The sequence below is a fragment of the Bemisia tabaci genome, chromosome 8 (genome assembly GCF_918797505.1).
Source record: "Bemisia tabaci chromosome 8, PGI_BMITA_v3".
NCBI lineage: Eukaryota > Metazoa > Arthropoda > Insecta > Hemiptera > Aleyrodidae > Bemisia > Bemisia tabaci.
In genome coordinates this window covers 7,882,730-7,943,677 of record NC_092800.1, presented here as the reverse complement: position 1 = coordinate 7,943,677, position 60,948 = coordinate 7,882,730, and the positions used below count along the sequence as shown (strand labels likewise).

The following is a 60,948-nucleotide window of genomic DNA, read 5'->3' as shown; positions in this document are numbered from 1 at the left end:
AATATGTGAAAATTTTCGGGAAAAATATAAATGAATTCCGTAAAAAATGCATATTTTATCAAGGGAAATTTGGCAACTCTCGAAAGTTCATACGGCGTTCTTTTTAGAGAAGCCCGGAGCTTCAAAGCTCCCGCGGCGATGACGAAAGGGTCAGTCCGGTCCGGGCCCGAAATATCGTAAAGTTCGATCGCGGCAATAAACAGTCCCGGAGCCGGGCAGGGGGGAGGGGGGCTGTTGCGTGCTGGTGCGTGGCGGTGGGGATGGGGTCCGGGCGCGGGTGGGGGGACGGGGGGTCCGGGCGCTGGGGGGCACGGGGCGGGTGGCTGTGGCGCCTCCAAGTCGAAAAACCTTCGACCGGCCCGCGAAGACCGCGGCGGCGAGAGTGAGAGCCGGAGTTGGGTACAGTCCGTGGTGCGCGTGTGGTGCAACAGTTCGCTCGCTCAGTGACGCCTATGTGAACGGACCTCGGTCGCCGACCCAAAGGTAAACAATAACATTGCTTTCTTGGGGGTGTTCGGGGGTGCGTGGGGTTATGTGGGGCGGTCCATCTTTTGGTGAACGTCTTTCGGTTAACTCTGAATAAAATGTGATAAATTAATGACCGCTTTTCATAATGGAAGAAAAGGAAGTTATAAGAAAGTGGAAGAATCATGTCGTCGTCGCTTGTTGTTGGGGGTGTTGAAGGGGTGCATGTGGTTATGTGGGGCGGTCCATCTTGGGGTGAACGTACTCTCGTTTTAAATCCAAATAAACTTTAACAAATTTTCAGAAAAGAAAGTCGTCTTTCCCGGAGGATGGAACGTAACACTATTCCGAGGTTGCAAAATGGGTCCGTAAATACAGTATGAATTAAATCAGTATGCAGCATGTTGTTCTCTTTTTAAAGTTTCACGAGAAAAACGAATCACACAACAAGAATTCTGGAAATCAACTCCTAAAAAAAGGTGTTAGTGTTTACAATTAACATTAGTTCAATGGAAAAAATACACATGACGTCATTTGTAGCATCTAAGTTCCATTTGATCTGTGTTAAAAATATATTTGGAACATCTCGTTCAAGACCTGATATCCAAACTTCCTTGTACGTGAATCGTCTTCTACTTAAAATTTGAAACGAAATCATGTGTTTTTCTCTTGTAGATGAAACATTGTCTGGTGCATGGTCCATTGATTCAAATAATTTGATTTTTTACAAGAATAAGCCATGCAATCTTTGCCCAAACTTTTTCTGAATGTCGTATCAGTGGTATCACTGAGATTTACAGTTAAAAGCTCCTATGATTTTCCTGGTAAGAAAACAAGTTTTGAAGGCAAATTTGGCAACATTGAAATGTAGTTACGTTCTTTCGTGAGGGTAACGACGGTGTGTGATCACTGAAAGAAAAATTATGGCGATTTATACCAGGAAAATGGCAAATTGGCTTCTATATAGCTCTATCTAGTCTTTACTATTGTTAATGTTAGGTAGTGAGCACTGATCAATCTCACAATTTGCCCAAAACCCAATGTTGTTCTGAGGAAAAAAATCTAATTGCACTTAAAGAATAGAGGGCTGATAAAGATCCCCGTACTACTTAAGGGGCATGTCACTGAACTTTTTTTCCTGCACTTACTACATACATATTAGCAGACTTCTAGGTTCGGAAGTAGCTTGGTTCCCCTTCTTTGAAAATAGCTTAGTTGTCGCCCACGTTATCACCGTCAGTCAGCAGCAACGCTATTAAAAATAATCTATCACTACTTTCCCTCAAAGCAAATTTGTACTTTAACGAGGTAACATTTTCACCACCGAATGCGATATGTAGGTACGTGTAACACATGGACTAATGAAATGTGTTTTCGCGCGAAGAAAGGTCGCATCGCATGATTTGGCTTTTCGCAAGATAGGTATTAAGAAAGTTGAGGAATCATCTGTTTTGGTCCATTGACATGATGATTAATAATACCAACTTTTTAACAAATCTATTTAACCTGCATAACCTTTTTTTTAGTAGTATCTAGTATCGATCAATGAATCCGAATGCAACCAACCCAACAAAACGGATTGATGTCGTTAAAAACAAGTTATTCTCTTTTTTCCATCGATACAGATCTCATTGGTCTCCCATTTTTATTAATATACATACAAACATTCCAAAAGTTTTAAAAACTGAAACTCATTTGTATAATTCGTGGATTGCTTATAAACGAAATAAATAAGTGTAGCTGCAGCAGAGCACAGCGTCGAGTAAAAGTTCGTCAAACATGTCTATTAGCATTTAATTTTAAAACTCAAGGAATTTTAAGTTTCCCCCTTGACTTTCCCTACGGAATTTAGGTAATTTAAAATCAACACAGGGCATCGCATCATCGGTTTGTGCTTGAGATCTAATATTGGATCGGTTGGGTCATTTTATATTTTTTTCACACCCAACCGAGTCTCGATGTCTGAACAAGTGGCGTGACGTGGCCTGTCGTGCTTTGCAATATATCGATTGATTTGCTATTTAAACCTATGGAAAAGGATCGATAAACATGGTGTTCTCAACGAACACACTAAGATCAGATTTTTTATCATAGCTTCGATGGGAAAATATCGATTATCGACCATTCACGCCTCGCTACTGGTCTGAACGACCACATTTAGTGACATATGGCCCTGTCAATTCTCACTTGCTTTGGTATCCGGCAGCCGACACGTTTAATCGGATTTGGGAGCAAAGATTCTAATCCGTCGGTACATTTCAATGGAATGTTAAATGCCGCTGCGTTTGTGAAATGAACTGAAATGTCGACCCGTGCCCAGAGGTTGGAATACTGTTTGATGGACCGATTCAGCTTCCACGCTACAACTGGTTTCGAAGTTTCACATCAAGTTCCCCGCAGCAGCCAGCGGTAGGCGAAGAAAGTCCTCGAGCACAGCAGCGATTCCTGAAAGTTGGCAACACCGCTATTCCTCCATTTAAATGAATGTAAAACAATCGATTCTCGATGAAGCAGCCCGCAGCTCCTGAAATCGATATTTTTAATGGATTTAAATGAAGGAAATGCAGTGTTGCTAACTTGCAAAATCGCCACTGCTCTACGTTAAATGTTTTGAGGATACCCGACTTCATTTACCTCTAAACAATGATTTAGTGCTTCGTTCAATGCGCAAGATAATTTTTACAAGTTTTTTTCTAATTATTATTTTGAAACCCACTTCAGGAATCTAAGGTGGTAGATTCTGTTGCTCAGCCTACAGGCTAACTTACTACTCGTACGTTCTTACGTGTCACAGAGGATCGAGTAAATATTAGAGAGGTCGGACATGCCATTTTTGACTACAGCTGCAAATTTTGATGTTTATTTCGTCACATATCAAATTACAAGGGGTGTCTCAAGAAGAAAATTTCACGAGGAAACCAATGGAACCACCTTTTAGAACCTCAAAGTTTTGTGTAAATGGAGTTATAAGCGTTTAAAGTTTCTGAATTTTATCCGACCTCTCCTATTGAATCGATCCATTGTGCGTGTGCATGGAAAACGTCGACTGTAATACTGTAACGTTTCTCCTCTGGCGTGAGGGCATATCTCAGTTTCCACGTGAGCCCTGTTTTCCATATATTTCTATGCTTTCCAGGGCTCATGTTAAAATAGACCCCTCACATCGGAGAGGCGACGATAAGAGGCCACTTACCATTTTTATTTTCGGCTACCTCAAAGAGAAAACAACTCCATAGAGAACGTTTTTCCATCACGACGAAGTAAATTTCAATGGACTAGAAACGGCTGTGGTGTGTTTTGGAATATGAAGTCAGGATGAACGTCACATTTATCATAAATACCAGGAAAAATGACGTCATCTTGTGACGCTCTCCTCCTCCGCTTGGCAGTTTCGGCGGGCGACGGAAGGGTCGACGAGAAAGGTCGACACTGGTTTATTCCAGAGCCAGGCTCCATCAGTCCTTATTCGGTGCTTATTTCACGGTCGTGGATTTACAGCTTGCAAGAGGAAGTCGTCAACTCGGGCCGGAAAATCTCTAATTCACACCATTCCGCATTGTATTTACGATAGTTCCGTGACGGAATTGGCAACGCTGCTCTTCCCGTTGCACGTTGCCAGCTGGAATTGAACCTTTGGACCTATGTTCTGTTGAATCATGTATCGAAACTGTTGGTCATTTGTAGGGATTATTCTGTCGAAATCAATCGGAAAAGAGGGGTAAAAATTCAATCGATTGACTTACTTTCTTATTGCAGGAATTAGTGCACCGATGGTGAGGGTAGATTGATAACTGTATCGATACTACGTTGAAAATACCATACCACGTGTCTCAATTTGCGACGTTTAAGACTTCCTATCATACACTATTTTTTACAAAGAAAACCTCTTAGCTGGCTAAAATAGTCGTTGCGACAAAGGAAAGCACTAATTGCACCCGTACTCTCTCGCCAAAGCCGTGGGCAAATGTCACATTTCGCCTGCAAAATGGAGCGTATGCAACCCGGCCCACCGCGGAGTTCAAATAGTTGTATGTTGGGTTCAAACCCAACTTCGTCTATTCCTCCGAGTTCCTTTTTCGGAAAGCATCTCAGTTTGTTAGAATCGCATTAAAAATCTGTTCGACAGAAGCGTTCAAATAGTTGACTAAAATAGTCGTTACGATAGAGGAAAACACTAATTGCACCCGTATACTCTATCGCGAAAGCCGTGGGCAAATCTCACATTTCGCCTGCAAAATGGAGCGTATGCAACCCGGCCCACGCGGAGTTCAAATAGTTGCATGTTGAGTTCAAACCTAACTTCGTATATTCTACCATTGTTCTTCACGTTGTTTTGAGTTGAAAGAGCGATCGGTCATCTATTATGTTAAAGGAAGTCTCAGATTTTATGAAATGCTAAGGATGAAGATTCTTAATTCATTCATGAATTGTGATTGAAGTGCAATTAATATAAAGCAAATGGAAACTTACATTTCAAATGTGGAATTTCAATGAAATTTATGAATCAGATAGTGGATCAAGACTCGCGACCGAAACTTCTAGGGCATATTTTTTCAATAACTGGTAACGATTTTTTGAACATGTCACAAATTCACATTAATTTGTTCGTTTTTGAGAAGATGAATTTGAAGTGAAGAAAGAAGTAATCGAGCAAAAAGAAAAAAGAAAAGAAAAAAAAAACTAGGTACAGGATGCCAAATGCTGGGTGCAGTTCAATCAAGAAAGGTGTGGATTATTTTGAGTTTTTTTTTTTAGTTTTTTTTTTTACCTATTTTTATTATCTGCAAATTCTGTAGTCCATTAGAGGCAATGAGGTACAAAATGATGAACCGACTAAATTCTTGAATTATTACGGTTACAGTGCCAGTGCACGCTCGCTAATTCAAGGCCCTTTAATTCGAAAAGCTCTATAGTTCGAAGGCGAGGCTGATCCACTTGAAAAAACCCTTTACTTCGAAATTTTTTGCCACCGCTCTTTGTAACTCGAAATCTCGCCAATTCGAAAACCCTTTAATTCGGAAAAAAACCTCGGCCCATTGAATTTCGAATTAGCAAGCGTGCGCTGTATTGAAAATCAAAAATAGCTTTCATGAAAAAATTCAAATCATAACATTAAAATTACTCAATTCTTCACGTCTAATCCTCTTGAAATGGTAAAAATACATCCAAGAAAGTCAACGCATAAATCTCGTCGTTAGTTATTCGACGTAGATCCATTCGATCAATCTACGTATTGATTTTTCAGCAGAGTATTTTTAGGCATGCCGCGGCACAGATTGACGCAAGTCTAGCGTGAGAGAACCTTTCACATTTCAAGAGTTTCCCTCGCCGTGTTTGATGACCCCAAGTTAATGGAAGGTGAGCAGTGGCATGGCGTGAATTGCGATATATCGATTGTAATGCCATTTAAACCTATGGAAAATGATCGATAAACAGGGTGTTCGCAGCGACCACCTTAATAATCGATCCTTTTCCATAGGTTTAAATGGAAATCAATCGATATATCGCAAAGCACGCCGCGCCACTGAAGGTGAGCAAAACAGAGCAAGGGTTGGGGGCGTAGCGAGGGGGTGCTTTTACACGGGCGGGGCTCCGAAGAAATTTGTAAATCATTCTTTTCCCAGGGCTTGTCAAATTGCGGGAAATCTAGGTTTACGCTCCTTGGCTTTTCTCTCAAATGAGTTCATTACGTGTTCCTCGCTTGTCGGCCGCGGCCTTTTTACAAGCTTTTTTTATTGTTCGTCCGCTGACAGGTCACTGTCGGGGAGGCTTACTTTGTTGTCTTAGCGCGTTGTCGGGTATGATTGAAATCATCCGGATTTTTCACGCACTATGGACTCTTTTGGTAGTGACGTCATCGTCATGACAGCAATGCCCTCTACGATCAAGTCCCTTTCAGTTCAAGTCAAAGATAACCTATCTCCCTCGATCTCATTCGACCTCTTTACACCCCCGTCGTTTCCCGAACGAAGAAGCGTAACTCCATTCCAAGGTTACAAAATTGGCTCAAACGATTCAAATCGCATCCATTAACATCCCCTCCCCCTTGTAACGCACCCGTAAACGAAGGCTTAGATCCTCTCTCCTCCCTCTCAAAGCGATTACGTATTTCATGAACGATCCCTACTTCTCTGAAGAATCAAGCAAGTGAAATGAAGTTGAAATACGAACTCCTCTTTGTGCACCTCTTAAAAATTCCGAAAAAGTGCGTTCTGTAATTTAGAGACGGTCCCCTTTTGTGCACTGAAAAAAAAACTCCGGGCGTGAAAGCCGTTTTTTACGGGCTATAGAATAGACATACCGTCCGCGTTCCGAGCTCAGAGGCCGTGAGTTCCGGTCGCAGCACCCGGAGCAGTCTAAGCTACGGCTCCAGCACCCGAAACTTCCAGCCTCTGAGCCCGGAACGGACTGTATGTCCATGTAGCCCGTAACTTTTTTTTTTCAGTGTGAAAATTCAGTGTAACAAAACGCTCAAAATTTTCGTGTAATTTATTTCCTTCTTAAGTTTACTTTAGTGCACACAATTGTTTGCTTAAAATGGCGAAAAACAATGAACAAAAAAAAAACATTAAAAACAAGAACAGCAACAACAACCACTCCACCACCACCACCATACCATCCACAACAATAACTTTAAATCAACCACAACAACTTTACAACCACAACAACTTTAAATCCTTCCTGATGGAAGGTGGGTAGAAAGAGCTGATGTTATGCTTCGCTGCGGTTCCGGCTCTCTCTTTCCCTAACTTAATCCTTTCTTTGATATGTCTTATTTTATTGTACTTAGAGTAGTTAGCCTTTATACTCTCTTTCTGTACTATGTTTCAGCAATAAAGGAAAATTGGAATAAAAAAAAAAACCACAACAACAAATTACAACAATTGATGACCCATTTTTAATCATAACTGCATTCCCGCATGGTGCGTACGATGGGTAATACTCAAGACCGACCGATAATCACTCCACATGCATATTTAACCCACACCGTTCCGTGTTCCCACGAGCCTCAACCCGCGAGTACAACACAATGGAATACCCGAAAATTCTCCCGTGCACCAACAAGTGCGCGAAGGGCGGCCGACTCCACACACACCCATCCCTCGTGTGTCTGGAAACAATGCCTCGGAAGGGGGGTGGTGGTGGTAATAAAAACGAGGACAGGAGGCCAAGTTGTAATGCAGCTCCGTTGCCAGATTTTTCCGACGCAGATTTTTTCGTGAAACTGAATGACGTGGAAAGGGATCCCCGGTTGCATTTTTACAACGCGGTCGGTCCGAGGACTACCTTGATGTAAGCGGCTATCGCGACGTCCATCAGGTGGGCGAAGTACGAGAAAAAGGCAGCCGGGGGGAGGGGGGCGAAGAGAGGCACGCCCGCCCGTTCTTTATTTCCGTTTCCTCCGATGCTCACTCCTAATCAGCCCGCGGTGTTGCCAACCCCGCTTGTTTTTTTTTATTTATTAATTTGTGTTTCTTCCTAAAAACAATACACAATCGACCAAATTGGCCTGGTGGCATAGGCGAATCCAGGGGGGGGGGGGGGGGGGGGAGGCGAGCGCACGACGTACGTCCTTCTCATTGAGACGAAAAAAGAAGAAATAAATGGGAAGAAAGAAATCAGGAACACGGAAAAAAAGTATCACAATCCCAACTATACTGCTGTGCAACGCTAAAACGCCATAAAAGCCATTTTCAATTTTTTGGAAACAATGTATCATAGCAGAAAAACTTGTGTAACTTGAAACAATGTTTTTACAGAATTCCTTTGCAAATACTTTCAAGAACTTCACCTAAAAATTTGAGGTGCATGGGTAAAACATTTTTTATTTTATAAAGTGTTAAGTTCCAAAAAACGCGGGAAAATCTTGTTGGATTTTCGGCATGAGAGTATACTCCTTGCACGGGTAACTCCTAGCACGGAGTATACTCTGCGTTGAGCACGAGAGTATACTCCTAGCTGATTTTGGCACTAGATATTGGAGTGGTAGTACAAGCCAGAGATATGGTTCAGTCAGCTGAAAATGTGGTTGGATCAACCATACTTCTGGCTAGTGTAACTATTCTTATGTCTGGCGCCAAAATCAGCCAGGAGTACAGTTGGGAATATGATCCTTTTTTTCAGTGAAGGTACGGAGGATGAAAGAGGATGGAATAAGAACGCTCATACTTGGTATATTCTTCACGACAAAATTGACTCCAACTAAACATTGGATGCTTCAAAATTTCGAAAATTTTCCAAAGGAAGCTTCACGGATTCCCCTTCCGCCCCGATCGTTCGAAGTGTCTGGATCTGCCTAAGTGCCTATACCTAGTGGTCGCGTCGATTCTAGGTCAATAGGTCCCGGGTTTGAAATCCGGTAGTGGCGCCAAATTTTCACGGAACTTACGAGTAGATCTGCTGTGGCAGATTCCACTCGGCTTTAATCCCTAAATATTTGAAAGCTCAGAGCATGGATGTATATCTATGGACACCAAATAGCACCTCTATTCGCAACGCGTGAATGTTTTAGGCTCGGGCTGAAGAATGTCAAAATCGAGAATCACTGTTTGATGGCGTTTCTTAGCCTCCTGAATGCATCCCCAAAAGTTGCCAAAATTTCACACGAGAGAAATTTTACGAAATTTTTCATCTGTAATCCCGTGGCAACAGCGACCCGGGCAACAAAAGAACCGGGTCGGGCGATCGCGTCCGCCCGCGCGCTCGCGTTTGATCGTGGCCGCGCGTCGCGCCGCGCCGTCGACGTGATATGCGCCGCGATGCGCTATGCTCGTGCGCAGAATCATTACACTGTAAACAGACCCCCCTTCCCCCCGCCTTTCATGAAATAGAGTCCCCCTCGAGTCCCTGTCAATCACGGCTATTGTCACGGGCTCCGTCTTGGGGTCCGCCCGGCGCATCGTTATGGATAATCACCTGGATCACCGCCGAATTCGCCCGGAAATTCGGCCGCTCGGCTCGTGAGGTATGTATTTTCACGATGAATCGATCTGCCGTGATAGTAAGTGCATGCCGGGATGAACCTCGAGACACATAAAAGCGTGTGCTAATCATGGCTCATATAGAAATGCACTTACTGCTCTCTTCGCTATCCGGCGGCGATGGCGCGATCGGGGCAGTCACCCCGACCCGACGAGTGCGTGTCGGTGTGTCTGTGCGTACACCGTGAGAATAATCAGAAATTTACCGTGCTTAGGAAGAGCGCCGTATGAAGAATCAAGGTTTGCCAAATTTCCCCAGATAAACTTAAGGAAAGTTACTGTTTTTTTAAGGAAAGTTAGTTATGTGCATCCTTCCTTAAAATTTTCAGATCGATCGGATCGAATTTTGAACAAGACTGTCTAAAAAATTTTGAGAAAAAATTTCACAATTTTTCCATCAAATTCGATTTATATTGAAGGAAATATGACAACGCTTGAAGGATCAGGTTTTTCCTTAGCGCGGCAGAACATGATATTTAAGTTTTCCTCCGTTGCTGAGGTTAATCTCCGTTCGGAGTTCGTGGTTAGTTTGACTCCGGAGTCAGCAATTATTTCAAATGGATGGCGTCAGTTTTCGGTCATATTCTATAATGTGTTCAATAAGCCTACAGGCTTATTGAAGAAGAACTCGTCTGTTCAGCGAATGAGCTTGCACTGTCAAAAATGGGACGTTTACCCCATAGGCAGATCCAAGCGGGGTGTAGGGGATGTGCAACCCCCCTCCACCCTCCCGTTCGCCCAAAAAAAGGAGGGGGAAGAAAGGGAAGAAAATGGAAAGAAGAAAAAAGGAACCTTATATATTTTGGTAAATGTTCATAACGAAATCAATTCAAACTCCAGGCGTTTGAATCCTTGCAATTCCAAATGCGCCCCGACCTAATTTTTATTAGCAGTCTTACGCCATTTTTCACATAGCGCCATTTTTCACGGTGTAGGTCGAAAATCACATAACTCATTTGCGGTATCTGAAAATCTCCGCCTCTATGTTATTTTTTTAAAGGAGAACAAATTGACATCATTCCTTGAAGTTTATGCAAAATTTTCTTCGCGCAGAGAGGAAAAATCACGGCAGTTTTAAAGAATTGCCGTTGAGTAGTTTTGTGTTTAAAAAATAAAGTATGACGAGAAAATCTGCGACGTCGCAAACCGAGTTATGGGATTCACGACTCACACCGTTGATAGGTCTCTTTTCAAAAAATAAAGATGAGACAGATTGTGAGTTGCCTTACGCGATTCAATTGTGGTAATTTAATGTTTGGCGGTGTGTATCTGGAATTGACAAAATAAAAAAGCAAACCTCTCCGAGGTTGCATGGCATAAATTATAATGACCAAAAATTAATGGTTCTGCGTACCAATCATAATGAACGTGAGAAAAACAGCTGCAATGCTAAGAGCGATGGCCTCAGTTATTGCCAGGAGACACTACTACATTCAAGTTTTGAATTTCTCGTTCAAATAATTTTACTCAATCATATTTGATTGATAGGTACTCGTAGTTCGACGAAATAAGCCGAATTGGTAGGCTTGCTTGTTTCCGGTTACATGTGTAAGGGTGTAAGGATATCCGAGAAAAATTGACTTGGAGTCGAGATTCCTTGAAATGTGGGAATTTGGCGACACGAGCTACTGCATCTAGCACACGGTCACACACCAAACATTACCGAAACTGGAGCCTCGATGCAAGATTAGTTCGGCGCTGTCATGTTTTACGTCAAAACTTCCCTATTTGAACGAATGACACTAATCCAGCAATGACTACAGCGCATCTTACTGAAAGAATTACTAAAAAAAACAAGCAGTGAACTCCAACACAATGTGTTGATAAGGCGCGTCATTAACTCGCACATATCAACCCCTTTAGTTTTCATTTACAGAGATTTCAAAATAGGCAAACAGCATAAAAAGAGAATTCACGATCCAACACTGCGAGGTCAAAGACGCACCTTGACGAGACCGTGTATTGTGAAAGTAGAAAGCTATTCGATCGAATTTAAGTTTTTTGATCTGCCTCAAGCAAAATCTTATCAGATTCTTGAAGAAAAGTGCTACGGAATAATTTAAGCGAAGAAAGGAAAAATTCTGTCGAACTCCTAGAAGATAAAGTCGATTTAAAGGTATTTTGGGGCTAAAATACCCAAATCACCGGTAGTAAAAATCCCGTTATATTATTGAAAAGAAATTGACTCGATATAAATGCAATTGCATTAAATACGTCTTGATTTTGTTATTTTAAACGTCTTTCCATGCAAAGAAGTTCAACCATGTCGTTGCTTTATTCATTCATGAATTGAAAGTAAGCAATCTACATCCCGAAAATCTACTGATTTGCCGTAAAAAATTGCAGAAACTTGATATACCAGGTCGATGCACCCACTCGTTGAATTTACCAACCAATTTTGTGAGTGCAAATGTGTAAGAATCAATATGCTATAGTCATTTTGGGTGCATTTATTTTTCATGAAACAATAATAATTTCAATCCCGAAAAACCATCAATTTTCCGTATAAAATCGAAAAAATCAAAATATGTCAACTCCCCGACGTGAAAATTAGATTCTACGTATGTAAAATGTAAATACTTATGTATCGATATGCTGAACAGAACTATGTGTGGACAGTCAGAAGCCCGCGGCAACATTAATTCAACAGAAAAACTGTAAAAATTAGATAGGATTTTAGCCGCTTTGCCCGCCTCTCCTCCGCTACTACAACAAACCGTGTCTTATACCATCTCAAAATTTTCGCAGAGCTTTGGGTAATTATCAGCTTCCATTTAAAGCTCCGGTTCGATGGCCGAATCGCTAGCAAAAAAAGCAAGCCACTGTGAGGTTCTATGAGAAATTCGTGATATTATATCGGTTGAGCGGGACCCAACCCACCCGCCGTCTCAGGAAATCCACCCCATGGCTTAAATTGTGGTATAAATGTTTTAATTGCTTAAAAAGATCGTATTCAAGAAACTAAGGAATTAAACTATGGAGTCAATTTCTTTTTAATACTATAACGAGTTACTACCGGTGATTTAGCTATTATAGCCCCAAATACTTTAAAGCGCTTGCGTTCCAGAATCCTCGACGAATTTTTTTTTTTTTTTTTCTGCTTAAACGATTCAAGAAACATTGTAGTTAAAAATATAAAGATTTTTCGATTTGACGTATGAAAATGTTACTCGTTCTGCACACCGTGGTATTGTATGAGTACTGCTGTTTTAGTTCCGGACCGTGTCTTCAGGTCAAAATTCTTACAAGAGCCCTTGCAAAGGCAAATTTGGTAATTTCGCCCAGTTTTTTTCAGCGTTAGGTACTATAATGAATTGTTTGTCAAATTTTGAGGTCAATTATATTTAATGTAATTTATACTTTCTTTTTTCCCCTTCATTTATTTTTCGTATCGAGAGTCGAGGTTTTGTGATTTCTTCGGATATCGATTACTGTAACTTCTCTTCTATTCGGCCGGATTTTTATGAATGAGGTCTCTTTTTATTGTGTTTTAACGAGATAAGGAAACCAAATGCTAAATACATGCGCAACAATTTTTTTTGAAAATTGGATGAATCCTAGCGGACGTGAAATGGTTTAATGAAGCTGAGTAATTGGGTACGGGTACGGCCGCGTTGGACCCAAGGCCCATGTTCTTCGTGACGCCGGACGCAAAGCAGGAGCGTGGGACAGAGAGGCTATGGACTCCTTATGAGCACGTTTACAAAGGGTCTAATGAGTCTCGAGCTCCATCACTGAGTTGCACTTACCACTATCCTGGTGGCCCCGGCTATCAGAGCAAGGAGTACCAACTTTTGAAAGAGATAACAGTGTTGTGAGATAGTCAAAGCAACCGTTTGTGAAACAAAACGGAGTGGAGTGAAATTCTCATTCAAGAGTGCCGAACTGGTCAGCCATCCCGAATCAGTTCGCTTGCTTCCGCTTATATATGCATATTTTAAATCAGGCGGCCCCCATACTAAGTTTTTTTTAAAAAAACCAAGAACGTAGACGTCTTGTATTTATTACACATAAACTGAGCGAGCCCCAGAATGAGAAAACAAATTTTATCATTATTATTGACGGATTAGGTTAAACTTTTTAACACGCCTTTGGAAAATCTCAGAAGTCGCGGTAAGTCACTTCGAAATGAACTAGGGACTCGGTATTTATCGATGGGTGGGTCGAGAAGCGATCGCAAAGGCGGTAACAACGTATACGCGCCAAAAGTTACTGGTTAATCTGGCTACGGTATCAAATGAACTGCATTTAAGTTACAGTGATCATCCACCACATTTTTAAGACTCTGCGACGAGTTTTAAAAAGAAAAAAATATTATTTTTTTTTCAAAATTTGAAGCCTTACGGGGGATAATTAACACTATGCATTTTCTTTTTCTTTTAACCAAAAGAAAAAAAAAAAAAAAAAAAAAAAAAAAAAATGGTTTTTTCTTAGTGGCGGAGAGTGTTATAAAGGAAATGAGCAACGTTAGTCGTTGACTGTTGTAGCCACTTTCGGCGGTGTTAACGGATGCTTGTGTTTCCGATCTGTGTTCATGGCCGCTCAACTGTCAGTGCAGATAGTTAAGCATATTGCGGATGTTTTAATAAGTAGAATGAAACCGCTCATACTGTGTCCTCGGCATCCATCATCATTTGTTCCACAAAAAATTGACAGATTCGTTTTTCAGATGTGCAACACGGTCATTCATCGATCATGAATAGTCGCATCAAATTGTTCCAGCCAGTAAGAAGGGTAACGCGCCTTCACTTATTTGTATATGCAATATGGCTATCCGCCGAGTGCGAATAGTTGCATGCAGGTATCGAGTTGTCAGGAACGTTACTTTAATTATTTCCGTCGATCAAAACTGTAACCAGAGGTGCCTGACGATTCAATTTCGGCAATCTTCTTACCTCATGCTTATTTTAATTTATTCATTATTTTAGAGAGATCCCTTGTGAGTTGAATGGAAAATCAGTTTCTGCATGAGTTTTCAATGGAAAATTGTTCTCTGGAATCATGAAGAACAGTTTGTTGAATTCTTTAGTTCTATTTTGTCTCATAAGAGGGTGGATGTACAGTTGTTTTCCTCCTCTCTAAATACCACTGTTTTAAGTCCCACACTTGACGCATCAATATTTTGAATGAATTTTCCTCAAAATTAAGTTATCGAACAACAAATTCTAAACATTCTTTTTGTCAATTTTGATAGGGACCTAATATTTTAACGTAAATAAGGCAGACATCAAAGGACGCAATTAACAAGTTTATGGACAGAAAACACGTATTTTATCGTAGTTTGTTTCGCATGATGTTTGTCACAAATTTTGATCCTCGGAACTTCAATTTTTCCCAGCGTGACTTGGCGTGACGTTTTGGCACGGCGCCAGTGGCGAGACGTGAATGATCCATTATCGATATTTCCCATTTGAATCTATGGTAAGTAATCGATTTTTAAGGGTCGTTGCACACCCTGTTGTCGATTCTTTTCCACAGGTTTAAATGACAGATCAATCGATTTATCGCACAGCACGTCACTCCACTGCACGACGCGTTCGCGAGTCCCGCTCTCGTCAAGCATGCATTCTAGCCTTGCGTTCATTCATATAGCTACAGCGTTGTCAGAATATGCAAGAATATATATCTTATTTGTATGAAACGCAGAGGCAGAAATAAAATGTTCAAAATTAGGCAGCCTCGAGCGCACTGGCTTACTCATATCTGCCCACGCGCGCAAGTGTCAGATCGGCCCCCAAAGCCGCAAAATATAACCCTCCGTGAGCGAAGAGATTAATCTGGATCCTTAGTGAAAGTTTAAACGCCTCTCGTGCTTGTGCCAAATGCGTGGAAATCAGTGGCTTGGTGTGCTTTGCGATAAATCGATTGATCTGCCATTTAAACCTACGAAAAGGATCGATAAACAGGGTGTTCGCAATGAACACCTTAATAATTGATTCTTTACCATCGCTTCAAATGGAGCATTGATCATTAACACCTCGCCACTGGTGGAAAGGGACTTGATCGTTTAGGAGAGGAGCACTGAAAAAAAATCGCTTCGATCCTGAGTTCAGACGTTTAAAAAATTCGACAAGAAAAACGTACTCTTGATTCACGCGGAATTTTTCTTGAATCGACAGCCTAGCCTCTTAATGAAAGCGGATTGTTTTGGATTCAAGCAAAACTCTGATTGAATCAAGGGTATTTTTTCTTGTCAAATTTTTTAAGAGTCCGGACTCCAGATCCGTTAGACTTTTTTTCCAGTGAGGTTGAAATTGCAGCAGGCGAGTCTAAGATTACGAGATTTTGTAAGTTAGACCAGAAAATGATGTACGTGTAATGCCCAGTAAGAAAAGGACCTTGATTTATGGAGGAAAAAATTAAAAGAAATATTGGTGGTTAGGACGGAAGACATTATCCAAGTCTTTGCCTAAAATTTCTCTATTACCCTAAAAAATGAAATGCAGGAGATTTTCGTTCATTATCTGTTGGTACACGGAGAAAAAACCTTCGTGCATGGGACCAAAAGTTGAGGTCACATGGATCTCTGAAGTTTTTGGATCTCGTATCCGAAAACTTGAGGTCCCGCTGCCGGTCACACATCTGAAGTATCCGGTACATACCTATGTACTTCAGATGTCTGACCCGAACTTCGGCAGTTGGACCTTAAGTTTTTGGATGCGTGATCCGGAAACTTCAGAGATCCATATGACCTCAACGTCGGGTCCCATGCACGAAGTTTTTCTCTCCGTGTAGGAATAATTGTGAAGTAACTTTTGATCTGCCAATTTTCACCCGGATCATTGCTTGTAATTTTCGCTAAATATTCTTCACTTTGAAAGGGTATGCCAGGAGAACTTTCAAGAAATGACGTTGAATTGTTTCCAATTTTGATTCATTCATTTATAAAAAGTGGCGTAATATTTAAGCGCCCCCAAACTAAGTTCAGCGGGTTTTTTCTTTTCAGTTTCACCGACTATATTCATTTAGGGAGGCTGATTCTCCATACAATATGATAGTTCCCATTTGTGACATTCAATGTAACACAACTCACCCGCGCTTTACCTAATTCGTCGCTCCTCTGACGCTAGGACGTATCTCCATTACCACGTGAGCCCTGCTTTCGGTATAATTCAATGCTTTCCAGGGCTCATGTTGGAATACAGATATACCATTACGTCAGAGGAGCGACGAATGGGCTACACCTGCGGGTAGGATAGTCAACGCGTTGAAGAGCTCACCGGATATTTCAGCATTGAAATATTTTTTTACGGGCACGGCAAGCGTATCTGTGTGAATGACAATCATTTGACAGTGACGTAACGATGATACCGAGTATCAGTGCTCAGACACGACACTGAGACGGGTGTTCGGTCGTGTGGGAATGTAGGTCAGACCTTGAGATGGTCAGTTTTGAGGAGCCGAAATGATCGTAAAATTCACCGAACTTACTCCCGTTTTGGTGAGGACCGCTTCTCCCACTCAGTCACTCGTCGCGTATTCACGCCCCCACCTCCTTGTCTAAGACCGCGACGAAATTATCAGACAATGTTGCTAATTCATAGAACTACCCGGTGGATAAAAGTAAGAAAAAAGCATCACATTTTATGCATACTTACAGGAAATTTCTTTTGTAGCGTGCGCCCACAAATTCAGTCTTATTACCTCATCCCTCATGATAAAAAATATAAAATATCGAAAACAGAAGGAACTGTTTTCTACGAAACTATGTCAGTGAGATGATGTTAACAGCTGACATAATCCAGTGAAATAATCACAAAATATTAGAAATTCTGGCAAAGAAATTTTTAGTGCAACCAAAACTGCGGCACAACGCACGAGTCGGTAGAATATTGGTAATTTTGACAATGTACGCCCAAAAATTCGGTCTGAGACTGAGATCTAATTAAAGCGAGAAAATGCTTGTCAATCCGAGCACAAATTAGATCTCCTTCTTGGACTGAATTTTTGGGCGCACATTCTCAAAATTACCAGCATTCTAAACGACTCATGCGTCGCGCTGCATTTTCGATTGCACTAAAAATAATTTCCTCATAGTTCCTAATTCTTTGCGAATATTTCACAGGATCATGTCAGTTGTAGACATCATCTCACTGGCATTGCTTCCTGTGTGCCCTCGATATTTTATACTTTTCATCCTTGCAAAATTTGCAGGGAAAGATATTCCCAACTTTCTTCAAAAATGAATGTTTTCTAAGAGGAAATTTGGCAACTTTCAAATGCTTCTACGGCGTTTTTACTATTGCACGTGTTTGACAACCCTACCCCGTTCGTTCTGCACGTATTGCTACTTGTATACGTTGCTCCTGCAGTGGCGAAGAAAAGAGTAAATGATCGATTATCGATATCTTCCATTTGAAGCTATGGTAAAGAATTGCTCATTAAGGTGTTCGTTGCGAACACCCTGTTAATCGATCCTTTTCCATAGGTTTAAATGGCAGATCAACCGATACATCGCAAAGCACGCCACGCCACTGGGCTCCTGTCGATTTTGATTCATCAGGATCGAAAAGTAACGTCATCGTGCCATTCCTTCCATCCGGGAACACCACTTCAACGTAACTGGGAACAATGATGGGTATGAGTCAAACACCTCGAAAACCGCCTTGAATTACGGAACGAGTGATTAGTAAAGGAGAGATAAACTCGATGCATTCCGCATTGTTTTGTCTGGCTTTAGTGAAGCTCATTACTTGCGTGTAACGTGTCGCGAAGTGCTGTGCGCGTATACGTAGGATTACAAACAGGGTTCTCAAAATGATTTCAGGTTAGTTAGTTCTCATGGATTTTTTACATACACGCCAACTACGTACCAAGACAGTGGTACGGGATGTATAGGGATAGGGGGTCAGTTGCGCTGGTCACAGAGTAGAGAATTTGCAGGTGTCTAAAATGTTGTAAATTTTATGTTTAAAATGAAATTACCAAGAAAATATCGGAGGAGAAAAAAATTATGAAAAATACTGCGAACTCATCTCACTAAGCAAACTCAGTGATGCATTTTTGTGTGCAAATTCTTTACTGTGTTTTGTTTGTTTCAGTTTATAGAGTAGAAGAAAAGAATAATATTCATCCAAACACCAACTTTCCATGTTCAATACTAACTAAGGTATTCCTCTTCAAAAAACAGGGTATATGAGAGCATCCACCGCAGTTGTGCCTACCCTGGTTTCTGCCACCTTGGTTTCATCCGTGTGTTATATCGAGCAACCAGTGCAAATGTGCTACATTTTGCAATTAGGAACTAAAATGTCTGGCTCATCTCAGAAACATCATATATGTGCCATTAATTTTCCCATGCACATCGGTCGTTTTTATTGATAAACAGTGTTATCATGGTAGAGAATAATTGAGCAAGGTCATTCGATAAAGATTCACGCATCGACCCGCTCTGCCGTGCCAAGGATAAGCGCCGTATGAACATTTGAGAGTTGCCACATGAATCCGCATAAAACATGTATTTTTCAGGAAAATATACCAATTTTTCCTTGATATTTTCAGATGTTTTAGACAAAATTTCGAACAAGTTTGTCTTAAAATTTGGAGTAAGGCATTCACAGTTGGACGTATTTCTATCAAACGGAACTATGTGCATTATGACGTAAGCCCTGTTGTGCACATATTCTTATGAGTCTCAGGGCTCATGTCTTAATGCACATAGTTCCGTTTGATAGAAATACGTCCAATTTTCCAAGTAAATTTGTTTTTTATCGAGGGAAATATGGCAACGCCTGAAGGCTCATACGTCGTTCTTTCTGAGCACGACAGCGCTGGAGAAGGGTGTTGCCTCGGGCGCGGGAGCCCCCCCCCCCTCTCCCCCTGCCTATCGGTGTCGCGGTCGGCGGGCGGCAGGATCTATTTTGGAACGGCATGATTCAAGCTCAGAACGAGAGTGACCCCGTGCCCTCGCGCTTCCGAGAAAATTAGAGAAATGTCGCTGGTGACCCATTAACATAGAAAGCACTCTCGTGATTTTGCTTGTTTTCACCGCGGACACGCACACAGTGGCGCGAAACTCGCGGATTTCTGGACAGATCGCTCAAAACGAGTTCATATGACGGAGAAACCGTGGTACATCTCGATGTTTCCCGGACGAAGGAACGTAACTCCATTCCGAGGTTGCAAAATTTACTAAAAAAATCCAATTTTTCACAAGAATGTCCCATTTTTTTCAAAATTTTGTCCGATTTTTGCATGGGATTAGATGTAAAATCAGTGAAATGTACGTATTTCTGTCAAACGGAACTTAGTGCATTATGACGTGAGCCCTATCATGCATGCATTCTTATGGGTCTCATGGCTCATGTCTTAATGCACATAGTTTAGTTTGATAGAAATACGTCCAAATATACGGTTAGAAATGTACAAGATTCGCCTCATGAAAATGTCATTTGCGAGGGGAAGTTTGTCAACATCGAAATGTAGCGAAGTCTCTTCAGGGAAACGACGACTCAAGAAAAATCAACCTAAATTCTGTGTTGTTATCGGGTGTGGAACACAAATTAGTAACCTAACGATTAGTATTTTTGATCAGTTTTTCCTCAGGTTTCGTAGGTAAAATCTCTATGTTACATTGACTAAATCCTTGAATAGAAAATGTATATCTTTCTCAAAAATCAGACGCGAACCGCTAGGATCGAAACTGGATCACATTGGTGATATACTGGTGATATATTCGATAGCCACTTGCAAGTCGCAACCCTTGAGTAAAATCGATAACATAAGAGTACATTACTGCCGTGCTAAGGAAAAACGCCGTATGTACATTCGAGAATTGCCAAATTTCCTTCAATAAAAGGTTTAATTTGAGGAAAGCTATGAATATTTTTCCTTGAAATTTCAGGAGGTTTAGGTGAAATTGCCAACTGAGTTATCTGAAAAATTGGAGAAAAAATATTAACATATCGACGGTGAAACTACCAAACCACGTATCTCGTTTGCGGTGTTTAAAAATCTACGCTCGCATTTTATTTTTTTGAAGTAGACCAAATCAATATCATTCCTTGAAATTTTCACAGAATTTTCTCCGCACGAAGAGGAAAAATCACAGAAATTTTCAAGACTGGGCGTTAAGTAGTTTTTCAATTAAAAAATAAAGTATGACAGGAAGTCTGCGACGTCGCAAACCGAGATACGTGGTTTGGTAGTTTCACCGTCGATATGTTCTTGAAAATTCGTATTCTATCTTAAGATATTTGGCAACACCTGAATGTTCATACGACGTTTTTCCTTAGCAAGGCAGATAAGTTCAGCAAGGCACTTTCTTCATCCCCAAATATCTCAAAGTAACCTTAGTCTCAGTCTTGGTCGTTATAACCAACAATTTTGTCGATCAATCAAGTAAGTCCTTTGCGTTAATCGTGCCGAAAAAGAAGTAGGTACCTCAGAGTAATCTGAAGTGTAACCATAAATACGAAAATGTTTGACTTTTTAAAGTTTAATTGCCCTAGAAATAATGCGATGTGGCGAGGAATTAGCATAACGCAACTTACATGCAACTTGCTGTTTCGCACCTGGACTTAGTATAAGTTCCACATATATCTTCAAGAATGTCTGCAGTCAACTGCAGAGCTTTCTAAACGGTAGATAAAATCATGGATACCGCATATTATCTGCCGTGCTATGGAATGAAGCCATGAGCTTCAATGGTTGACAAATTTCTTCTGACATAAAACGTATTATCAAGGAGGGCTATGAATATTTTTCTTGGATATTTTGAAAAACTTACGATTAAATTGTGCGCGAAGTTCTATGAAAAATTTAAAGAAAAATATGCATACATTTCCGAGGAATTTGGTTCTTATCAGCTACAATTTGAGAACATTGTAATGATATTATGTCGTTTCTACTTTCCACAACGGATATAAAATCCGCGGGAAGCGCGCGAGATCGTTTGAACCTCCCGCGATTTTGCCGACAGACGTTGGCACGCAGAGCTCAGCCCAATTTCCGAGAAAATTACAGCCGTCAATCCCACTCCTCTCTTTATTTTTAATGCAAAACAAACAGCTATTCTCTCTCTCCTCTCTTCTCTATCTCCTCCTCTCTCCCCTTCTTTTTTTGATCCATAGAGCGTAAGCAATGGACCATTATACATGTCAAAGACTAGCATACCACAGGTTTTGATTTCTCATAAAAATGTAACGCGAAATACGTTTAACGCCGTGAAAAATTCCAAAATCAGACGAAAAACAAGAAACTCGTGTTACTTTCGAATTGGCAAATCCCAAATGTCCATTCCCAGGAAAACGAAAATTAGCGATGGTCAAAGCCATAAAAATAAACTCCTCTCTCGGCCAAGTGCTTAAAATTGGATTCTACAAAAATGTCCCTCATTTTCTGATGCATTTTTTAATTAAGGCGTTGGGTGCAGAATTGCATTTATTGGTTGGAGTGTTTCCTAATCTCCATCCTCAATTAATATTGTGGAGAGGAAACTATTGGTTGAAGTTTCTGAAATTTGCCGTGTTCATCATTGAAAAATCAAAATGAAAATTCAGAAACAGTATCAAAGAATTCCATACATTCGCTTTAGGTAATTATAATGGATGAAGCGTTAGCAAACATTCCGAGACACCGCAACTAATAAATGTACTCTTTGGCACCCAGCGTTTCAATTAGCGTATACGTTTACTCGTCAAAATTAGTAATTTTGGAGTGAAGTTTGAGGAAGATCATATAATATCAACCTCTGCTATATTAAATCATACCAGGGTAACGCGAAACGCACCACGTCTCCGGAGGTTGGGCCGCGAAGCGATGTGGGGGCGTACCCGGCGTGCCCCCTAGAAGTCCTCAAGTGAATGGAAATTAATGTGTGTATTTTTCAACTCTATTTTTGTGTGCATGTTTGAAATAATGATGGCCACTAACTCTTGGTGAATGATTGTGTGTTGCAGCTCAACACAACAAGATGTCACATACGGTGACAGTAACTCGGACGACGACGACGACCAGTACGTCGGCGATCATCCTCAACACTGGCTACCTCAAGACCCTCCCCGGTCTCCTCAAACTCGCCCAAGTGGTCAGTATCTCATCCACTTATTAATCCTCTGAAAGTTTCAACAGAGAGTAGAAGAGTTTTCAGTTTTGTAGACTTCCTTGTCAAATCGGTCTGTGCGAGAGGAGTTTTGACGATACTGTCCTTCATTCATTATTATGAGCAATACTGCCGTGCTAAGGAATAACGCCACAATTTTCTCCAGAATTTTTGAGGAGCGTTATGCATGTTTTCTTTTGAAATGTTTAGTTAATTTAGATCCGATTGCAACTAAAATTCACTGGAAAATTTGAAGAAAAGTTTTCGTGAATTTTTCAAAAAAATCATGCTTTATAGGAAAAAAAATTGGCAACGTCTGGAGGCTCATACGACATTTTTCCTCAGCACGTTGGAATAGGAGCTTTCCTAAAATTGTTTGGTTGCAAGTTGCATCAGAATGCCAATATAATGTGATAGGGTGCAAAATAGCTCGTAAGAGCTCATAAATAAAGTTGTAAGAATTTGGCTTAACTTTGCACATTTTGCAAGTGCCTAAACCCATGATGATATTAGATAAATGAGTAACGTATTCACGATAATAACGATTGTAATATATCATAATTATGATCGCGTATCAATAAACAGCAGAAGGCAACAATGGGTATGTTAAAACGCCCCAATCGCATTTAGTTTTTTCTTTTTTTCACCACTGTTGTGTGAACATACCGCACATTACGCTTCACTGGAAAGGCAGCGCAAGTTAAAACGCCTTCAATTTGTGTGTATGCAACATGGGCATCCATCGAGAACGAATAGTTGCATCAAGGCGTTATTTGTAGTGTCGTGTTGTGTCCATCGGCAGAGACCAACGCAAGTGGAAACGCCTTCAATTTCGTGTGTATGCTACACGCACTGCACATCCATTAAGCACGAATAGTTGTATCCAGGCGTTATTTTTTATGTCGCGATGCGTCCGTCGCCAGAGATACTAAGAACCGCCGTGTTCAATTTCCGTTTGTAAAAGAAGGAAATACCCAAGAGTGTTGCAGCTTTCTTTGTACAGATTTTCTATAATTATATCTTTCCATGAACTCTATAACGGTGGAAAAATATGAAATTATTAGTAGTCAATAATTTAATCCCTGCGGGAAAGAAAAATTAACTGATCAGTACAGCAACAAAATTGCTCTCGGGCAGCTTGCTCTAGTCTTACAGCCGGGCCTTCGTCTGCTCAAGTGGCCGCCTGGGTGTCTGGATAAACTAAAAAAAGTCAAGTTTCCGGCTGACTGACGTCATTGAACGTGGATATATATAGGTCATCAAGCGGATTTTATTTGGAGTCTGTACTTTGGACGCAGCAACATTAATTTCGCTGCTTTGAGCTTGGGTCTTGAACATTTTGCGGATTAATCATGAGATGCAGTTGCCAGATCTCAATTCTAGCTTCTCCGAGCTGTCAAAGGCCATTATTTTTAAAGTAATCCTTGTTTAAGACACTCAAAAACTCCATCAACAACCATAATAAGTAATCGCGTTATTATTACTTTAAAGAAACAACATAATGGGAAAATTAAAACAGGAAATTTGAAACAGAGGTGCAGCTCTTTTGTGCATTATTTGCTTGCAAAATTGTAACAACGCTAGCTTCAAATTTTATAATCATAGTCACGGACTATACAGAAAAACTCTGCGGTGTTACCACAGAGAGAATTAACTCTTGAAATGAAATTATGAGGAAAGTGGACCCAAGTGTGTTGAAACAGAAAACTTTATTAATTTGTTTTGACGAGTAACAATGATGAATTTTACGATTGGCAGTTAGGTTCAGCAATTAATGCTCCTTGGCAGGTTACTGCAGACTTATTGGTCTCTCATAACTCTTTTTTTATAAAAACAAGACGGATTTCGCTGTTTTGAAAGAACAATTCAGTTCATTCAAATTATATACGTCGAACTCCATTTAAAAATGTGATCGCGGTTGCCCTTCGGTAATACTGCAGTGCTGTCCTCTTTATGATTTGGAGTTGTAAATGTTGGTTTCAGGAACTGTAGATACAGAGCCCAAGCAACAACAACAGCTTCTCAATCCGGAACTTATGACTCACAGCTAATGCGGCTTCATTTTATTAGTTAAAAGGACTGAACTAAAAAAGGAGCACAGGAATTTGTCCGCGAGAGAGAAAGAGGCATTCTATGACATGACAAGTTAATAATTGTGCTCATATTTTAATCACTGAATTTGACTGCTCTTTCATTCTTACTGATTATTATTATTAATTATTTAAAAAAAATTAATTTGACAGACTGATGACTTTTATTATTTCATTTAATTTTAACGAATACATTTGACAGCAATGCAGATCAATGTGGCCGCTGAAAGAAAAACTAATTCGGTGAGTGACGTCTATAAACGGAGTCTATAAGATTGAAAGCATAGAAGTCGACGCTTTTTATTTTACCGATTCCATCTGTTCACAGAGAGTCTAAGAGCTTCATGTCTCTCTCTCTCTCTCTCTCTGCTCTTTCGTGCCGATAAATTTCACGAGCTCGATCCGATTTAAGATTTTCGAGCTTTCATTTTCTCTTCCGTATTTTATGTACTTCCAAATTAAAAGTACAAATACGGAAGAGAAAAAAAAAAGTTGTTAATCCTCACGGAGACTCGCAAAAAATCCTCATACTTCAATAGATAAAACGATGGGAATTTAAAGTAACTTATGACCACCTTCAAGGAAATGAGCTTCAGTATATATATATATATATATATATATGTATGTAAATTTTTTATGGGTGCAATTTGTGTAGTAATCGGTGCAATTTCTTTAGTTTTTTTGGTATTTTTTTTTAACAGATCGGAAATCAATTCCTATCCGTATGGGGGACTGTACTCAGTACTGTCACAGGTTTAGCAAGCCTGCGGACCCCAGCTGGTAGCCCCTGCCTCAAAGGGGGGTGGAGATGGTCACCGGCTTCATGGCGTATAAACCACTCATCAGAGGATAAATTGACAGAGGTTGTATCGGAGGTAAAAAAGTATAATGTAGATGTCGCCGTGTTAACAGAAACGAAAAAGAAAGGCACGGGATCAGAAAACTTAGGATTTTATGATCTGTTCTATAGTGGTGGAAATCAATTCCTAAACGGTGAACACTCCATGCAGTCACCAAAAAAAGACGTTGCAATTGGTTTCGTAACCTTCCGTTGCCAACAGATTTTCATTACAAGATCAGCTCACCGTTTGCTAATCTCAGTTTTTCAAGCTTAGACCGACAATGAAAAAATTACAAAAATACCCCATGGTCATACAAAAAAATTGAAGAAAGTTATAGGAACTCTTGCTTACAGAGTTTGCTCACTTACTTTTTGAAACGTTTTAAAACAAAATTCTCAACGAGAGACTGCTAATAGAGTTAATGATCGCGACAAACGACAAGTAGCGTTGCCGTGTCACGCCTTTTGAACCTCGAGGTTTCCGTAGGAAATGCTAGAAAATTAGGTTTGTCGACAACGGTGGAGTTTGTGGGGACAACCTTCACACTCTCAGCCGCGCTAATAACGTGGTCGACAAGCGGAATATGTGCCGGGACTGTCCAAGCTCCGTTTACAATTTTGGCAGTGTCCTCGACATGCTGTCATATTTTTGTGATGCTTTAAACGCCATCGCGAGGGGTACAGTGGTTCGAGTCCAGTCGGGAATCGTGTTAAGCAGAAAGGAACCAAGTCACATCACCTATTCCTACATATAATTGGACAATTTTTTTACTATAGAGATTTTGTGCGGATTCCTTTGAAAATTTTGAGGAATTTGCTTCGTATTGTGTAGAAAATTCACTAAAATTTGCACAAAAATCAGCACACAATAAAAAATCAGCACGTAAAAATCAGCACGTAAAAATCAGCACACAATCAAATATCACATCATACCATTATTGATATCAAATTTAAAATGGATCGCGCTTGGCAGAAAGGAATTGTTGCCATCAGCTATTGCCGAATTTAACGAAGCAATTTAATCTCTTACAAGAGAACGTTTGCGCTTTGAAAATTTTAATGGATTTTCTTCGTATTATGCAGAAAATTTACTGAAATTTGCACAAAAATCAGCACAACATGATACCTCATGTAAAAAATTAAATGGCTCAGTTAAATTTGGCAATAGCGAATAAAGCTTGGTTCGATTCTGCTTAACGCGGTCCAAATAAATTTCTACATCGGCAAGTAATTAAACTTAAGGTGAGGTTGGGTAACTGGGCAGGAGTTCGGAGAAAAATGTCAAAATTTCAACTTCATGATTTTTTTCCCATCATTATATTGACAGTGGAGGCTACTTTTAAATTTTTTTTAGTAAGTACAACACCTTGTCTAAATGTAGGAAGAGTCAAAAGTCGAATTTCATCTTTCAATTTTTTCCCACAAATTTTCAAAAATTTCCCGTTTTTTTCACCCAGTTACCCAACGTCGTGGGGTAACTGGACTACCCCCCCTTAATTTTTGAGGGGAGCATTATTTTTAATTCTCATTGGCCAGAAAGTGATGTCCTGCTCATGAAGGTTTAAGAAAATGTCATTTGAATGTATATAAACATGTTTAAGTGGTTAAGAATGATGTCGTAACAGTTAGCGGCAAAAAAACCCTCAAATCTGAGAATTGAATAACGGTAAAAAAAAATTGTTTCCTCGTAGATAAATGCTTAGAACTTTCTGTATTACTACTTATAAAGTAGTATTGTATACCAGGACACTGTTTGGCCACTTTTAGTGAGATTAAGCATGATACATTTTTAAAAAATGAAAAAAAATTAAGCCGCAAGGCTGATCTGGGATAGAGTCAGGCGCCAAAAAGTTCCCTTAATTTTTAAGGGGGGCATTATTTGTAATTCTCATTGGCCAGAAAAGAATGTCCTTCTCATGAGGGTTTCAGAGAATTTCATTTGAATTTATATAACCATGTTTAAGTCGTTAAAAGTGATGTCATAACAGTTAGCGGCAAAAATGTAATTAAGTAATGCTTAAGTTATGCTATAATTGACTTAAGTTAGAAGTTTAGTGTGCTGGGAACCCTGATTATTGGTCTTTGGCACTTAAAAGTCCACAATAGTCAATTAGTTTTGACATTTTCAGAAGTGAACAAACACCGAAGCACAGCAACCTTGCAATGGGTAACTGGGCAGGTGCCACCACTGCCACCTGCCCAGTTACCTTGGAGTGGGTGCCCAGTTACCCCACAAAGGGAAAATTTTCAAGGTAACTGGGCATCAACCCTTTGCAGCCAGTATTTTCATCCAATTACGTTGTAATTACTCACGCATTACACAAATACATCATACACGAAGAAGAATTGTCAAAGTTGAATAAAATACTTGCTGGGAGTGAGATATGAGGCTCTTTTCGGGACCACCTCCGGCGTTGTTTTGAAAAAAAAGCTGTCCAATTTTCGGCACTTCACCACTCACCATAAAATTTTTTTTTGAAGTTATGTTTACATGTTCTAGATGGTTTACGTCATAATGAAGGTATGCCAACAGTGAAAACAATTTTTGCACTAATCTGGTAGAAATACAGAGGGTACTGCCCAGTTACCCCACCGCCCAGTTACCCAACCTCACCTTACTTGGACATTTAATTGGCCAATTCAATTTCTTGAGAACTCTTGTTCGGATTTTTGTGCTTTCAGTGAATTTTCTATAGAGTGCGAAGCAAACCCCTTTCAATTGTTAAACGAATTTGCACAACCGTGCTCTTGTAAAAAATTAAATTTCCCTGTTCAACCTGGACATAGCTGATGTGGCTTGATTACTTTTGTGAACTTATGCCCCTCTCAAAGAAACCGAGTCAATGGTGCTCATTACCAACTTCTTAAAGAGTGCCTCACACCTACCATACTAAACAGTCATCCGTCCTCTCAGAGAAATCTATTTAGATAGTCACCCGAGACCTCCAAGTCACTCGACGGCGCTTCAATATTGATTCTTTCAATCAATCAATCCTTGATCCATCTCCAAACATCTCGGTGAGTCATCTCGCGTAAAAAATTCAACTGCGACAGTGGCGCTGCGCGGTGCAGGGAAGAGGCTTTGTCGGTTATGAAAACGTCTATTAATAGGTAATGATGAGAGTGAAGTCACACAGACCCATGCTGCCGGTGGTTGTATGAGTTCGCAGAATGTTTTCATTCGAAATACATTAGCAATCTTTACAATATGCAAATTTTTACTTTTAAATTGGCACCATTGCAACTGTCTCTGGGTTGTGTGTATCATTGAGGAATGTCGAGAGTTTGGGCTCCGTTCAATGAGTCATACATTAGCATTCGAAGCTCTTTAAAAGCTTCAGAAAGCGAAAGTGGGCCTTCTTACTCACTGCACTTTAAAGTTTGTTTCGATGTTTGAAGTATCTATCACTGAACTCAGAAACTTTGCATCCAGATTTGTGACGTTGCAGATCCCTCATTGTTCTTCATTATATATTTGCGAGACTACTTACTGTAGTTTTTTTCAATGAATGTTTCAATTATTCATTTATTATTATTTTCTATTTTTTTTAAAGAATATTCTGTAACAATATTTAATAGGTAGTTACAAAAACTACCATGGTAGTTGCTGTAACTACCAGGTTAGTCGTGTCCTCTACCACAGTAGCTAAATTACCGCACAGTAGCAGGCGCATTTTTAACCAGCTACTAGTTGTGACGACTATTCTATTTTTTTCCGTGTCGTGAGAATCATCTAAACAAATTGTAAAAGGGCACCACAAAATTTTCCTCCAAAAATTTTGTGAGAACAACCTAAAAAAAAGTGTAAAAGGGCAAGAAAGAAAACACAGAACAGAGAGGGCACAGAAGATTTCAATTCGCTCGTATCAAATTAAATTATAAGGTTTGAGTCGAATGAGCCCCAAAAGTTTGACTTTTCAAAAGTCATTAGGATATTTTGACACTCAACAGTTCTGCTATGACGAGGAAAAACACCCTGTGAACTTTTTGCTGTCGCTTTTTCCTTGTATGATAATCTAATTTCCAGAGAAACTCGTACATTCTGTTTTTCAGATAATTTATTTTGCAATTTAATCCAAAGGGTCTGAACATTCCAAGCAGAAATATTCATAACTTTCCTCGAATATGAATATATTACCGGGGGAATTTGGCAACGTTCGAATTTCGTTTTTCTTTAGTACAGCAGAGTAATTGCGTGCGATGAGCCTGCGTGAATACTCAAGTGCCAAGGAAGTACGCCGTAAGAACATTCGAGAGTTGCCAAATTTTCCTCGATAAAAGATGCATTTTTGACAACATCTATGCACACTTTTCCTTGAAATTTTCAGATATTTTAGATTAAATAGCGTACGAAATTGTCTAAAAATTTTGGAAAAAAATATTCACAATTTTCCCTGTAAATTCGGTTTTTATCGAAGGGAATTTGGCGACGCCTGAAGGCTCATACGACGTTTTCCCTTAGCCCGGCTGTATAGTATCTTAAATATCTTAAACAAATTTTGAAGGTAGGCATACAAGCAAAAATGACAGATAAATTGGCAACACAGGTATGAGCTAATGACCCCGAAACTCTCACGCAACATCTCACTTCAACTCACACAGAACACCAATAAATAATGGGATAAGCCCAAAATTCATGAGTCTTGGGTCTCCTGTCTGAGTAGGGTTTCAGAGCTCACGAGTTTTTGGCGGTAGTGTCATTATTTATGACGAGCTTTTATACAAAGTCTACAAAAGCTAATCTCTTGCATATTAAGCAATCACTCTGAATGAGCAAGAACGGTCCAATTGCTGTATTACCTTTATTAGAATGACAAATAGAATTCACAAAAAGCACGCATTCAATCCGAGCTCATTCATCATTCACGAGGCATGCTTGGTTGTCCTGTTTGATTGATGAAGTCGCTCGGAATTTTCTGAGGCATGAAACGCCTTCATTTAAGCAGCAGGCAATTTTCGTAGCTTGCGAGGAACCGGACTGCTAACGCCCATCACAGCAATCGTTTGATGACCATTCAGAATCCCGTAGATCCTATAACTGTCACCGGCGACTGATATTTGAAATTGATAGACAAAGCCATGGACAAAAAAGACAAGGGAAAAATTGAGCGATTCTAATGGTTGAAACAATTGGTTGCTATAGACGAAGGTAGACAGTAAGGGTCTCCCGTAGGTTGCCGTTAGTTAGTCTAGTAATTACCTCTCTTATCATCGCGACTATCCGTTTCCACCAATAGGATCCCTACCATTTCTGTTTGTCTTCTTTGTCTATAGCTTTGCCAATCAATTTCAACGATCAGCCCGCAGAACTGAGTTGTATTTGATCAAATATATCTTTTATTATAGACTATCCCCATATGTTATTCAGTCATATTTTTTTGGTTATAGGACATTTTGTCAACGATTTTTTGTCCGCGCACCTGTTTTTTCCAGTAATTTACGTCCACGCGTTTTTTCGGCACAGGAGTTTTGGTCCACGTGCCAGTTGAGACCCAAAGTTAATGTAAATACAAACGACAATTGCTCACGACGTTTTTGGATGAAAATGTATGATGTCTTGGAAGAATGAGGGTTTGCTTGTTTTTTTGTTTTGTCTGTTTGGTCCAACGGAGAATAATATATAGTTGAGAGTTTTGGTAAAAATGGGGGAGCGTCAATTCCATGAGACAAATTCACTGAAACTCTCTACACCTCTTTGGTGTAACAGGACTTAATTATCTTTCAAGAAATAAGCACCTTGTTATACCTGAACCGGATAAACCTCTATATTTGCCTCAGCTAAAAGCTCTTAGATTTTTCTTGTGTACGATAAGTATCTTGATTTATTTTGCGAGGAAAGATCTGTACTTTTAAAGGATGTCTATCATTCTTAATACGTTCAATTTCGTATAATACTGTGCAACACCTCTGTTGTGAAATAGTTGTTTCAGGCGCCACCGTACGGCGGGCGGGCGGCCAGCTCGAAACGCGCATTGGCGCCTACAAACCTAAGTGGATACTTCAAGCAGTGTGCCATGCGAGAAGTATCCACTTAGGTTTGTAGGCGCCAGTGAGCCTCTCGCGCTGGCAGCACGCCGCTCCGCTCTGTTAGGCTTTAATATTTAGCGTTTTTTAACGCATGATTTTGAAATGTTAGCACACTCTGCATTGATTATTCTCATTTGAAAAAAATGATGGTAAAAAAATATGTATGAATTTATTAAAGAAGAATAATAATATAATGTGTGTTTTTAAAATATTGGTGGTTCCGTGTCAAATTTAATAATATCCAAAGCACTTTAATTTTTTTTTTACATTTTGTTCTTTTATTGTGCTGCAGCGAGGTGTACGCGCAACAAAACGCTCAAAATTTGACATCAATGGCTAAAGTGCGAAATCAAGTATCACCGTTTTTAACGTTGTAGACTTCTAGTCATACATTTCTTGTTTCTTCGGAGAACTAAGCAACGTATTTTTTTCAAATTTTTTTCGAATTTTCTTCTCTGTTAGTAGAGTATATCAATGGTGAAACTGCAGAAATGCGTATATCGGTTTCCGGCGTTGCAGACTTCCTGTCATACTTTATTTTTCATATGTAAAACCACTTAAGATCGTTTATTGAGCACTTCGGATATTTTTCTTCTCTATGTGAAGAATATTCTGTGAAAAGAGCCATGCACAAAGTGGCCCATTTTTGGGCCCTCGAAATTGGGGTCGAAGTGAGGTTTTTTTTCATCCTTAGGGTGACCCTTTACACATACTAAAATTTCAGATTGAGTATACGCACCGTTTTCGAGTTATGGGGGGGGGGGGGGCAAAGTCCCCGATTTTCACCCATTTTTGCAGGTGTTTTAATGTCGAACTCCGGCTGTTACGAGGTACCAGATCTAGATATTGAAGCGCGGTTTGCGGTGATTTGTTCTGCTATTCCTGTAGTATTTTTCCACATCTTTCACAAAGCCCCAAATGGTTTTTCGGGGGGCGGGGAGGGGGGCTTTATTCATACTATCATGACAGTTAGCGCATCTTACTGACTTTACTTTGTTCTCTTCTCTCCACGCCGCGGTCACGATGGTATTTTCTGTTGGGGATTTTTCTTCTTCTTCACATTTTACCATTTTTCATGTCCTCCCCCTCTTTTCCCTTTTTTACTCCCTCCCCCGCAATCCAAACACTTCCTCTCAAGTGCTTTCTTCCTGTAAGGCATATATGACGGGGTCATAAATGGGGGATTCTTTTCCTTTCATTGCGATTGATAAACTTTGACCCAACTTAATTCTCCCTTACAGGGCCCTCCTTACCCCTGTATTATCCCCCCCCCCCTACCCGCTCCACTTTACTTGAAGTATTTTGCACCCTCCGCAGCAGAAATGACGATTTTTCCTGTGAAGAATTGTTTCTTATTCATAATTTTCACGTTTCTCTTTCCACTTCTATGTTTGATTTATTCTTTCCTAGGTGCATTCTCTTCCACTTTCTCTTCGCTCGACCATATTACTCCCACAAAAAAGTAGTAAAAAGTAGAAGAAAAGTGAAAAGTAAAGAGAACAAGGCAAAAGAGGGACAAACAAGAGGGGAAGGGAAAGAGGAAGAAGAGGGGGAATAATGGAGAAGAGTAGGAGGGTGGCTCCCATGTATTCAGTATTTCAGTACCTAAACATAAGTAAAACATCATTTGCCAGAAACATCGTCATTTCTGCTGCGGAGGGAGCAATATACTTCGGAGCGGAGCGCGGCGTGGAGCGGGCAGGGGGGGAGGGGATAATACAGGGGTAAGGAGGGCCCTGTAAGGGAGAATTAAGTTGGGTCAAAGTTTATCAATCGCAATGAAAGGAAAAGAATCCCCCATTTATGACCCCGTCATATCTGCCTTACAGGAAGAAAGCACTTGAAAGGAAGTGTTTGGATTGCGGGGGAGGGAGTAAAAAAGGGAAAAGAGGGGGAGGACATGAAAAATGGTAAAATGTGAAGAAGAAGAAAAATCCCCAACAGAAAATACCATCGTGACCGCGGCGTGGAGAGAAGAGAACAAAGTAAAGTCAGTAAGATGCGCTAACTGTCATGATAGTATGAATAAAGCCCCCCTCCCCGCCCCCCGAAAAACCATTTGGGGCTTTGTGAAAGATGTGGAAAAATACTACAGGAATAGCAGAACAAATCACCGCAAACCGCGCTTCAATATCTAGATCTGGTACCTCGTAACAGCCGGAGTTCGACATTAAAACACCTGCAAAAATGGGTGAAAATCGGGGACTTTGCCCCCCCCCCCCCCATAACTCGAAAACGGTGCGTATACTCAATCTGAAATTTTAGTATGTGTAAAGGGTCACCCTAAGGATGAAAAAAAACCTCACTTCGACCCCAATTTCGAGGGCCCAAAAATGGGCCGTTTTTGGCCCTTTTTGTGCATGGCTCTTTCAAGCCACGATGTTGGTTCGGTTTCCTTTCAAAAAATAAAATAAGAGCGGAGATTTTCAAACACCGCAACCGATATATGCATTTTTGTAGTTTCACCATCGATATGCATTTCAAACATAAAATTGACTTGTTCCTCTTCGAAATATAAACTAGCAGCGGAGATTTTGAAACACTGCAATGGGGGTATGTGGTATCGCACTTTAGCCATCGATGTATATGACTTCCAAAAGTTCATGTTAAAGTTATTTCAAAGGCTAGATTTCTAATATTTGTCACTGATTTTTGTTTTCAGATCCTGGGCGGAATCATCATCGCGATCCTGGTATACTACAAGGACCAAAAATACACCTTCACCTTCCTCAGTTCAGCTCTCCTATTTTTCCTATGCATAGCGACGACATTCTTCATAGCGAGCTTGCTGCTCCTCCTGTCCTGTCTGTGTTCCATCACGACGGCCTCTATCATCGCCAAAACCCTCTACGTAAGTGAAACCGGACTCATCCAGGCCTACCACGTCGATAAATCCAACGCGAAAAAAGACTGGGTCCTCCAGGTAGTCAAAAAAAAATTAGCACCCACCATACCAAGCTTCGACACTGGCTTCAAGCTGTGGGTGCACCTTACCCCCGAACGAATCTATCCCTGGGGTTGAAGATGTAAATTAGTCAATCGTGCTGGTCATCTAATCATTTTTTTATGGTTCGAGCTCCTAGAATAGAATGAAATACGTAAATCTGTCAACTAAACGATTTCTTAAACTAATATCAACGGAGGCACTGTACCGTCCTTCGAAAAACACGATTATCAGCGTCACAACTCACACACTGTGCGAAAGCGTGAATGAATGAAATGCATTGTTAGTAATTACAATATTTCTGATTATATATGATGATTTAGTATTATGTAGTGAGTTCAAAGTAGGGGGAACCGCTGGAAAATATTAATTAATTGTAATATGTTGAAACAAGTTAGTGTACGAGCCATTGTCAATGATCAAGTCACCGAACCAACACCGCATCGCACGGAGGGTTATGTCTATTAGCCGCCTCCAACTTTCTCGATCTAAATTAAATTTTTTCTTAGGATGATCAATAAATCGTTCTCACGACGCAACGTGTATTTTTCTCATCGCTTTAATTGCTAGAAAAATTTGTTTATTTGTGGAACTGAGCTCAATTTTTCTCAGTCTCATAGTTAGGGTAACCGGTCAGTGCTGAGCCATCCACTCATAATGGGAAAGTAGTTCGGAGAGGGTTTTTACTCGGTAATTTCGGCTTTCAACCCTCAACCCTGACATTTTTTGCAATGAGCTCTCTGACAAAATGGCAACATCGATATTTATTACAGACATGGAGCTGTACATGAACTAAGTTTTCAGAACTCATTTATTAGGCATGCTTAAAATAGCCTATCAAAAGCATGCTGCTGCATTTGATGATTTGCTCACTGCTTGACAAGAGACCATTTCACTTGAGGATATATCGTAAGTTTGCTCAAGAAAAATAGGAAAAGCTTGCTTACATCACGTTAAATAACCTACCGATTAGAAACCATTTAAATAATTTATTGGAGCCAACGTACAGCAACGAATCGTTAACTTAACTCAAGCAATCCAATCTTTCACAAAGCAGCTAGACACGCGAGCAAATATTTGAGATCACTGATTGAATCACATGAACACGATAACAATGACAATGGAACAGAAAGGTTCATTCGTAAACTTATTTGGTCATAAGTTTCTTCAGAATGAAAAAGCATGCAATTAAAGGAAAAGAGAATGTAATAATGTAATATACAAGTGTTTTACATCAGTTTTCTTGCAACAGTCAGCCTTGGAAACAGGAAAATTTCAGTGTATGAGAGTAAAAGTTTCCCCCAATATTGTCAAAAATATTTATATTTTTTCTATGCCATGCAAATGAAACTAAAACAAATTAGTTTCTCATATTATATAGTTGTAACGAGAAGAACAATAATTTACACAAGCTGTAACAAGAAGGTAGTAGCAGTAATATATAAGTTCAGTTTAAAGCGGTGCCTTAGCATCATTGGCCAATAATGCTTTAGTAATGTAAAATAATATATGTATACGCATAATTGCATATTTAATGAAATGGCTTTCACTAAGCGCGCAAGTTTGGCAAGAGAGAAAAACGTAGTCTTTGAAAAAGGAAATTAGTTGCTCTCAGAAAATTGTGGAATCACACAGATTTGAAAAGAAGTGTTGAAAAAATCGCACTCGGTATTTGTACGTGCGAAAAGAACACATGGGCAATAATGGACATACGAGTAAAAGAAAGGACAAGCTACCCGAATTTGTTTAACTTTAAATTCGATTTTGACAGTAATTGTGCCTCAGTTGGATTAAGTACATTTTGCAGGAAGGACCTTCAATTTCTGACGCTTTTAAGGAACAACACATGCCATTAACTAGTTTCTCCATGCGATAAGTGCATTCATGCGCATCAATAAAAAATGGTAGTTCCTTGTTGTAAAATTTAGTTAAATTTATTTTCTACTTATCTTATTTACCGCCTTTGATTTAATACGTCATTTTTTATCTTTTCAGGAATTCATTTATCACGGAGCAGCATTCTTACTCTACTTGATTGCGTGTCTCATGTTCCTAGTTGAGGTCAATCGAGCCAACTTCGGTGGTGGTTACTACCAACCCTTCCTTGTTGCCTCCGTAAGTTTACACTTATGGTTCTTTTTTAAAATTCGGTAAATTATCATCTCTCTTATTAGACGAAGGATCGTAATTTCATTCCAAGGTTGCAAAATTGCCTGAAACAATTCATTCATTTACAGAAAGATAATGAATATTCACTGTGTCAATCCTATCCAAATTATTGCTAATTTGAGTGTTACCAGAAGGAACATCAATGAAATATTCAGTCAGAAATTTCCAACGAAATAGAATTTATGAGTGGATACTGCACAGCGCAACGCTGCGATGTAGTTACGATATTTTGTCTAGGAAATGACAGTATTTATAATGACAACCGGCGGCCAAACGATTTTAATTGTAAACAAACACCAAAATGTCAACCATGTAGTTTATTTGACTTTACGAGTATGTAACCGGCTAACTTTTTGCACTAAAATTAGAAAATCAATTCGAACCATATGGAACACGAAAGTTTCTCATTTGGACAAACAAAGTGTTCGACCGTGATAACACCGCACTCCGTTTCAGATGACCGAATTTTTAGGGTCCTGACAAAAGCCTCAATTCTTTACCAAACATTCACTTATCTGAACAGAATTTTGGTTAATATGACCGAGAATATCCGTTGCCTCGACCAATAACAGCAGTATTTCATATGAACCATAGTTTGACTCTTGTAACCGAAGTTTTGAATTCCGTGTGGACAAAGCTACGAGGATCATTCAAGTGTGAATTCCCTTTGATTGGCTCTCAAGGGGTTGATTTTTTAGGGGGAAAAACAACTATTTTTAGCGACCATGAACGGACATTTTGTGGCAATGAGCATAAGAGGTCTTGTATACTGCAGTGCCAAGGAAGTACGCCGTACGAACCTTCGTCAGTTGCCAAATTTCCTTCAATTAAAAAAGAATTATCAGAAAAACTTGTGAATATTTTTCGTTCAATTTCTCAGAGATTTTTCTTCGTAATTAGATGTAAATTATCTGCAAATTTGCAGAAAAAATATTCACGACTCTCCTCAAAAATAAACATTTCATTGGAGAAAATTAAGCAACTCTCGAATGTTTATACGGCGTTTTTTCTTAGCATGGCAGTAGTCCCGAAGGGTCAGTGACTCCCTTTTTTCTCATTTTTAGCAACAAAGAAGCGACATCATTTTTGTTTGTGCAGGTGGTTTATACTCATTCTCATTTCTTTCTTCAAAAAAGCTTTCCTTGCGGTTTCTTAGAGTGATATCGATTGCCGCGGAGTGCAAAATAAACTCGCAATGACGATATCGTTGACAATGTCAATACATCGACATATACTGTCAACGGACCGCGCTAGACATAGTAAAACAGAAACTTCCCCAGGGCATATTTCCTCGTTAAAATTTCATGTAGTACCATATGAAAAAGTTCAAAAATCAACTCATCATTATAATCATTCAATTCAAACTTCCCGCTGTCAAAAACACCTAGCATGGGTTAAATCGGCCAGACCCGTCCGGCAAATTATCGGTCCTTTACCTTCACGGAACTTGTGAACTTTTCAAGAAAAATGTTCGACCCGGGAAAAAATTTCTGTCATCGTAAAATATGCTGAAATTATTTGGGTGCTCAATTTGACTCTAGTAGACCTTAGTTTTTGTGAACATAAATTTTAACGCTATTGCTGCCCCCCCCCCCCCCTTGGGCTCTAAAAGCTTCATGACATAACCTCCATATTACCGACCTGCCCTTACTCTCCCCTTATAGGTACTACACATATACACACATACATATGTGCACCAAATTTTACCTGGAATTTGTATCAGATAATATTTACTATGGTGCTTAGTTTTGTACTATTCCTTACGTCTACGTACTATTATCGCCAAAACTCAAAGCTCGACGTAAAAGATTCAGAAATGAATGAACTGTAAGTTTTTCCCCTATTTAAAAGTCTATTTTTTCTTTTTTTTTTTAAATGAGCCTAACGTGACTGTTTCTTTTTGCAGATCTTCGGGTTGATTCTAACAGCGTTGTATCTAGTCAGTTCTGTGCTCGCCTACCGATCATACCGAGGTGGATAAGATGTGCCCACCCTGAGAAGACCGTACACATCATCATTTTCATCGTCTACTTATTTATTTGTTAATTTATTTCATTTGACCTCACCTCGATGTTTTCATGTTGTGTGCCCAAGGAAATCAATGTATCCACCATACACCACCATCGCTCGCCTCTAATCGTCGCCGTTTCATTTTCATTTTCATTTACATTTTCATTCGTTCCGCATCGTCCAATCTTACCTGTTGAGCTTAAATACATATTTTTTAATTTATTTTTAAATGACAGCCTGTAATTGTCTACTTCTATGTGTAAGCTACCAATAAACTATTTTGTAACTAATTCTTCGCCGATTTTGAAAGTTTTTTCCAACTCAATACTCTGTGAGCTTTTCATCTTGCCTCGAGGGCTCATTACACTTGGAATGGAAATTTTCATCTTTTTTATCTTTTTCATCTTCCATTTTCCTTTTTTTTTCATTTTTCAGGGTTTTATTCCTTGGGGCTCATACAATTTGATCGATCAGGAGTCTAGTTATCAGTAGCGTGATTTTTTTAAAAATGCTATACCTATCACTACTTGCGTTAACATTGATTAAACAAAGATAAAAATCACATTTTCATTTATACGTAACGTGATGGTAGAGTATAGTGTCTAACTATTCTGTGGGGAAATCAAAGTCAGCAAGTACTAAAAATTACTAGAACTAAGGGGCAGCAAGTGCAGTTTTTGCCATTTCAAGAAATACGTGTTAGAAGTTTCGTGATTACGCATAGATCCTTATGTTGGAAAGGAAATTCAAACTGAGTTTGTGATGCCTAAAAATTGAAATTTGGGAGCGAATTTTTCACAGAATGTGCAATAAGAATTGAGTTACTTGAAATCATTAGTATCTCAATTTTTTCAAAAACTGCACTTCTGCGCCTTGTCTTCCGAGCCCCTCAACTCTCCGACCTCAGTCTTGAATTGATCTCTTTAGAGTACCTTTAGTGCCTCTAATTCTATTTGTTTGTTCTCTGTGGCTTTTATTCCCGTAATGTAACGCATCTCGGTGAACGCAGCACTATTCTACAACCGTGCTACTTACAGTGTTCGGATTACATTTTTTGGTGTTCGTTTTCGTCTCTTTATTTGTGCTTTAAATGAAGGATTTCCAATTATTAAACATTTTCTTCATCAAATTATAACGATGAAGATGTAATTCAGTAACTATGTTCTGATCCTACTTCACGATCTTTTCCTTTCTAAGAACTGATGCGTCTTGTTAGCGGTTGACCGCAACACGCTTATTAAAATAAGTATTGGTTGCGACTTGCGTGTTGCATCCCTCAAATCTGAAGGCGTTTTACAGGAGACTGCTCCATCGATTGAGCGCTTCCGAGCTGAATAGAAGAGAATGACTCGCATCATTATGTTTTCAAAGAGAATTCAGTTACGGTAAATCGACGAACCTAAAATTTTTCAGGAAAAACGATATTTTTGATTTTTTCGGTACAGTTATTTATTTATTTTTTTCTTTTTAACTTTTCTCCTCCGAGTGATGCTGAGGATTTTGAAGAAGAAAGAAGAGAGTATAAGCTGGCATTATCGATTCAAATTGTTTTTGAAAGATTTGACTCAGGAGTAATGAGACAACTTTAAAAGTCGTATCAACTTTAAGCTTTGGATCAATCCATTTTATAAATTGAGACACATAGTAATTTTTTGCTTTTAAGGAGTCGCTTTTAAAAACATCTTTAAACTTGAACTGGCGAAGCACATGACTGCACAAGGAGAAATTTGAAATAGGTTTAGGAGAAAATTAGTGGATGACACAAGTTTTACCAAATTTTTTGCTATTTGATATCTTAAAGTTACCGTGCTTACCTAGTTTCATCTCTTTACTTGTGTAAAATAAGACGGCAAGTACATGGAAAATATGACTAGGTATTTTTTGACCAAAGCGTGTGAAATATCCCGCAAATTTCAACATTTTCCGTTTCTTTGAATTATGAATGTGCAGATAGATAATTGCGTCCGTAAATCTAACTATTTTTGAAAGCATTCAGTATTTGCAAAATCAACTTGCAGCTCACCCATGGAAGCTGAGTGATTGGGATTCCATATACCTTGACAAACTCAGACCGGACGCAGCCCTAAAAACAGGGCACACCATTTAAGCACTTTTTCCCGAGAACTAACGCGAAGACTACCCTTTACGGCAATGAGGGTTCACAAAGCTTAAAAAATTGATTTCACTTAAGTTGACGTCAAGTAACACACCATAGTGGGAAGAGAAAGAAACGGCTTACCTTAAATTTGAATGCAGCGATACCTCGTGCGGTCGTGCCACACAAGAATTACACTATGTCGATGATTTCATTTTGGTAAAGCAAAAATATGTTTAACACATTATTCCATACCTCCGCTGACTTCCATTCTTAAACATATATTCCTGTCGTCAAAACAAGCATTTCGCTGCCTCTACTACGCATACGTATATCTAACTTCATTCACTTTCGTCTATACTTAAACTTCGCCTTCAATGTTGTGCATGACATAAACCTACCAATGCACACGTATAGTTGCTTGTTTTTTGAGTTAATAAGGCTTGATCCATCCAATGAATCATGTGTGCCTCTGTCGATAGATATCATCTACTCGAGTTTTGCCTTCAAAAACGTAACAGACAAGAAACCTACAGAGGAGCACCAGCAGTTGTCTATTTGAAAAAAGCTCATAGGCTTTGCATGAGTGAATGAACGACATAAGATGCTGTTGATAGACATCGTCCCTTTATGATTCGCCTTCAATTTTGCGATATAGGCAACAAACCTGCCGAAGAGCACGAATAGTTGCCTGGTCGCAAAACGCTCATATATCTCGCTCGATAAGTGTTGTTTTTAACTACTTGAGCGGTATGATTGTTTTTTAACAGTTTATGAGTACAATCAATATTTTTTTAATACCATTGAAGTAATACTTATTTTAATAAGAAGCACCTTTTCTTTTCGATAGATAAAAATTGTGAATAGAGTATCGAAAACATGTCTCGGTGAATAAAATGTCTTGTTGATCATAACGTTAGAGGCGCCTCTCAATTCTGTTTGGCACTTCTCAACAGTCGACGATCAAATTTGGGAACCGGTCTCGTCCAAGTGTTACATCGGAAGACAGCAGCTCTGAAATCGTTACTTAGGTAATTTTTTTAAAATGAGGACTTGACTGAAATGTTCTTAGCAGATTTGGACGTATTTCTGCCAAACGGAAGTATGTGAATCATGACGAGAGCCCTGTTACGCATATATTCTTATGGGTCTGAGGGCTCATGTCTCAATGCACATAGTTCCGTTGGGCAGAAATACGTCCAAATGATGAATGGTGGCACTCCACTTTGCTCAAAATTGAAGGGGTATTTTGATCAAAGAGTAATGTTGCATAGTGACCTACAGTCATTAAATGCTCTACTTCGAGCGGAACTGGTTCGGAATTTGATCGGCTATCGAGGCCGAAGGCGAATTTCATCAAAAAACGTGTGCGATATTTGATATAATATCATAATTTTCTATCCGCACAGTCGGAGGGTATGGATTCGATCGACATGAATCGATCGAAAAATAAAACCGGGAATCGATCGACGTAAACGAATCGGCACCGATTCAAACGACAAAATGATTAAATTACCGGTGCCAATTTGCTCGACATGAATCGATCGAAAAATAAAAGCATGAACATAACTGAATATTTTTGACTGAAATGTGGTAAACTGTTAAATTGTCGATTCGATCCGCCCCGACTCGGTTGATACCGATTCTATAGATAGAATTTGACAGATTTTCGGGTTTGTCGATCGGTTCACGGCTTTGTCGATCAGTTCACGGATTTTTCGTTAAACTCATGGGTTTGTGCATCTATTCACACTTGTTGATCGCTGACAGGGTTGTCATAATTCTTCATCTTCAAATTCTCTGTCTTTCCCTGAATATTTTTGCTTTTTCCTGACCAAAAAATTGTCCAAGTCCCTGACTTCCTCTGACCTTTTAAACAAAAGTTCCATTAAAAAAAAAAAAAACAAAAAAAAAAAAAAAAAAAAAAAAAAAACCCGGCTTTTGCTATACTTAGAACAAAGTTTCCATTCATAGAGATCAGGTTATGGGAAAAAAGGCATCCAGTAACTAGTTAAAAGATGGGAAGCCTTAAAAATGACTAGAGAAGGTGAACAGATGGAAGACTAGTGATATGTTCTGATGATTAGTAGACGTGTCAGAAATTCCCTGACTTTTCCCGGTCATCACACATTCCCTGACCCTCTCCGGTCATCACAAATTCCCTGACCTTCCCCGGTCATCACAAATTCCCTTCTCTGAATTTTCCCGGTCATCATACATTCCTTGACTCCCCTGATTATCTCGGTTTACCAGGTGGCCAGTAACCCTGCACTCCGTCGATTAGTTCGCGTTTTTATTTTTCAATTGATTCATGTCGATCGAGTGTATACCCTCCGTAACTCGGTACTGTCCGCCTCCCAAATTCAGAGGCGAATCCAACAATTTTGCAACACCGAATTCCCTCCATTTAAACCTGTACAATCGATTCTTGTTGGAGCACCTGGCCCCTCCGATAATCGATACATTTCCATAGGTTTAAATGGAGAAAAGTTGCCAATTTGCTTAATGCAAATTGGCAATTGGGTTAAATGTTGCCAATTTGCTGGATCCGCCAATGCCCAAATTTCGAGGAAGTAGTGCTTAAACAGCCTTTGGTACTTGATGCCTCAACGTTACCTCAACTATTCTATCTCCAATCACACATTAACACCCATCAAAAATCCCAGCAGACGTTGATCCGGTCCGGCGCGGCGTCCGACTACATCCGCGGCCGGCGACGTCGCCACAGCTGATGGTCGCGACGCGCGTCCTGCTTCTTCCGAGTCCTCGACGGTGCGGCACCGGTCCGGTCTTCCCATTTCTCCTTTCTCCGGCGCAGCACGGCGGCGCCCCGCACGGCATTTCTCTTTCGCCTGGACCGGTGTGGCTCCACCGGTGGCTCGCCGCGCGCCATTCAGTCCTCGCGCGCCCGCTGACCGTCGCTGTCGCATGTTCCGGTTCGCCAGCCCCAACCGGTCTCTCTCCGCGCGACGAGAACGCCGATCCTGTGAATCTTGTGTTTCGTAAGGGATTTCCAACATCCCTGGTTGGGAGTTTTTTTGGTTTTTTGCGGGATTATCTATCGGATTTTCTCTGAATTTGATGGCAATTAAATTTTTTTAAAGTGTATGGAATTTTTACCTCAGTTATTAAGGTGACTTTTTATAATTCTCACATCTAGTGTTTTTTCCGCCTCATGATTTTTTTGTTTCATTTAAATCCTTTTATCGAGTAAAGTGAGTGTTTTGTGTTTGTTCACACTGGAACGGATTTTCTTGTTTTGGAGTAATTTACCAGTAGGGCTTTGGTAAGTAGTAAAAGTTTTTACAAAATTATAAGGTTTTTGGCTATACATAATTGAAAGCTAACAAAGTAATGAGTTTTTTTTTAGCCACTTCAATAAAAGCGAAACTATGCACATTCAGGCCATGCTTGACAACAGAACAGCGTGCAAGAGAATTACTTGTTTAATTAAGAATCAGCATGGAATTCTCTTGCATACTGTTTTACTGTTAAGCATGGCCGGAATTAACACAGTTTTGCTTCCACTAAATCGGCAAAAAGCTCAATACTTAGTTTTCTTTTAAAAGTTTTTACTGTATCTGTGTGCGTTGCGCGCATACATTAATTTAGATTGAATTCAGCAAACTCAAATATTCTTTCTTTCTTAAAAATCAAATGAGTGATTTTGGGGTCGACTGGTTTACTTTTTTTTTGCTAAAATCAAGGCCCATGGAAAATTTGCATGGTTTTCCAAATTCGGAATTGGCTAGTTTATTTTTTACATAATTCTATACAAAAAGAAAAACGTAAACACATTCCTTCCCATTCTATAACTTGATGAGCTACACTTATCCTCTGTACGTTGGACACAATCCAATCATGAAATTATTTCAGAATGAGAATCCGAACCAGATGTGTAAAAAACTGCATTGTCCCTTTGACTACTGCTTAAAGTTGTACGCTTGGACTCTACCGGTAGAGTGTCAACATACCTCCTAACTTGGTTGAAAAAGGCTTTCGTTCCGAGGAAAAGTCGATTTTGGTGACTCTAAACTTCGGCTCTCATAAATATGGAAGATATGCATGTTGTAAATGGTATGCTGGAATATAATTCTTCCAAATTATCTGTTGTGGAGTTTAAAATTTCAGCTTGTGCTGAGTTGTTCATCGTTCTGGATGGATTTTTAATGATTTCGATTTTAAAGTATATACGAAAAATAACTTATGAAATCGTTCAATCGAAAAATAATTGTTGCGTTAAGTGCATTAAGGTAGAAACACGGGTGTAACGAAAAAGAGTACGGTATTGAGAGGAAAGAGGAAATTCTCCTCTAGAAAAACCAGGAAGAACGTGAAGAAAAACAAATGAGAAGAAAAATAAATGAGAAGAAAAAGAAATGAGAAGAGGGGATCATTTATTTATTTATTTATTTTGAATTCAATGATTTTTGCAACATCTTGTCCACTGACATTGCACATTAAAGACGGAATTTCTATTTTTCGTCGTATTGATGCTCATAGCATCAAGTCATAGCATACAGGGTTATCCAAAAGTCACTGACCACCCCTGTAACTTTTTTCCAAATTGAGATAGAAGTTTGAAACTTTGGGAATGTTCCTCGGTCTAAGGTAGCAACTTTTTGGTCCCCCCAAAATTTTGGGGGGCGGCCCCCCTTAAGGGGGGCGGGGGCTAACTTTTTTTTTTCAAATGGCAACCCCCCCTTTGTGATATCTCATTCGAAAGATAATAAAAAAAGAAAATTTTTGGCGCAAACCGCAGGTCAAAATGTTCATTTTTGACAAAATGGCGGCCGGTCAAAGTTCAAAATGGCGGAAATTTGGCATCTCCGTTGTTTATTGACGGATTGGTGTGAAACTCGCAATCCTAGGGTTTTTAGAGGTGAGAAAAACGATTCTGGCATTGGTTTTCCAGAAAAGTCAGTCCTTTTCAAAATGGCGGCGGTCAAAATGGCGGCCTCGAGCCGGAAGTGGATATTTAGGCTGCATAGCGTTGGATTTGCATGAAACTTGGTATGTGGGGGTATTTCGGCACGAGAAGAACGAATCTTTCATTGGATATCTGAAATTTTGACAAATTCCAAAATGGCGGCGGAAAAATGGCGGGAAATCAGTTTTACGGCTGTTTACCGATGGATTTGCATGAAATTCGATATCCTGGCGGATTTTGGCTGGTTAAAAAGGAATCTTTCATTAGATTCTTGAAATATCAAATAATTTCATGCTAACCCATCGGTAAACAGCCGTAAAACTGATTTCCCGCCATTTTTCCGCCGCCATTTTGGAATTTGTCAAAATTTCAGATATCCAATGAAAGATTCGTTCTTCTCGTGCCGAAATACCCCCACATACCAAGTTTCATGCAAATCCAACGCTATGCAGCCTAAATATCACTTCCCGCTCGAGGCCGCCATTTTGACCGCCGCCATTTTGAAAAGGACTGACTTTTCTGGAAAACCAATGCCAGAATCGTTTTTCTCACCTCTAAAAACCCTAGGATTGCGAGTTTCACACCAATCCGTCAATAAACAACGGAGATGCCAAATTTCCGCCATTTTGAACTTTGACCGGCCGCCATTTTGTCAAAAATGAACATTTTGACCTGCGGTTTGCGCCAAAAATTTTCTTTTTTTATTATCTTTCGAATGAGATATCACAAAGGGGGGGTTGCCATTTGAAAAAAAAAAGTTAGCCCCCGCCCCCCTTAAGGGGGGCCGCCCCCCAAAATTTTGGGGGGACCAAAAAGTTGCTACCTTAGACCGAGGAACATTCCCAAAGTTTCAAACTTCTATCTCAATTTGGAAAAAAGTTACAGGGGTGGTCAGTGACTTTTGGATAACCCTGTATAATGTGTCATCAATTATGAATCGCCCTATATAAACAAATCCGACTGAGCTTTGTGTCTTTGTCTCCGGTGTCAGGATTGAAAAAATTCCGCTATTTTTCTATTATAGATCACTATGGTGCGCCGTCTGTGTCAATATTACTTTTTCTCTCAAAAAAAGTTTTTCTTCAAATAAAAGTTTTTTTTCCCCCCATAAAAGTTTTTTTTCCCGCTTAAAAGTTATTTTACCCCAAGAAGTTTCTTTTCCCGCATAAAAGTTTTTTTCCCCCGCACAAAAGTTTTTTTTTATAAGTTACCTACAACACTGTTGCCATATCGTTTCTGAAAACCCGAATTAATTCCAACCATAGATCGAATCGGTATCGATAGGCGATAGGTCGACCGCAAGTTGTGTGAACAACCTCAAAATCAAAATACATATTACATCTAGCATCTAACGGATAGCCACAAATATGGAACGTGATGTGTTCATTTACCTAAACATTTTTATATTTGAGAATAAATAAAACCCGTAGATAGAAAAAAAATACGTTTGAGAGAAATTAATTAGTGCGATGTATAAATAAAGTGGCGCGAGAAAATAATTACGGAATTCGAAAAGTTCTCTGCTGTTACAAAAGTTGAAGACCTACAGAATCTTCTGTCCTCTTCACTGCTTGCTACTATTGCTGGTATCGCAAATCGGAGAGCAAAGGATATTGCAGCAAAAGAAGAAATTTTGCAAGGTAGGTATTCTTGCCTTTAGAATAGGTACAAAGGTTCAGAAAGTGTATCAGGAACACTGGTTTTATCTTAGAAGTTTTAACCTTTAAGGTGATTCGATGGACGCCATATTTTGTGTCAGAACGGCATGCGATATAACGCATCAATTGGTTCCATATTTTCAGCTACTCGTCATTTTTCTCCTATTTTGAGATCGCACTTCTGTTGTCAGGAGTCTAAAGCACTCACTTACCAATTTTAACAAAGAAATTCAACGTAATAAAGGCGTGGTTTTTTCAGAGAGGAAACATCGCATTCGATACTGATATCGAAACTGCACTCGAATGCGATATTTTCTCTCTGAAAAAACCACGCCTTTATTACGTTGAATTTCTTTGTTAAAATTGGTAAGTGAGTGCTTTAGACTCCTGACAACAGAAGTGCGATCTCAAAATAGGAGAAAAATGACGAGTAGCTGAAAATATGGAACCAATTGATGCGTTATATCGCATGCCGTTCTGACACAAAATATGGCGTCCATCGAATCACCTTAAAGGTTAAAACTTCTAAGATAAAACCAGTGTTCCTGATACACTTTCTGAACCTTTGTACCTATTCTAAAGGCAAGAATACCTACCTTGCAAAATTTCTTCTTTTGCTGCAATATCCTTTGCTCTCCGATTTGCGATACCAGCAATAGTAGCAAGCAGTGAAGAGGACAGAAGATTCTGTAGGTCTTCAACTTTTGTAACAGCAGAGAACTTTTCGAATTCCGTAATTATTTTCTCGCGCCACTTTATTTATACATCGCACTAATTAATTTCTCTCAAACGTATTTTTTTTCTATCTACGGGTTTTATTTATTCTCAAATATAAAAATGTTTAGGTAAATGAACACATCACGTTCCATATTTGTGGCTATCCGTTAGATGCTAGATGTAATATGTATTTTGATTTTGAGGTTGTTCACACAACTTGCGGTCGACCTATCGCCTATCGATACCGATTCGATCTATGGTTGGAATTAATTCGGGTTTTCAGAAACGATATGGCAACAGTGTTGTAGGTAACTTATAAAAAAAAACTTTTGTGCGGGGGAAAAAAACTTTTATGCGGGAAAAGAAACTTCTTGGGGTAAAATAACTTTTAAGCGGGAAAAAAAACTTTTATGGGGGGAAAAAAAACTTTTATTTGAAGAAAAACTTTTTTTGAGAGAAAAAGTAATATTGACACAGACGGCGCACCATAGATCACCACTTCAAAGAAAGCGTTGATTGCGAGTCCTCAAGGTCAGAAATAGTCAACATAGTGGAGGATAATCTCAGACACAGCCGCATTCTTTTCTCTATGAATGTAGCAGTGTTTGCAACAACATGAACGAGATATGCATTTTTCACATTTCCCTCCGTTATACAGTGCACGCAGACATGCGATAACAGAGATTGAGTTTTCCATGTGCGCAAAATGATTATCAATGATGGGAGGGGGAACGTTTGATCGGCGGTGCATTAATGAAAGAATGCAATATTAATAACTGCATAAATTCTCTAAATTACGTGACATTTTGGCTGCATGGTGACACTTTTCTTCTCCTGAAACACTCCGTATCACCGAGCTAAATGTTTAAAAAAATGATGTGACGCTGGCTCTAAAAAAACCACACAGTATCAGCTGAACTTACTAATTTTTGGTTTATTTTGTTTATGGATGTAACATAGGCAGATGTACACGGAGATAAAAACTTCGTGTGTGGGACCCGAAGTTGAGGTCATATGGATCTCTGAGTTTTCGGATCACGTATGTAAAAACTTGAGGTCCAGCTGCCGAAGTTCGGGGCAGACATCTGCAGTATTTCGATGCATACCGAAGGGTTCAGGTCACACATCTGAACTACTCCGGTACATACCTACCGAAGTGCCTCGATGTCTGACCCGAACTTCGGCAGCTGGACCATAAGTTTTTAGATGCGTGATCCGAAAACTTCAGAGATGCATATGACCTCAACTTCGGGTCCCACGCAAGTTTTTTTCTCCGTGCACATTTCGAACGGGGTGGGGGAGGGTGGTCCAGAGGGCTTCCTCCAGAAAAATTTCGAAATTTTAAAACATCTAACATGGCAGTTTGAATCAGTATCGTTATGAATAATTACTATAATAAATATAAAAGCCCTTCCTTCCTTCTTTCCTTTGTTCTTTATTCCCTCTCTTTCCCTTCTCCCCTTTCTTACCTTTTCCTTCTTCCTTTTGGGAGGAGGTTCCGCCCCCTACGCCACCCCTTAGATTCGTTTATAAACTGTAAGTTAGACGGTTGAAGACGTCAGGTCATGAATCATAAATCAAGATCATAAACACTTTTTCGGTTTACTTCACTGATCGGTATCCGAGATGCAGAAGAAGTACGCCGACATCTAGATCAGAACCAAACGAAAGTGCAGGTATTGAGAATTATTGAATAATCGAAAGCGATTTGCTGATTACATCTCTAGAAATCGGTCGTGTCCGATGTGAAATCTGAACTTTCACGATTCTGGACTGAATCGAAAATATTATCATCTGGACTCCGAGTGCGTCTCCAAATAAAGATCGGGCCGCCCGTTGACCGCCCGCAATTCGGTCATTAGATTCGATCCACCGATTTTTACCCGAAGCTGATCCGTTGTGGCTCCTCGAGGACGGATGACGTTGCCAGAGTTTACATCAAATTCCGTTAAGCGAGTTTTATTTAACGTTCCGAACCTCTTCGGGGAGGTCTGTCCCGATTTATCTCATCAGTCACCAACACCAGTGGACACCGTTTTTACCAGAATCGACCAATCAGATCCGTTGGTTTTGAATTGGTCGAACCTTTTTTAGAGCCACCTTGCGAGGTGGTACTTACCAAATCCCGCACCGACGTTGCGATTCGTTAGTCACCGAATCGGGAGTTCAGAACTCAAAAAGAGTGGCAGCTCGGAGGTTCGGGCTAAAAAGTAGTAGGTATCGAACCTCTAAAAAATAAAATTCGCTTACGTATTTAAATTTTAACATATAAAGTCGTGGGAAGGAGAGGATGGTATAAAATGGACCGGTAAAATTTTCATTGCCCTGCCAATGTGTGGTACAACAGTTTTATGGCAGAGATCCGGTGATATGATACGCTTTTCACAGCAATTAGCCAAGTGTAATGGTAATTGGTTTAGGAAAACTTTGTTTGTTCTCCTTGATCATATGATAGAACGAACACGCCCCCCAATTCTCAATGAGAAATACATGTTTCTTCTTGGATTCAAACTATGCTCGTACTCTGATGAGGGATTCTTTCTGAATTGAGGATCACCGAACTTTTGGTGTTCCGAATGGACAATATGCGCTTATATCACGCTGAATCTCAAAATGAAGTTTTATACGTGTACATCATCGGCTATTTTTCGCGAAAACACGCGAGTCTGCAAACTATCTCCCATTTAGTTTAGGTTGTTTGAATCAGTGAAAAACTTAGAAGTAGGGAAAAAGATCTTAATGAAAGGAGCAAACTTTAAATTGAATTTGTGGGAAGCTGATGCGTAACTGTAAACGAACGCCAACCAACGTGCCTTCTGCAATTACATTGTGTTCTATTAGAATTGGAATTAGAATTTAATCTTAAACTACCTAACATAAAAATTCCTATCATAGTCAAAAGTTTCTAAAAATGAATCGAGTGACAATTGCGTTTACATTTATTTAGTTTTTCAAGGTACGTAATGCGTTTCTTACCTTTATAATTAATCGCCGTAATATTTGAGGTGAGGGTGCAATGCAATGGAAAATAATTTCTATTTATTTTTTTTATTCAATGTTTTTCTTTATCTTAAGGAGCATATTATCACGTCTGTACACCATTGGCATAGTTTAAGAGTAGATCGTATTTCCTGCCTGCTGAGAATTAACTCAACTTGCTGATTTTATTTCAAATATCACACATGTAGAAAAACTGTAAGGGCGCAACACAAAAGTTAAATCATAAAATTTGTCATTTTTTCTTAAATTTGTCTGCGCCGTGCCACAAGAAGCTTGTCCGAATTCGCATTGAGTCGATGCCACTCTTACCCGGCCGAACTTTCTATTTGAAATGTCAAATTCCCGATTCAGTTACTTGGTTGCCATCCACCCAAAAATATCCCATAGAGCACGAAGTCGATTGCTAAAGTGCGGAACCACGTTTCTCCATTACGAAGTTTCAACATTTCTGCTTCTATTTCATGAAAACGAATCAATGCAACTATTGAGTTTGAAATTTCTACGGAATAATCTGCCGATAGAAAAGAAAAATTAGAGAATTTTTAAGAAAATAAGATGACTAGTTTATCGAAGATGGAATAAATTATGACATGAAGTCTGCAACGTCGCAAACGTAGATACATGGTGTCGCTCTTTAGTCATCGAAATTAATTTATTTTTCTTGCCTGAAGAATATACGAACCAGGAACTTCATCTGTTCCAAATTCATTTCATCACTTTAGAAAGTGCGTTCATACGTTTGACCATCACAAAATTTTAAAAATAATTCCAAAATTTAACTTCTGAACGTTTGGCCCAGATATTAACTTAAATTTGAGAGGTTCTTACCTCGAAAATTTTCTCCCTTCTTACTGTGGAAATTTACCCGTTTTTAATTTCCCGCCAAAACATTTCTGATAAGAATGTTTTTTGGAAATCCTTCAAAAGCATTCACCTAAAAAAATGTGAAGTTGATTTAATATGTTGGATTTCCAATACGTGTGCTAGAACTCATAAAATGCTGAATTACCCGCCGCGCAGCAGTTAGTTTTACATCTTGGCATCGCTAATCGCTAAAGTAACTGCTGTATCGGGTAATTTAGCATTTTATAACTTCTCGCACAATTTGTTGACAACCAGAATATGAAATCAACTTCAATTTTTTTTCGTTGTTTTATTTTAAAAAAATGTGCTTTCATAGAAAACTTCGAAATTTCCATGCTTGACTCCGTTGTAAAAAATGCATTAATTTTTCCGCTGAACTTGCATCAATGTTATTCCTGTCTCGAAGCTCCGACCAATTTTCTCGGCGTGGAGACAAATTCATCGCCACTTTCTTTTGCCGTAAGCGGACGGTGGCGAGAAGGGAGGAAGAAGAGGAAGGGGGTGCCGAAAGCGACGAAAACCGAGAGTGACACACTTAAATGCAAGCTGCAGTTTTCAAGCCTCGAACATGCACTCACGATTTAACGACGGATTACTAGATGTGAGAAAGTTAAAGGATTGAGGATAGGAAACCGTTTGATCGAATCTACTCTTTCTCTTTGTTTCTCACCTCCTTTATAGGATTCCATTTGAAATTGGCGAAACATGAAAACCAACCACATTCTAATGATAATACATTATGCAAGAAGAGGAATAATTTCAATTTTCATGAAACTTTCTCCAGGGCATTCTAGATTTTTATTTTTCGATAAAAATTCATTACTGAAAGACTTAGTGTAAGCTAATCAAAGTCTCATGCTCTAATTTTAATAAAACGATCGAAATTGTTATAAATAGTACTTAAAAGCTGTTGTATTAAAACTTTTGAAAAATGTCAAAACTCAGGCTTTCACTTAATGATTATTTATCGATAAAGAATCAGTAAGTGAAAGCGTGAGTTTTTTAAATTTTTCAAAAGTTCTCATGCTCTACTTCCCTGAAATGTATGAGAAAGACAAAAGTATTCTATAGTGTAAAATTGTCAGCATGCAGTATTCGAAGGTTTAGTTCTAATTAAGGGGCTTGGAGGACAAGGCGCATAAGTGCAGTTTTTATTATTTCGAGAAACATGTTTGAAGTTTCGAAATTACATGGATCCTAATGGCGGAAAGAAAGTTCAAACTTGCTTTTGATGCTTAAAAATTGGAATTTGAGAAGGGATTTTTTTTTTCAGAGAATATGCATTTAGACTAAAGTTTTACTTAAAATCATCAATAACTAAATTTTTTCAAAAATTGCACTTGCGCCTTATCCTCCAAGCCCTTCAATTAAATAGCAAATATCATCTATTGTTCTAAAAAAAACTCTCCTCTTAACATCGTTTAAAACCAATTTTTAAAGGCGTCACGTTTGTTCATAAATCAGGAGAATCATTTGCGTACAGAAAGTATCTATTTGTTCCGAAAGGATTGTGCGTAGAATAGTTTTATGTGAATGTACATATATTGGAGTGAGCCAAAATAATCAACATGAACGCAACAATTCAATAATGTTCAGGTTCATTGAATCCTACTGTCTGTCGATCGTAATCGCGACTCGAATATTTACTCAAGAAATGAATTGATTTCATTATCAAAATCAAGGATTATGTCTGGACATCATATCAACTCTGCATGGCAAATTGTGTTTCATTGTCATTCTAAAAAGGCGTGGAGGCCTTAAGAACGATCGGACGACGCCAATTTTTTCTCGAATACAAAAGAAGACGAATTTGGCAAGCTTGATAATATTATTGTGCGTTGAATTTTTCGCAGCATTTTACGCCTAAGCCTAGAAAAAAAATCAAATGCCTGAGACGTTTCAAGGTGGTCTCAACCCACTTTTCGACCGGTAAACAAAAATATAATAAAATAATGTAAATCGAAAACTCCCGGAAACCATATCTGTGATATATCAATCTTATTTTTTTTGTAGCCACAAATGGATAGCGTGTAGCAGAAAGGAACTATTGCCATCAGCTACTACCTTTAGCGTGACAATTTATTTTTTACAATAGAACGTTCATGCGGGATCCTTTGAATATTTCAAGGAATTGTCTTCGTGCTATGCAGAGAAGTCACTGAAATTCGCACGAGATTCCGCACAGCCGTTTTCATGTAAAAAATCAAATTGCCCAATTCATTCGGCAATAGCTGATGCGGCTTGATTCCTTTTTGCTTAATGTGATACAAATAGGGGTATGAGTGGTTTTATATTTTTATTAATTTCATCGATATTTTTGTTTTCTGGACACTCGAGGGGGGGGGGGGGGGGATAAAACCACCTCGTAAAGCCTCTGGCATTTTGTTAATTCTCTAGCGGATTTGGTTTCCCGTTTTAAAGGGTTTCTTTTCGTTATAAAACGATTATTCAGGCTATTTTTTTTGTATTTTACTTATCATTCGCATCAGGATTTGATTTCAACACTTCACGGAAAAAATTAAATTGCTGATGTAACAATTCAATCGCATAAAAAAGTGACTCTAATGTTTCAACGTAGATTTTATAACAAAAAAATGCTACTTTAACCATCCCCGTGGTTAAATTAGCTCACAATAGTGGTTAAAGTGCATTTTTCTTTAATAAAATCTAAGTTGAAACATTGCAGTCACACTGGAAAAAAAAACGCATTGGATCTAGAGTCCAGACTCTTGAAAACATTGACAAGAAATAATACTCTTGATTCAATCAGATTTTTGCTTAGATCAAAAGGGAATCCGCTCAAATTAAGAGGCTTGGTTCTTGATTTAAGCTTAAATCTGATTGAATCAAGAGTATTTTTTCTTGTCGATGTTTTTAAGAGTCTGGACTCTAGATCCAATGTGATTTTTTTCCAGTGCACTTTTTTTTTTAGCAATTTCATCGTTGAATCAGCAGTTTAATTTTTTCCTTGTTCATTTGACCTCAAAAAAAAATTTCCAAAATTTTCCGATTTTTATTTTTTATTTATTTATTTTTTTTTAAAATATTAAAATGACCCCCTGATTTATTTCGATTGTCCTGCCCGAGTGTGGGGCACTGTAACTGAGCCGGCGCGGCGCGTCGCGTGGCGCCGCGCCGGCGAAACGCTTAAGTAGGCCATCCGAGTCGCGTCTGCACTCACTGTTGCCAAGTCGCACGAAAAAGCATCCCCTCATCCCATCACCACAATTATAAAGTAGGAGAATTTTTCCACTCAACCTGGCAGTGTCCCTCCGAGTCAGAGTCGGTTGTCGGTGTTTATTCGTCTGTGTTTGTTTGTCGGTCTGCGGCTGCGCGGTAGTCGCATCTGCTCACCGAAAAACGCTGAACTTGATCCTGCGCCCGAGAGGTCTCGGGTCCTGGTTCCGTTTTTTGGTTTGCTGCACCGTTGGACTTGAAGTGCCTTAAAGGCTATGTGTGTGGACGTGGTTATCATATTACATGAGCAATTGTTATTTTTTTCAATTTGTGACCACCTGTGGAGAAAGTCAAATGTTTATCGTTCTCTATGGTAAAAACACCTGCCTCCTCTTGCAACGGGCTGATTATTGATACTGACAAATCTATTGACGAAGAATACATTGGGATGGAGCGATCCTATTGGTTGAAATGGATGACTTCCTCAGGACGTCGCGTCGCCTCTGGCGCAAGGGCGTATCTAGATTTCCACATGAGTCCTAGAATGCATGGATTTATGTGTTAAAAAGGACTTGCGTGGAAACTGAGGTATGCCTTTACGTTACGTCAGAGGAGCAACAAAGATTCCTGTGGATTAGGCAACCGCTGTGGGCCGATCGTTGATCCAGAAGGAAGGATCTATCAAAACTTTATTTATTTTTACTTGTATCACTTAAATAATGGGTCACTAAACCATGAACAAATTCCGACTTGCGGATACATTTTGCCAAACGTAATTGACGGGTAGAACACGATGCGCACATTAAAAAAGTTAAAAAGTAATTCAGGAACCGGGAGACATGCTGTTCAAAAAGTGCAATTTTTCTGCCAATTTGAAACGCCTCGGTTTCGTGCCAGACCAAATGATTTAATCCGGCACCAATCAAAAGCGCACGTGGCACTGGAAAAAAAGCGCAACTGGCGCAAAAAAGCGCACTGGAAAAAAAAAAAAAACACATTGGATCTAGAGTCCAGACTCTTAAAAACATCGACAAGAAAAAGTACTCTTGATTCAATCAGAATCTAGCTTAAATCAAGAACCAAGCCTCTTAATTTAAGCGGATTTCGTTTTGATTCAAGCAAAAATCCGATTGAATCAAGACTATTTTTTCTTGTTAATGTTTTCAAGAGTCTAGACTCCAGATCCAATGTGTTTTTATTTTCCAGTGCGAGTACGAGTTTCCAAGAGATTTCTCCACAAAAACCAAAAAACAGCGATGCGATATCCTTTGTGGGGCACTTTATCACCACGGGTTGGTTTAGGTCCATCTTTCTGATCAATGCTTGTATCATGCCTCCTCTTCCAGGATGACTTCCCGAGGAATCCCGTACATTAGGCAAACGCCGGAACTGATTTCGAGCCCGGGGCCCCCGGGGGCGGGGGAAGGGGCCCTCCTTGTGATCCCCGGTGTCTGACTCACGTTCGGGCCTTGCGGCACGTATGTCTTGTCGCGTCGCGGTGACTCCGCTGCGCCGCGGAACCGCACCGCGCACCGCCGATCATGACCTTTCAGTGCGGAGAGCTAAGAGCTTAAGCCCCTTTCTCCAGACCGGTGTAAAGGGGGAGGCGGGGGGCGTGGATGAAGGCACCGCTATCTTGTCGGCAGCACGCACCACGTGCTCGTGATCTTCGACTTGGCCTTTGTGCGCATGCGCACGTGAGCTAGTAAGGAAAGGCAAGCGGGAAGACCCGTAGTATTGACTGGTGTAGACGTAACGTCGCTGTCATAGACGGATCCAGACACCTCGAACGGGAGGGGGAGTGAGGGGGGTCTGGGGGTCTCCCCCAGATTTATAATTTTTGAAATTGTTGAAGTATTTAATATCTAGTTGAAGTCCATTTTCTTCATGAATAATTGCCAAATTTAAGCGCCTTTCCTCCGTTCCTTCCCTCTATCTTCTTCCTCTTTTTCCTCCTCCTTTTTTTCGGGGAGGGCTTACGCCCCCCCCCCCCCCATTCGCCTATGGTCACTAAAAGGATTCACTACCAGGTGTCGATTGCATCGAATTCAAACAGTAACATAACTTATTTCAATTTTTGTAATTAAAATGAACCAATGTATTTTGTTTCGTTGACAAAACGAATTTTCGATCGGTTTCGCAGAACTAATGGAGCGAGATGCGTGTGTGTTTGCTGGATAGATAACTACTAGGGGCTTATGGGGCTGCTTCGCAGCCCCTTATTTTTCCTGTTCACTTTTCACTTTCACATGTTTTTTTTTTTTTTTTTTAATTTATTTTCATTTAATTTTCTGTTTTGTCTTTGAATCGGGTCTAATTATTTTTTTGAGAGAATAAATATAACAAATGTTTTCAAAAATTGTAATTTTATTTAGTAAACTTTAAACTAAAATTTTGTTTTAATCTTCATACAAAATTATTTTTTAGGTTTTACATTTGTTTTCAAACTAATTTTAAAGAAGATCTTTTTTTATTTTTTAAATACTTACTTTGCTTTTTTTTCGATTAAATTGTTGATTCTTCTTTTGCCATTTCTGTCCTGCTTTTCTTCCTATATTTCCTACAACTTTGCTCTTCTTCTTTCCTCCTTTTATCTTTTCTTTTTTTGCTTCTTCTTTTTCTTCTTCAGTAGCTGTTCCTTCTGGTTCTTCTTCTTTTTCTGCTCCTGTTTTAACTTCATCTAATTTTTTCCGCTTTTTCTTCTTCGTTTTTTCCATGTTCAGTCTGCTTTCTGGTTCCGGTAATAAACTTACCTATATATGGATCCTTGAACTTTAAAGCAATAAGGTCCATCACCCGGAATATCAATTCGATTTGCAGAGAAAGAGGCAAAAGCAACAGCACTATTATAATTTCTGATATGCTTTATGAAATTTGGAGAATATAAAAATAATGATTTCAAATCGGTATTTGTCCGAATACTCGGTAAAGAAATTAAGCCATTTTGGCAGCAGTTATTAAAATGACCATTGGACATTTCACCCTGAAAATGGCGAGCATCACAATGATGACAAATTATATTCATTGAACCGACTGAAAATTTGGTAACAAAATTTTCATCAAAGTTCTGATCATCAATTTTATACTTCCGAAATGAAGAAATGAAACTTTGATTTTCTATACTAATAACAGAGTTAAGTTCTTGCTTCACTAAACGAACATGCGAAGAATTCTGGAAAACGCGACCACGTTTTGGAGGACGACCGCCTCGGTCATTGAAAATTTCACTCATAACAACTGTTAAATTTAAAATTAAAATTAGTAAAAATTATTATTATTTTAACAAAATCATAACTGAAAAGTTCAATTTTTAAATTAAAAAAAATAAATCAGAAGAAAAAGGATGAAATGAAAATGGAAATTAATAATAAACATATTTATACACATTGAAAAGAAACAGCGTGAAAGAGAAAAAAAACTTGGAGGTTATTGACTTAATGAGGAAAAATTGGCAATAGGAAAAAGATGGAACCAATCATGAAAAACCGTAAAAAAAAAAAAAAAAAAAAAACGCGGGAAAAGAAAAATGTAAGTTGATGGCAGTTGAGTGTTGGAAGTAACCTCACTTAATGATGATTGTTGAATGAAAACAGCTGATAAAAAGACAGCAAACAGTAAAGTAAGATGCGTAGCAACAAAACTTTTCCGAAAAACCAAAAACAAAAAACCCCCACTTCCCCTCATCCAATTTATGAGTTTTTAGGGATTTAAAAATCGGGGACGAACCCCAGAAAATAATTTATAGTTTTCCCGAAGCATTGAGAACAACACCTTTCAAATGAACCAACGCCCCTCGCAATTAGTACAGTGGTTGATTCACAATTTCATTCTATTTTTCAAATTAGATATTAAGATTCGCGCTCCCCTGCATGTCCATTGCCTATACGGAGAAATTAAAGGCGAACCTTAAGTTGACGATAGCGACATATGTGTGCGTTTGAAGAGACAACTTTACGTGCTCCCCGGTATGTTTATTGACTAGGTGACAAAATTAAAGGCGAATCTGAAGTGTACAATATCTGGAAACGGTTTTTCCTCAAACCTGTTCTTTCTTCTTAACTTTCTTTCTGACTCTGCCGCTATCTCTTCCACAGTTCTTCCTGCTCTCTCTCCTTGATTTTTCCAATCGAATCAGGTGCTTTTGAAAATAACCTAGAAAAATTAGTTCCCGATTGCAAAATTTAGTCCGACTTAAGTTTGTTTCCTGTCCGTGGAATGCCATCCAAATGACTTCAAACGAAAACGTCCAATACGGCGGAACCAAAACGGGTTCCGGCCGTGGAATCGGACTCGGCAGTGATACAGCATTCGGTCGGAGGATCCGGGTGGCGGCGCCGGAGCGTTCGGCGTTCGGGAGGGAACAAAGATGATAGAGCCGTCAAACTCCATCAAAACATGATATTAGCGTCCATTATCCTCGCGTTCGCGTCCACCCAGGCCGGTCATCCCGGGGAACGCCCCGCCGAACTGACAACCAGAGGAGGGCAACAGACGGCAATTACATCCGTCTTGTCGTTTTCCACTTCGCTCTTCCGTGTCTTTAGGATAATTTCGGAGGTCCTGCTCAGCGGAGGGCCTCTTCGGTCCTCGCCAACTGACCGGACCGCTCTGCTGTGCAAGGGAAGAACGCCGTATGAGCCATGAGGCGTTGCCAAATTTCCCTCGATAAAATACGAAATTCCTGGAAAACTTATAATCTATGTACATGAAAATTTCAAGGGAAAATATTCATAACGCTCTTGAAAAATTAACATTTAATTGGAGGGAATTTGGCAACTCTTGAATGTTCATACGGCGTTATTCCTTAGCACGGCAGTGCGGTTCGAATTCGTGAACTGGAAGGTTTCGGGCGGTTTCTCGATCTAGACTCGGCACGAGTTTACAGTGACAAATTGTTGCTGAACTCGAAGACGGATGTACCTAATTTTGATTTTTTTAAAAATAAAAAAAAACAATTTTCGAAGTCTGTGTGCATCACTGCCGTTACCTCTCTGCACGCAAAAAAAAGTCGGTGCTGATGATATAACCCTCTGTTTACAGGGCTCCTGCACGTTCTTTGTTATACTCACAGAACTTCTGAACTTTTCTGTTGTGAGAGCAAAACCTCTGTCGTGAACACAGAGTACTCTGTGACAAAAACCTCAGCAGATGTAACATAGAAAGTACAGGAGCCCTATGATCAGAGCTGATTGCTCGGTTAAATTCGTCGTTTTCCAGACAATGAAACGTAATTCCCTTCCGAGAGCGCAATATCAAACTCAAAGAGTTCAATTTTATGAGAGAATGTGATCGAGCAAATTCCGTCCAAAATTTGATTTGATTAACTTTCTAGTGTTCTTGGAGGAAGTATTAGCGAGAGCTCCATGCAGTTTTCTGGTACCTAGAATTCAATTCACAAGAACTAATATTGCAACTTTAATATACACGCGAAATGTCAAATGTCAAGTGTCAATTCTGCGGCATACACCTTATACCCAATTTTTCTCTCTTTAATGCTAGACATTTTACCCAGAGCGTATACCCATAAGCAATCTTTCGTCCGAAATCCCTAAAATTCCTTAAGCGAACCAAAAAGCATCACAGTAGTGTGATTTATCGCCTACAGTCCGACAAAAGTAAGATCCTTGCGCAGTTTATTCTGAGTAGGAACCAACAACTTCAGATTTAAACCTCATTGAGTCTGTTTCGGCTTTCTCTTGGGGTTGTGATTCAAAGCCCTACTTTATAATGTGTCTCACCTGAGTGCGTCATCATACTGTCGATTGTCGGTGCTTTCGTCTTTGAGGAGGGTAGACAATGGTCGCTGATGAAGTGGACAAGTTTCTGTCACGAATACACTACGCTCGTTGACGAGGAACAACGCAGCGTTAGGACTGAAAATACGTTTCGACCAAGGATTATGATTTATTCATGGAGAGCACCGAAGTATCTCGAAGAA

The 60,948-nt window shown here is 39.5% G+C and overlaps 1 protein-coding gene across 2 annotated transcripts; it reads left to right on the top strand.

Annotated features, from left to right (window-relative positions):
• The first annotated feature begins 344 nt into the window (after positions 1–344).
• On the top strand, positions 345–38,859 carry LOC140225213 (plasmolipin-like). Of its 2 annotated transcripts, none has more exons than XM_072303259.1 (5): positions 345–483; positions 22,346–22,473; positions 34,109–34,297; positions 36,386–36,505; positions 38,466–38,859. In XM_072303259.1, the coding sequence occupies exons 2-5, from the start codon at positions 22,360–22,362 to the stop codon at positions 38,538–38,540; spliced, it is 498 nt and encodes a 165-aa protein (XP_072159360.1). In that variant the 5' UTR covers positions 345–483; positions 22,346–22,359; the 3' UTR covers positions 38,541–38,859. The 2 variants fall into 2 exon arrangements, with proteins under 2 accessions (XP_072159360.1, XP_072159359.1); XM_072303258.1 differs by lacking the exon at positions 345–483 and adding an exon at positions 18,059–18,213.
• The last annotated feature ends 22,089 nt before the right edge of the window (positions 38,860–60,948 follow it).

What these genes read in the sequence shown, in the direction of transcription:
- LOC140225213 (XM_072303258.1), top strand. An exon ending in TCCTCAAACTCGCCCAAGTG is followed by an intron (nt 22,474 to 34,108) that starts GTCAGTATCTCA and finishes TTTTGTTTTCAG; the next exon opens with ATCCTGGGCGGAATCATCAT. An exon ending in TCATCGCCAAAACCCTCTAC is followed by an intron (nt 34,298 to 36,385) that starts GTAAGTGAAACC and finishes TTATCTTTTCAG; the next exon opens with GAATTCATTTATCACGGAGC.